The 72089-nt window shown below is 41.0% G+C and overlaps 1 protein-coding gene across 1 annotated transcript; it reads left to right on the top strand.

The window, feature by feature from the left end:
* The first annotated feature begins 35396 nt into the window (after positions 1-35396).
* On the top strand, positions 35397-70075 carry DRD3 (dopamine receptor D3). Its single transcript, XM_060637962.3, has 7 exons — positions 35397-35688; positions 47579-47691; positions 56696-56838; positions 62288-62484; positions 63591-63668; positions 67183-67528; positions 68671-70075. Exons 1-7 carry the CDS (start codon positions 35419-35421, stop codon positions 68865-68867), a joined length of 1344 nt encoding a protein of 447 aa, XP_060493945.1. The 5' UTR covers positions 35397-35418; the 3' UTR covers positions 68868-70075.
* The last annotated feature ends 2014 nt before the right edge of the window (positions 70076-72089 follow it).

The raw sequence follows: 72089 nt of genomic DNA, 5'->3' as shown, positions 1-72089 counted from the left end.
AGACACTGCCTCTGTTCAGTGATAAAGTTGACTGACCTATCCAAGTGGCTCACATGTAGCCTGGTTCCAGGTTGACCATGGCAACCAAAGAGATAACAGTCACTGCTACCCATCTAACTCTTCCCATACGTGACCACAACAGAACCATCATAAACCAGTTCCCCAAATCTACGGGACAGAAATCAGAACTGAAGTTATTTGGCAAGAGGATGTGATTGAAGGAACTGGTGGGGAAGGAGGGGAAGATTGATTGAGAAGGACAGGAAGTGACAGAAATATTCTACATCTTGATTGTATGTGCGTTACATGAGTATCTGCATTTGTCAAAACTGATCAAATTGTACACTTAGTGTCTGTGCATTTCACTGTATGTAAATTATACTTCCATTATTAAAAAACTATTCTGTGTCTCTTACAGGAAGCTAAAAGAAGGGCAATTCTGATACTCTTTATCTCCAACCTACATTTCTGGTACCAGCTGGAAAAGGACAGCCCACAAGTTCCATTCTGGGCTCACTATGCCCCACTGTGTGCAGTGGCAGATGGCACCCAGGACTTGGAACCTAAAGCCTGCATCGGAAGCCCCCTCACCACCCACCTCCACCACCACTCACCAAATCTATGACTTTTGGAAAGTCCCTTGATCTCTCTGAGGCTCTGCTTCTTCATCTGTAAAATAGAGGGTAATGATCCCTGCCTACGCTATAAGATTATTGGAGGAAACAAAAAATAACGTTTCGTAAGCTGGGTAGAGCTACAGGAATACAGATTGTATACTGTCTCAAAAAGATCATCACTGTTTAGACACATGCCTGAAATGGACAAGCTCCTTATTGTAGTGTTAAAATTCCAGTTGGAAAATCTAGTATGAAAACTTCCATAAACAAGATAAACTAAATAACCATAAATAGTGGTATAAAGTACCTCAAAGAACCAAGTTGTTAAATAATGTTATATCTCCTTATTTCTTTGATCATACAAACTATTCCAAGCTTTCACTGGCCTGAGAGGCAGTAAGTTTACTTTCAATCAGTTTGGTAGTACCCTGATCAACTCCCAGCATAGACATTGCCATCTGATACCCTCAGATTAATCATGTACTATAGGACTAAAAATACAAGTTCTTTACTCTCTCTGCCACCACTCCCACAGTGGAGATGGTAGAGGAAGACTTTACTACAGCGTTGGCTTCTCTTTACAGGGCGGGGAAATTAGATGTTAACACTTGTTGGTAATGGTATATATGGCATACACACACACACACACACACATATATATGTATATATACCATATACATACCACAGATATGTGTGTATATATATATACACCCACATGTGTGTGTGCATAAACATAACATAATGTAAACATATACACATATGTGTAAGTAACATTAGTAACATCTTCTCCAACATCTAGATTGCTTGGAGACAGAGAATCAACAACAGTGAGGAGACTTACAGCAGGGAATAAGAAACTCAAGCAGTGGTTCTTAACTGTTTCAGGATCCCATAGCCCTTTGAGAATCTATGAAAATTATGGGCCCTCTCTGCAGAAAAATGTACATTTGCACAAACATACACCGTCATGCTTATAATTTCAAGGGCTTAGTTGAACCCCCTATAGTTCATTCAAGAACTACAGGCTCATAATACTAGTCACCATCAATAGTTGTTACTGATGTTGTGGTTGATGATGGTGATGATGATGATGATGGTGGTGGTGGATTTGCTTGTACAATTCAGTCTTCCCAAAGCCTTAACAACTCTAGAATATAAACATTGTGGTTGCAATTCCAACAAGTTCTATAGTAGGAAGAAATCATAACCCATTCATCCCTCTCCCTTGTACCTTTCTACCCAATGATAGAACAAAGAGAAGCCAGAGAAGCAGGTAAAGATATTTCAGAAGATTGTTCTTCTGTGCTCCCCCAGGGAAACTAGAGTATCAGCTGAACCTGAACCACATAGAAGTCAATACACAGATATATTTTCTGTATACTATTCACAACCACAGAGAGCTCAACTATTCCCACTTCCCAATTTAGCTCTTCTTTAGGCTGGCCTGGCCTGCTGTGCCCAAACAGGCCCACAAAGATGACTTACCCCATTATCTTCTTTAAAGTATCTTTGCCTAGTATTTAAGCCAATGGAAGGTCCTTACTAAAAGAGGCGTAAACATGGTATGTGAGTTATGGGTTGCTGTATAACTAATTACTCCAAAACAGCAGCTTAAAACAGCAAACATTTATTATCTCACAGTTTTTGTGGATCAAGAATGTGGGTGCATATCAGCCAGAAGCCTGTACCTCCAGGTTTCTCACAAGGATACAATCAAGCTGCTGGCTAAGACTACAGTCTCATCTGAAGGCCTGATTGAGGGAAGATCCACTTCTAAGCACTTCACACAGTTGTTGCAGAATTCAGTTCCTCACAGTATTCTGGACTGAAGGCCTCACCTCCTCACTGGCTGTTGGTCAGAGGCCTCCTTCAGCTCCTTGCCACAGAAGTCTCTCTATCACATAGTTCACAACATGGCAACTAGCTTCTCTCAGAGCAAAAAGCAGGAGAATGAAAGGGAGCAAGCAAGATGGAAGTCACATTTTTCTGCAACCTAATCTCAGAAGTGACATTCCATCTCTTTTGCTGTATTCTATCCATTATAAATGAGTCATTAACAGCAGCCCACACTCAAGGGGAAGGGATTACACAAGCGCATGAATACCAGGAGGAAGGCATCATGGGGAGCCATCCTAGCGACTACCTACCACTCATCCACACATGGGTTCAAACTTTGATTCTGCCACTTATTGTAGGCTCTCAGGAAAGCAACCCAACCTCTCTAAGCCTTGGTTTTTCCTCTGTGAAGTTAGGGTAATAATACCTAATTTGCAGGGCTGTGTTAAAGATTAAAGATATTGAATGTAACTCCTACAGCTCAGCAACAAAAAGATGACAACTCCATTTAAAAATGGGCAAAAGCACTTGAATAAACATTTCTCCAAAGAAGATATACAAATGGCCAATAAGCACATAAAAAGATGCCCAACATCATTAGTCACTAGGGAAATGAAAATCAAAACCAAAATGAGATACCATTTCATACCTACTAAGATGTCTATCGTTTTTTTAAAAGGGAGCTAAGTGTTGGTAAGGATGTGGAGAAACTGCCACCTTTGTATAGAATAGGCAAATTCATAGAGACTGAAAGTATATTAGAAATTATCAGAGACGAGGGGCGCCTGGGTGGCGCAGTCGGTTGAGCGTCCGACTTCAGCCAGGTCACGATCTCGCGGTCCGTGAGTTCGAGCCCCGCGTCAGGCTCTGGGCTGATGGCTCGGAGCCTGGAGCCTGTTTCCGATTCTGTGTCTCCCTCTCTCTCTGCCCCTCCCCCGTTCATGCTCTGTCTCTCTCTGTCCCAAAAATAAATAAAAAACGTTGAAAAAAAAAAATTTAAAAAAAAAAAAAAAAAAAAAAGAAATTATCAGAGACGAGGGGAAGAGAGTAATGGGGGGAGTTATTGCACAAGGGGTACAGAGTTTCTGTTTGGGATTATGAAAGGGTTTTTAGAAACAGAGAGTGGTGATGATTGTGTGGCATTATGAATGTAATTAATACCACTGAATTGTACACTTAAAATGATTAAAATGGCAAATTTTATGTCATATCTATGTTTCCACATTAAAAAAATAATTAATATAATGTAGTACAGTAGCTGCTCAACACATTATTGAATTAAATACTTAACCATCAGCAGAGGCCATACAGGCAATAGTGTGGATGCCTTGGACTATGTCCTGCCAGATCTGCGACACGAAAGAGGTTGTAAGGGGAAGTCAGATTTGCTTCCACTGACAGCTACTTCCTTGGTTGTCAGTTTTGAAGCACTATACTTTCCGTAAATTCTCAGCTCTAATAATCTGAGAAGGAATCGGGGAGAGATTACTATATTGCCTACGATAATTTAGAGAACAGACATATGCTCAGGGTCTCAGGTAAAAATTAGACAAAAGCCATATTTGCCTTCATTAGATCATTCTCTTTTCACCTCAGTTTCCCTCAGGACTTGAAGTGATTTCACAGGTTCTAATGTTGCTCAGCTGTATTTCCTACTGCAGTCTAAGTCAGTGGTTAAGCACTCAGACTTGATGCCAGGTGTCCTGGGGTTCAAATCCTGGCTCTGCAGCTTCTTGAGCGATTGGTCATGAGCTATTTACCCAAAGTCTCTAATGCTTCAGTCTCTCTCTCTCTGTAAAATGAGGATAACAATGCCTAGCGCGTAAGGTATTATAAAGTATAAATGAAATTATGAATTATCTAGGAAGGGGCCTGGCACATATCAAAGTGTACATTAGACGACAGCTTATAGTATTTTAGAGCAAAGTTACTTTCCTACCCAAGCTTATAAACATCTGTCTGTGCCACTTTAAATGAGGGAAGAATTATTTAACTTTAGTTTCCAGGTACCTGATGAATAAAATAAGACCATTCATTTCTCCATTCAAATATTTAATGGACACTTACTATGTGAATGGTATTCTATTGTACTATTATGCAATCTTGCTTTGTTCAACTAATGAAGTGGGGCAGGTAAGGGAAGGAGGTGTGAATTGAATAATAGCCATGGCTGGAGTAACTGTAAAAATTAGATGAAATCCCTAAAGCAATTAAAATCTTCCAGGTAGTTTCTAGTGTCCAGATCACCTTATGGTTACAAATGTTTTTGAAAAGTCAATATGACTGCGCCAACATCTTCAGATAAAGCACACTGCTTCCTGAGTATGACTAATTACAAACACCAAGTCTGTTCTAACCTTTCTTAATAGGAAATAAGACTCATTTTGGTACTGTTTGTAATGATTATCTGATAGCTAGACCAGAAGACAAGGAACACCTGTTTGAGTGTTCCAATTGTGTAACACTCTAACAGCTTTTTCTTTGAGAACATAAAGAACTAACAAAAGAAAGATGCAGAGTTAAACACACGAACTCTTCTAGGCTCTGAGAGCATGCCATGAGCCATCCCATCATGATCCAAATTTCTTCTACAGTGATAATTTCAAATTATTTTTAAATAGGTATTTTCAGTTTCATATGCTGATTGTTTCAAATAACTGATTGTAATCAAATAATTGCTTTTTTAAAAATGTTCTAATGCCCTATTCATGTCCTCTTCCACCAGAATATTCTGAAGTAAAGACATTAGATAATATTTACCCTAATTCTTCAGTCCTTGCCCTTCAAAATGCAAAATGCTTTCCCATGTTGCAGAAAAAAACCCCCTCTATTTCAATTCATTCATGCAATGAGTTCAATAAATACTTGTTTATGCAACCTTTAGTTATTGAGCACCTACTATGTACCAGGGGGAACACAGTAACATATTCTCCCACTACCTCTCATAATAAAAGTAGAGGTGATAATAAGAAAGTATGGATGATCATCAAACTTCTATTTGAATAATTCCAGTGATAAACAACTCACTATTTATGTGGGATCAAACTCAGTACTGGCAACCTCTAGTTATTAGAAAGTTAATTCATGTACTGAGCTGAGGATAGGCAAGGCTTAGTTCCAACATAATATATGGTATAGGTTGCCCTGCCAGGCAAAAAATCAGAAACATATGAAGATTATCCCATACCAAACACAAAAGAGAAACCCTTTGGCACAGAGACAAAATCCCCTGTAGAGTTTGCTCCTGGCTCCAGCTGCCTCTTTGCTCCCTTAAGCCTTCAGCATCTCTACACTAAAAACACAGATTTACAAAATAAGTAAACTTCCACTTTACACTTTTTTCTTCATTTTGCACTTGGGGGTTGAGAAACTGACCACAACAATCTCTTTAAAAAGTCATTCCAACTCTTGCTTTACAGTAAGCTGATAAATGTCAAGCATAGATTGACTTCTTAAAGATGAGTAAGCACAGGAAAATTACTGTCTTGATAAAGATTCTGTGATTCAAAAGAAAAGAATTTGGTTCCAATTCCGGTTATGACAAAGTAAGTTCCAACCAGACTGATTCTCTTGCAGATGTCAGCTATGAACTTTGCACAAAATACAAAAGGCAAACTATCCAAAGGCACCAGAGAATGAACAAAAGCAGGTAGATTATGGAGGAGTGTTAAAAGAGTGTAAAAAGGAATGAGCACATGTCAAATTGCCGTTTTTATAGTGTTTAGGTTGAAGGCAGGCTGCAGTAAGTAACTGTTCAGAGCAGCTAAAACTCCAACAGAAAATCACAATCTGTCTGGCCTGAAGAACCAGATGACAGTGTTAGAGAACCACAGTCCCTGAAAATTGAGGGATGAATCCCAGAAAAAAGGGAGCCAGAGTAGAAGAACCTCAAACTCTGTGTATAAATTCCATCTAAATCTCTGGTTAGCTCCTGAACCACACATATATGGGGCAAACTCCAACTAAAAGATAAAACAAATGAATTAAGGTTTGAGTTGTTATAAAAAAAAACAGAATTTGCAGTTTTAGTACTATCATGTTAATTGCCTAATAAAACAATACCAACAAAATAAATTTGTAGAAGAATATAATGGAATCCACACCTACCATTCACGATGTCAAGGATGAAATTATTCAACACACACAGAACCAGGAAAATGTGACGACTTGTTCTCAAGAGAAAAATAAATGAAGAGCAACTTCAAAATGACCCAAATGCTAGATTAGCAACTGTGATAACTATGCTTGATGAGTTAAAGAAAATTATGCTTGCAATGAAAAAAAAAAAAATGATAGAAAATCCCACCAGACATATAGAAACTATATTTTAAAAACCAAATATAAATTCAAGAACTAAAAAATCAAAACGTTTTTTTTAATCACTGCATGGACCTAACAATACAATGGAGATGACAAAGGAGAGAACAAAGATAAGGTGATAGAAATTACTCAACCTGAAAAAGTAAGAAAAAGTATTGGAAGAAAAAATAAACAGAGCTTTCAGAGACCCATAAGACAATACCAAAAGGTCTAAAACACATATAATTTGTGTCATTGAAGGAGAAAAGTGTGGAAAGGAGTAATAAAAAATTATTTGAAAAATAATGGCCAAAAGTTTTCCAATGTGGGTGAAAAACATAAATTTACAAACTCACTTTAGGCAGATTCAACTCTAGGCAGAATAAACACAAGGAAAACGATGTGTAGCAGCAGCATCATAGTCAAACCGCTAAATGTTAAAGATAAAGAGAGAATCACCTTAAAGTCCTGAAAGGAAAAAAAAAAATAAAAGTCAACCCAGGATTCTATATCCAGCAAAAATATCCTTCAAAAAAGGAGACAAAATCAAGAAAGTTAAAAGAATTCACCGGCAGTAGATGTGAGCTATCAGAGCAATCAGGTGACATTCTTCAGGCTAAAGGAAAATGAAGTCAAATGGAAATAAAAATCTGCAGCAAGGAATGAAAAGCATCAGAAATTGTTAATACCTGGTAAATATATAGGACTATTTATTCTTCTCATTTCCATTAAAATACATTAAATTGTTTAAAGCAAAACAACAGCATTACCTTGTTGGAGTTTATAATGTATGCAGATGAAATACATATAACAACCATAGCCTAAAGAATCTGGATCTGGGTGGGAATAAATGGACCTTTATGGTTGAAATATTTTTACATTTCATGTGAAGTGAATACTATTCTTGTTAATATTAATTCTAGACAGACAATGAACAGTTACAGATGTAAATTATACACCTTATAGCAAGCAATAAAATGTAATACAAATATTCTAGCTAAAAAACCAATAAGTAAATTAAAATATAATCTAAAATATATGTAAATACTCCCAAAGAAAAAGATCACTCTAATGGAGAAAAAAAAAGTCTTCTTTGAAGGAGAAATGTCCCCCAAATGTTCTTGTTTCTTTTAGAATTCTCGAGAAAGAACATTTTATTTACAAAACTAAAACCATTAGTAATAAAGAGAAAGCAATATAAAAGAAAGAAAGATTTCATGGAGACTTAAAACAAGCAAGCCATTATTGTGAGAATTAAAAACAGTCATAAAAACAAATGAATAACAGATTGAATATTGCAGAAATCTGAAGGACAAAATTGAAAACATTTCAATAAGAGGAAACAGCAATGGTGGTGGCATCTGAGGGAGAAGCTTAAAAGGGAAGATGTAGGAAATCCTCTCTAGGAACAAGGGTCCTGGAAAGCAGGATTGGGCAGAGGAACAAGTTGAACTGTAATATATCTCCATGTCTGCTCCCCAGGGACAACCACCTACAGTACATCTAATAAAAAAGAATTGCTATTTACTGTTTTTAGAAGTAAAAATAATGCCAAATGTAATTCTGTAGTCAGAAAGCTAATAATCTAAAAGATAACAAAAATAATCTGATTATAAGAGGTCCAATTTTATAAATAAAATCTAGGACTTGGGAGAGGAGATAGGAAAGAAATAAATGAATGACAAACTTCTTACCCAACACAAAGGCTGCCAATATATATCTTTTCTTCTTAAATAAAAACTATGAGATATAATTTTATTGTCAGTGTGACAGAAAAAAATGTACTAAAAAAAACCTTAGGCATCACTGAACTTCAGAAAATAATTTCTTTGAAACAAGAACTTTTCCATCCCCCAATTTTTTTCTTTGATGTTAAAAAAAATTTAAGAAAATCATTAAGAGATTAAGAGGGTTAAGTACTTGTGTGAAAGTTTTTCAATATGTGTTTCTTAATGGGCATAAGTTTAATTTTCCAAGAAGTAACACTTCATCAAATGTCTCTTAAGCATCTGAAGATACCACTAAGATTAAACAACAAGAACAAAATTTTTTTTTATTTAAAAAGAGAACAAAGCTTGAAACTTTAAAGGAAATTAATAGGGACAGGTTGCTCTGAAAGAAAACATAGTCTATAAAAAAGACAAATTAGTTTCAAGAGGGAAAAACTAAATACATTGCAGGAATATTATTAAATCTAGTAATTACAACAAGCCCAAAGAAATGACACATGAATACAAAACATCAGTTCGTTCTCTTCATCTTTCTGAAATATTTGAAATCTTACTTCATTATTTCAGAAAATGCTGCTTTTCCATTTCCATCAATGGCTCATCTCATACAGTGTAATTTACTTCATTTTTAGAACATGACTTTCTCGTATGTACTTAGTTTTTTCTGAATTTCTAATTGTATTTCCCTGTTGTTGCAGCTGTTGTCACCTCTCATTCACCTACTTCTCATCAGTAATGTACTTTGTACTTCCAGGTTCCCAACAACCAATTAATAATGTATATGCCTCTCTTTAAAGACATTCTTCATGGCTCTTCTGATTTACGTTATAATTTGAACTGTTTAATTTTTGGCCTGCTAATCAGTTGTTAAACCAGGAAAATTTTAAATCTCACTCAGGGGTTAGTTCCAATAGTTATTAACTCCCTATAATGGGGGGGTGTGGGGGTGGATATCAAACAACAATGACCCTGAACTGATCCAGGTATTAAATTTGGCAGGTAAAGACATTAAAATAATTATAACTGCATTCTTGAGATTCAGAAAGTTAAGTACAAGCATGCAAAGGAAAAAACATTGAATTTCTAGATAAGAAAACTACAACTTGGGAGATGAAAAATTTATGGAATGGGATTAATGGCAGGTTAGACATCACAGATGAAAAGATTAGTAAATTTCACATTAAAAATAGAAACTATCAAATATGAAACACAGTAAGAATTTTTAAATATTTGTTTGTTTGTTTATAGAGAAAGAGTCATACCAACAGAGAAAGAGAAAGAGAAAGAGAAATAAACCTCAGCCAGATAGGAAAAAAAATGAAACTACCATTATTTTCAAATGACACAATCATCTATTTATAAAATCCAAAAGAATCTACCTTTAAAAAGTACTAGAATTAGTAAGTTCAAGATTGCAGGATACAAAATCAATATATAAGAAGGAATCATATTTCAGGGTACCTGGTGGTTCAGTCAGTTGAGTGACCAACCCTTGATTTCAGCTCTGGTCATGATCTCACAGTTGTGGGATCAAGCCCTGTGTTGAGCTCCATGCTGAGCATGGAGCCTACTTGGGATTCTCTTTCCCCCTCCATAAACAAACAAACAAACAAACAAACAAACAAACATTTTTTTTTAAAAAGACATTGTATTTCTATATACTACCAACAAATAACTGGAACTTGAAATATGAAATATCATTGCCAATAGCATTAAGAATATAAAATACTTAGAGATAAATCTGACAAAAATGAAAGGCCTACACACTAAAAGCTACAAAACATGGCTGAGAAAAACTGAGACCTAAATAAATGAAGAGGTATATCTTTATTCCTGTGTTGAAAATTTCAATATTCATTTGTAAGGAAGACTCCAAATTGATCTATGGAGTACATGTAACATACACAGAATCCCTGAAGACATTTCTGGTAAAAAGTAAAAGTTGATTTTAAACTTTGTATGAAAATACAAAGTACCTAGACCAGACAAACAACTGAAAAATAAAAACAGTCAGAGGTCTGACACTACCTGATCTCAAGCCATTATGTGGCTACAGTAATCAAGACAGTGTGGTCCTGGTGTCAAGATAAACAAATAGATTAATGGAACGAAAGAGAATCCAGAAACACGCCTATACATATAAGGACACTCATTTTTGACAAAGGGGCAAGAACAATACAGTGCAGAAGAAAACAGTTTTTTCAACAACTGGTGGTAGAAAAAAATGGATAACCTTATGCAAAACTATGAACTCCAATCCATGTCTTGTACCATAAACAAAAATTAACTCAAAACATATCATGGACCTAAGTGTACAAACTAATATGATAAAACTTCTAGGAAAAAAAAAAAAATCTTTGTGCCTGGCTTAGGCAAAATTTCTTACACAAGACACCAAAACATAATCCATTGAAAAGAAAATATTGATAAATTGGACTTCATCAAGATTTTAAACTTTTACTCTTCAAAAGACACTATTAAAAAAATGAAAGCTAAATCAGACTGGAAAAATATATTATTAAAGAAAATATCAGATAAAATACTTATATCTAGAATGTATAACAAACTTTCAAAACTCAATAATAAGAAAATAAATGCCCTCTATAAAATGAAGAAAATATTTGAATAGACACTTCATTGACATGAAGATATACAGATAGTAAGTAAGTACATGAAAATATGCTCAACATCATTGTTCATTGGGGTAACACAAGTTAAAACCACAGTGAGTTATCACCTCACATTTATCAGTATGACTGAAATAAAAAGACTGGCCATACAAGTATTGGTAAGGATGTGGGGAGCTAGAACTTCATACACTGCAAGTGGGAATGTAAAATAGTACCACCACTTTGGAAAACAGTGTGGTACTCTTTTACACCTATCACACGATCCAGCCATTCTATTCTTCCTAGGTATTCACCCATGAGAAATAGAGCACATATCTGCACTAAGACAAATAAATAAACAATGAGATACTACTTGGTGTTAAAAAGAAATGAATTATTGATACACACTCACCATATGAAAGAATACAAAATAGGGGCACCTGGGTGGCTCAGTTGGTTAAGCGTCCAACTTCAGCTCAGGTCCTGATCTCCCAGGTTGTGGGTTTGAGGCCCCCATAAGGCTCTGCTCTGACAGTATGGAGCCTGTTTGGGATTCTCTCTCTCCCTCTCTCTCTGCCTTTCCCCTATGTGTGTGCACGTGCTCGCGCGCTCTCTCTCTCAAAATAAACTTTTTAAAAAAGTTTAAGAAAAAAGTTTCTTTAAAAAAGAAAGAAAATACAAAATAACTATGCCAAGTGAAAGGCGAAAAAAAGTGCATGCTGCCTGATTCTATTTAAAGAAAATTCTTAGCAATGTAAACTAATTTGTAGTGACAGAAAAGTGGTTGCCTGGGAATAGGGGTTGGATACAGAAAGGGATGGTTGGGAGTGATTACAAATGGGCACAAGGAAGCTCTTGTGGGTGATGAATTTGTTCACTATCTTGATCATAGTGATGTTCCCAGGGTTGCCAAACTTATGTTAAAACTTATCGAATTGCATACTTCAAATTAGAAAAAATTCTAGGGGTGATTATGAAACATAGTGTGAGAGACACTGCATGAGTCAGTGCTTCCTCATGAATACCATCATCGTGTATCTCTCCACCAATAGGTCTGTCCTGCTCAGAATGTGCTCTTGTTGCACAGCAACATTCCAAAGGTTGCCTGGACAGTTTGGAGCACAAAGAGAACATTCTCTCCCTGGTTTTGTAAATTTTTGCTTCTACAGCCTTAGGTGGCATAGTTTTGAAGTTTTGTAGACATTTCCTTTAATCAGACTGTTAAATCCTTTTTTTTTTAATTTTTAAATTTTATTTAAATCCAAGTTAGTTAACATTAGTTTAATAATGATTTCAGGAGTAGAATTTAGGGATTCATCACTTACATATAACACCCAGTGCTCATCCCAACAAGTGCCCTCCTTAATTCCCATCACCCATTTAGCCCATTTCCCCACCCAACACCCCTCCAGCAACCCTCATTTGTTTTCTGAATTCAAGAGTCTCTCTCTTTTGGTTGGCCTCACTATTTTCAGACAGTTAAATCTTTTTAAATTTAAAATCCAATCAACCACTCCCCACAAAGTGTTAATCCCCTACGTATTGTCAAGTCAAATCCTCTACTTAGATAAATTGATATTTTATATGGCACTAAGATATTTTTTTTATTTTAAACTGTTTTATGATATAAATAGAAATGCTTTCTGTTTAACCCTTTGAATCCTAACTGCAAAAACCAACATTGCATTATACTAGCTATCCCTCCCCACTTTGAATTAACTTCAAACTGGAAAGCAAAACTATCTAGACTTTCAGTCACAAGGCCAATAACTTTTAAAAGTCACACTATGTCTTATTGTCTCTCTTTGCCAGTTTCTGCTACTATGTGAATAATAAAGACAGCTATAGAACTTACTTTGCTTAGCCAACTTGTGAAAAATTGAAATCTTTCCATAATGTTATACATTTTATTGACTATGTGATTGCAAACATTTAACATTGCCTCATTTTGATGTTCGTGCTTTTCCTAGGGTGCATTATCATTTTTGGACCTATCAGCTTGGCATCCCTTCACTAAACTAGGGCTGTACATACTTGGCCTTCATTTTGCAGAGATTTCTGAAACTATCTTCCAGTTATTGAAAATAAGACAAAAATAAAACAAAAGTAACTTACATGAAATAACATTCTCCCTCTTAGAATTCAGTCTTCCTCCAGAAACGGTTTTACTGGTATTTAGTAGCAGATTCATAAATACTTCCACCCCCCCCCCCCTTCTTCACCCACCCTCTTTGCCTTCCTCCGTACTCCCCAAAAGACCTAAGGCACTTGAAAAGCCTCTGGCTCAGCCTCAAGTGGTTCCTTTTGAAGGAAAATCACTGATGAGTAGATTAGAGCTGATTGGAGATGGCTGCCTGGGGGAATTTCCTAAGAATTGAGAGCAGACAGCTTCCCCAAGTCTTAAGAAAGTTGTTCCTCCTTCACTGTGGATGACTACAAGAAGCAGATTTTGCTCTGAACATTAGTAGCAAATGACTTGAAAGCAAGAGGAGACTTTGTTTTACTTGAGTGATTTCAAAAGAAAAAAAAAAATCTTTGCAATATGACCCAAGACTTATGTCAGTCTTTTCTATGGAAGGAGGCAAGGCAGGAAGTGACTTTTGTGAAATAAGACAACATGCTTTCCTTCAAAGGAACGTGGAAAAGCAGGTGGTCACTCCAAGGTCATCCCAGGGAAAACTGATGACCGCATGCACCATGGTTTTATAAGATCAGAAAGGCTGGCATTCCTGGCACGTCTATAGAGGTGTGAAGGAAAGAAAATGCAATGGATTTAGGATTCAGGAGGACCCGCCAGCATGTGCCTTCCAAAACACAACTAGACAGGAAAACCACTAGCTAGATGGGAATAGAATGAGGAAAGTGACTTTAAATTTTTTTTTTAACGTTTATTTATTTTTGAGACAGAGAGAGAGCATGAACAGGGGAGGGGCAGAGAGAGAGGGAGACACAGAATCGGAAGCAGGCTCCAGGCTCTGAGCCATCGGCCCAGAGCCCGACGCGGGGCACGAACCCAGGGACCGTGAGATCGTGACCTGAGCTGAAGTCGGATGCTTAACCGACTGAGCCACCCAGGCGCCCCAGGAAAGTGACTTTAAAACACTGACTTGGAGAAGGACAAAAATCACACTTGTCATTTTGGGATATCATTTAGGGCATGCTACCTTGGTCACTGAGGTGGACACGGATGGAATATGATTGACACCTTGACCATATTCTATAAATCAAAAATCAGAAGACATAATCCAACAGATAGGAATTTACTTATAGGATAGAATATTTTAAATTAGAACTGACCGGGAGACCCCAGAAGGGATGGTGACGGAGGAATAGGGCAACAAGACAACCTAAGTTGTATCTACTCAGTGAACTCAACAAAAACGCTGACTGAACCTGGTTCATATACCCAAACTGTGCATGTGTGATCATTTATCCACAGAAAAACTGAACAAATGAAATCTAAGATGCTTATTTTAAGATTTTTCTCTAGACTTTGATATTGTATCCCTCTATGTCTTTAATGTGTAAAGGACTCCAGGGATTAGATACATACAAACCCCAGGAAGAGGAGGTGTGAGTGTTTAAGGGAGACTCCAGTTAGGAAACAAAGAAAGAGCAAGTGTTCCTCCTCTGCCTGACCCGTACCCACTTCTGCCCACCAAGCCAGAGCAGGTTTCCATACACAGTAGGGATGTTCTGTGTTGGCAGAGCTTAAGAAACCAAAGTCCAGTGTAGGCCCAGTTGACTCAGGAACCCTTCTGAGATATAGGGACAGGAAGCCTTCTAGGCTGGAGAAGTAGCCCTTCCTCAGTCAGCTCAGCCACTATCTTCAACCCTATATGGAAGCATTAACTGTTTGTTCTCCTCTCCATTCCTCTTTTCCTTCCAGTTTTTCTAGTATTGATCCCTGTGAGGACTCTAGCACAGTGCTTCTCAAACTAATGTTATGAAAGTCTGAGTTTTTTTTAAATTTCCAACCCATACACTGGATTGATGAAATGGGAAAAAAAAAAAAAAAAAAAAAGCTTGTAAGCCTAAAATTTAAATATTAAGTTCAACAGATATAAATTTATCTTGTCAAACTGTTACATGTTTCTGAAGGCTTACTCTCAATTTCTGTATTTATCCTGTTTCAGACCAGTAACAAAGTTTACTTATCAGCACTACTTGGTAAACCACTCTTTGAACTCTAGAGAATGTTCTTTTGATGATTAAAATAGGTGGACATAAAATGTCATTGGGCAACCCTGGGTCTTATGATTGGAAACTCAACTAATATCTGTTATAAAATAGTTATCTGGGAGAGGTGAGAGCTCTATGAGCCATTGAAGGAATGTCTAATTTCCAATGGAAAACTGAGGTTGGAGCAGAAATAGAAACATGGAACAAGAAAGAGGTGAAGAGAAATAGATTTGCAGGAGCTTGGAGGGAAAAAAAAAAGATATGTAGAAATTTATGACATGCTTTGAAAATAAAAACAAGGATTTTCAAGACATTGAGAGTCTATGTAGTCTGACTACAATAGTCAGGCCATATATAAAAATAGAAGTTGGCCCTACAACTTGTAGCAACCTTCTGAGGAAAGCAACCCTTTACCTAGAATAAACAACCCAGGAAGCCATCTTGCTGTAAGTCAGACTTGCAGGAAGCCAGATTTCCATCTCTAGTGACAACCCAGGAGCTAAATAATAATTTATGTAACAATCAGCCAGAAGTGAAGAGGTTTTCATTAGTAACTGACAACTTCCCTAATGATTTTCCCTACTTCCAACTTAGGGCTAACCACAGAACGCCAAATATCCCCCCTTAACCAATCACATAGGACACCCTCCTCTAGCCCACATAGAGCTCCCCCAGGCCAACAGCCTCCAATCAGGGCACACGTACAGCCTTCCATTTTTTCACTATAAAGCTGCCTGCCTTTGACTGTCTGCCATAACACTAGTGACAGTGGCTGACTCTCTTGCTTTTAAGAGCTCTGAATAAATAATCCTTGGTTTTCTCATTTGGTTGGTCTTTGTTTATTTTCACAATACGTTAACTTTTGTTTGGAGAGTTCAATGCTGTGATAGAGCTTCCATAAGCATTTCAGAGAAATCAGCACATTCTTAATAAGTGAGTCCAATGCTGTCACTATCTTGGCAACTCCATTTCCCTCACGGCCACATTCAACGTACTGTTAAGTCCTGTCAACTCTGTATCCCAAATGTAACCCAAATGTAATCACTTCTCCCCCATCTCCAGTTCCACCACTGGAGTCCAAGAACCTCCAGTGTGCTTCTGGATTGCCACCCTAGCCTTCCCTGACCACTACTTCCTCTCTTCCTCTGATTGTGATCCATTCTCATATACAGCAGCCAGAAATTTCTGCATTGCAAATATATCATTCCTCTGCTTAAGCCTTCAAATGCCTTCCATCCCACTTAGAATAAAATCCAAACTCCTATACCATCTGGCATATTCCCTCTCCAGTCCCACCTTGTTCCACCCCTCCTGTCATCCCCTACACTCCAGTGACACTGGCCTCCTCAAATGTGCCAAACATGTTCCCATCTCGGGGTCTCTGCACCAGCTGTTTCCTCTGCCAGGAATGCTCTTCCCCCTGACCTTTGCACGGCTGGCTGCTTTCTGTCGTTCAGATCTTCACTTAGCCATCATCTCTTCAGAGCAGCAAAGAAAGTACCTACTCTGTTGTAGTCACCCAATCACTGTCACATCACCCAATTCTACCTCTCTGCATAATGCTAATCACTACCTGAAACTTTCCTTTGTTTGCTGGTTTTATTCTCTGTCTCCCATATCAGAGCAGGATTTGTCTGTCATGATTATTCACTGTATCCCTCATCCTAAAACAGGCGTGGCATTGCACTGATGCTCAATAAGTATTTTTTGAACAAATGAATGAATGCATACATGCATGAATGAGTGAGTGAATAATTGAACTGCCTGAGATTTTACACTCTAGTATGTGAAACTGTTCTCCCTTACCATACCCTAGATCAAACCTTACTCCTATGCACTGTAACACCCAAATCAATTCCCAGCTTCTCTGGAAAGCCTTACTCCACTCAGATGATGCGCCTTTTCCCTCTTCACACAGCTATGTCTGTAGGGTTCCTTTGGATTTAATCATATCCTGCCTTGATGCCTCTCATTTATAGCCTGCTGCCTAGTCCTGTTAAACTTGTCCCCTGCTTCTTAGCTCAGCACATGTGCATATATTCTCCCCACCTAAACATACTTCTTTGTACCTTCCATAAAACAGTGCAATGAATATAGTGGAGAGTCAACTAGTTTGTTGAATACATTTTTTAATGCATATCAAGTAAAATTAGGATAACATAATGGTAAGACAGAGCCAACAATAAGTGAGGTTTAAACAGTGATCTCAGAGCACTGCTTCATGGATTCCCTATTGGTGTAAATATCCCTTGTTTCCCATTGACCATTCATTGGTTTGCTCTGTGCAAAGTCAATTTCATCTCTTTCTTTCTTTCTTTTTTTTTTTGTAAGATGCATTTTGTGCTCCAAAGGCAATGCTATGTGTGGACTGGGATAACATTCACTGAGGATAGGCTTATATGCCCTGTGGGCAGCTAGCCAGGAATTGCAGCTTGAATGACATCTTTTTTTTTTTTTTTTTTTTTTTTTTGCTTGGCAAAGAAAGAGTTGCCTCACCACCCCATAGCTCAAACACCAGTTCACCTGGTTGTTGAAGGCTTCTTGCTATTTTATTGAAATTATGCTCCTGAAAACTCATAGAGTAGTCACTCCCCTAGAGCCTGGATTGTGATACTGGCTCTTTCTAAAGTATGCAAAATAACTAAAATAATGTTTTTAGGAGCGAATTTTCAAAAAGAATCAGCAATTCCACAGGTTACTCCGGCTTTTTTCCCCATCTGCTGTGACAGCAGGTGTGATTTCACAAGCCCACTCCCATCAATCATCCTCTCCAACCTGTCTCTGGTGCCTGACAAGGTGTTTATGTGCATAACATGGAAACCATCACTGGATCTTGCGAACAAATAAGGCTGCCTCTCAACAATACTCCACAAGAAGACTTCCATGGAAAGCTAGCTCAATTCAGGTAGGTGATTCATTTAATCACAAGTCTCACCCTCTTCCAGGGGTTGCAAACTCAAAGTCCTTCAGGGACAAGACAAGTACTATGAGAGCATGAGGCATCCTTCTGAAAGACAACAGTGGAGAAAACTGTGGTCTAAATGGATCATGCATGCTCTACCTAAAAAGTACTTGCATTCACTTTACATAAAAATGAGCTGGCTAAACCCAAGTTTTCTGCAGCCATAACGTGGCCACCAGTTTTCAATTTGATGCCTCTACTAAGTCAATATTCCAGCCTGAGGCCCAAGCACTTATGCTTTTCAAAGGATCTTAGAATTCATAAAATTATGGAAAATGGGAGCTGGAAATGATCCTATACCTTATTTATTCCAAATTTATTTTTTCCAAGAAAGGAAACTGAGGCCCAAAAGATTAATAATCCAGTGAAAGCAAACATATAGCAGGGTTAAGACAAAATTCTTGTCTCAGATTCCGAGTCTGATGATCTTTCAGCTACCTGCCCTTGCTTTTCTTGATGTGCCGGTAATAACCTCACATTTCATGTTTGCTTACTACAAATATCTCTTTTAAAGTTTTTTTTGCAACAGTATTAATGACAGTAAAAGGTTCAAATGATAGAGATGGATTAAAATCAACTCAATAAAAAATAATTTAGTCATCAAAGGTGAAAACAATAATGTAAAATGTGTACAAATATTATTCACAATAATTTGCATGGTAAACATAGACTACAAAACAAAGTTTTCAACTATGTAAAAGTATACACATATGTGAAAAAAGATTAGAATGAAATTGCATAATGAAATTAGAGTAGCATGATTGTTGTTCTTTTTACAAACATTTTAATGCAGCTATGATATTCCTTTTTTGTTTGGGGTGTGTGTGTGTGTGTGTGTGTGTGTGTGTGTGTGTGTGTGTGTGTGTTAAATAGACTCCACACCCAACATGGGGCTTGAACTCACAACCCTGAGATCAAGACCTGAGCTGAGATCAAGAGTTGAGTGCTCAACCAACTGAGCCACCTAGGCTCCATTTTAGGTGGTTCTCCCTAACAACATTGTTGGGGGTTATTTTAATTTCAAGAGTAGCCATTCACCACTTCCTACCCTCTTCCTTGCTAGCAAAACTTCATATTTTGTTCAGGTATCCAGCCTTTTCCCCTGTGACTCAGGAATGTCCTGATAAATCTCTCAATAGCAGTGTTCTCATTCTCTTTGCTAGGGATTGGTTCAAGCATGGGCATGTGATGTAAATGTGGCAAATGAAGGCATAAAGAGAATTTGCTAACTAACTTCTAGGAAATGGCTTCTTCCATCTTATAAGCAGATCTCTTTCTCCACCTCTGGATAGTGTGTGAGAAAAGAAGACCTAGAGCTGATGCAGCCATCTTATGACCATGAGGCAAGCTAGCCTGAGGACAAGACCTATATGCTAAGATTGGCAGAACAGAAAGAAAGAAATGATTCCTGATGAATCAGTGTGAAGTCACCCACCTCTGAACTTCCTCTGTGAGATAATCAACTTCTTATCATTTAGTTCAGTTGAGAAAAAGGATTTTCTGTTGTTTGCCAAAGCTCCAACCAAAATAATGAAACTGATTCTTTCCTTTGTACATTGGAAAACACACTTGGATACCTTTATGCAGAGGGGAATATACTCACATCTTTTCCTTTCCTTTTCTAATCCTAACATATAGGAATCATGACCACATTGAAATTCTCTATCTAGTGACTCATTTCAGAGGTGTGGTCAGGATGGATATAAGCACAATCCACTTCCTTGAGCTATCAGTTATGGTTCTACTAAGTATCCTACCATGACCAAAGCCTGATGACCATCAGCACTTTTATAGGGCATATTTAAGACAAAAAGAGTTGAAACCAGTTTGAGAGAGAAATCCTCTCTTAAGATAAAATAAGATAGGAAAGAGGAAGAAATAGCCATGTCTAGGAAAAAGGATAATATCTCAATAAATGGGAGTTTTTAACTCCCTCAAGAGCTCTAATGACACCTAATGCCCTTGTTTTGATGGTTGTATTTGTCCTTTTTCAAACCAGCCCATTTATAATTGTCTGTCACTTCTCTTCACTCTGGAAGTGACCATATTCAATCACAGCAGTGCAGTAAGATATTTGGACATCAACAAAAAGTTTGCTAAAGGGCTGTGAAGGGAACAAAAGCTACCACTGAATGCAAGATTATTGTCATTAACATACAAAGTTCTACAAGTCCTGTCTGCTTGTGTGAACTAAATTGTGAGGATTAGAAAGTGTAACCTGTAGAGAATGGACTATACATATACTTTACATATGCTGAGTATCTTGAAAAATCAGATATGAAGATAAAAGAGCTCCTTTGTACTCTAGGGCAGGGATCAGCCATTATAAAGTCACTTACCCAAGAGAGGCATGGCATGTGAACCCTGAAACCCCAACTTATGGCAACAATAATAATAGTCTATTTCCAATCTCAGAGAACATTTCCTCCTGGGAAATCCTAAAGGGTTTTAAAATGATTTTTACAAAATAAACATATATATTATCTTCAAGAAAATCAGTCTATTCTATAATAGAATGTTGTCAATTATGAAAAAGTAAATTACTTCTACTATCCCTCCATCTTATTCCCCATAATGTCCCAAACCTCCAAGAGTAAAACAATTGAAACATACTCCACATAGTCTAGAGTCTCAAGGACCTTTTGGGCTCCTATGTCCTCACTTTCCCAGCCATTTCTACTTCTGTTGTAACACCTGTCATCCATTTCCTTCATTCCCCTCCTCCCCCACACACAGCCTCCTCATTCATAGGGTGGTAAGAAAAGCACATGGAAAACAAATAATAAGTTGTCTAACGTCTATACCTGCATCTGTTTTATGAGCTTATTCTTTATACCAGTGCTTCTCAAACTTTAAAGAATATCCTGGGTATCTTGTTAAGATGCAGATTCTGGATTTAGTAAGTGTGGCATTGGGCCCAAGATTCTCCATGTCTTTTTTTTTTTTTTTTTTTTTTTAAATTTACACCCAAATTAATTAGCATATAGTGAAACAATGATTTCAGGAGTAGATTCCTTAGTACCCCTTACCCATTTAGCCCATCCCCCCTCCCACAACCCCTCCAGTAACCCTCAGTTTGTTCTCCATATTTTTGAGTCTCTTCTGTTTTGTCCCCTTCCCTGTTTTTATATTATTTTCGTTTTCCTTCCCTTATGTTCATCTCTTTTGTCTCTTAAAGTCCTCATATGAGTGAAGTCATATGATTTTTGTCTTTCTCTGACTAATTTCACTTAGCATAATACCCTCCAGTTCTATCCATGTAGTTGCAAATGGCAAGATTTCATTCTTTTTGATTGCTGAGTAATACTCCATTGTATACATATACCACATCTTCTTTATCCATTCATCCATCAATGGACATTTGGGCTCTTTCCATACTTTGGCTATTGTTGATAGTGCTGCTATAAGCATGGGGGTGCATGTGTCCCTTTGAAACAGCACACCTGTATCCCTTGGATAAATGCCTAGTAGTGCAATTGCTGGGTCGTAGGGTAGTTCTATTTTTAACTTTTTGAGGAACCTCCATACTGTTTTCCAGAATGACTGCACCGGCTCGCATTCCCACCAACAATGCAAAAGATATCCTCTTTCTCCACATCCTTGCCAACATCTGTTGTTGCCTGAGTTGTTAATGTTAGCCATCTTGGCAGGTGTAAGGTGGTATCTCATTGTGGTTTTGATTTGTATCTCCCTGATGATGAGTGATGTTCAGCATATTTTCATGTGTCGGTTGGCCATCTGGATGTCTTCTTTGGAGAAGTGTCTATTCATGTCTTTTGCCCATTTCTTCACTGGATTATTTGTTTTTTGGGTGTTGAGTTTGATAAGTTCTTTATAGATTTTGGATACTAACCCTTTATCTGATAGGTCATTTGCAAATATCTTCTCCCATTCTTTCAGTTGCCTTTTAGTTTTGCTGATTGTTTGTTTCACTATGCAGAAGCTTTTTATGTTGATGAGGTCCCAGTAGTTCATTTTTGCTTTTGTTTCCCTTGCCTCCGGAGATGTGTTAAGAAGTTACTGCGGGCAAGATCAAAGAGGTTTTTGCCTGCTTTCTCCTTGAGGATTTTGATAGCTTCCTGTCTTACATTTAGGTCTTTCATCTATTTTGAGATTGTTTTTGTGTATGGTGTTAGAAAGTGGTCCAGGTTCATTCTGCATGTCGCTGTCCAGTTTTCCCAGCACCACTTGCTGAAGAGACTGTCTTTATTCCATTGGATATTCTTTCCTGCTTTGTCAAAGATTACTTGGCCATACATTTGTGGGCCCATTACTGAGTTCTCTATTCTGTTCCATTGATCTGAGTGTCTGTTCTTGTGCTAGTACCATACTGTCTTGATGATTACAGCTTTGTAGTATAGCTTGAAGTCCGGGATTGTGATGCCTCCTGCTTTGGTTTTCTTTTTCAAGATTGCTTTGGCTATTCAGAGTCTTTTCTGGTTCCACACAAATTTTAGGATTATTTGTTCTAGTTCTGTGAAGAAAGCTGGTGTTATTTTGATAGGAATTGCATTGAATATGTCGATTGCTTTGGGTAGTATCGACATTTTAACAATATTTGTTCTTCCTAGCCAGGAGCATGGGATCTTTTTCCATTTTTTTTTTGTGTGTGTCTTCTTCAATTTCTTTCATAAGCTTTCTGTAGTTTTCAGCATACAGATTTTTCACCTCTTTCATTAGATTTATTCCTAGGTATTTTATGGTTTTTTGTGCAACTGTAAATTCTCCATTTCTAACAGCTTCCGAAGTAAAACTGAAGCTGCCAGACCTGGTCCATGGCCCATACTTTGAGTAACAAGATTTTTATAAAATGTCTAAGCTAAACAGCATCTGAGATTCAAACAAAACACACTAAATAACAAAATGGCAATTGTTTCAAAATGTGATGGGATTTGATAAAATTTGAGATGTGCATTTCTGAACACTAAATACAAGTTCTCTTGGGGCACCTGGGTGGCTCAGTTGGCTGAGCGTCCAACTTCAGCTCAGGTCATGATCTCGCGGTTCGTGGGTTCAAGCCCCATGTTGGGCTCTGTGCTGACAGCTCAGAGCCTGGAGACTGCTTTGGATTCTGTGTCTCCCTCCTCTCTCTCTACCCTCCCCTGCTCATGTTCTGTCTCTCCCTCTCTCTCAAAAATAAATAAACATAAAAAAAATTTTTAATACAACAAGTTCTGGAAAGACTGAGTCTCCGTATATGTATTATCTATTGCTACACAATAAAATTACTAACTTAAAACAGTATCAAACATTTATTTTGCTCATGAATCTGAAATTTGGCAGAAATTTGCCACAACAACTTGTCTCCGTTCCACATGACATTAAGTGGGATAGGTCAATTGGAAATTAGAAAAGTCACTTTCAAAATGAATCACTCTTATGAGTGGCAAGTTGGTGATGGCTTTCAGCTGGAAGCTCAGACAGGTCTGTGGGACAACCATGTTAGTTCCTCTCCATGTGGGCCCCTCCATGGGCTGCTTGGGCTTCTCATAGCATGGTGACAGAGTTCCAAAAGCAAGTGTCTCAAAAACAACAAAATGGAAGTATATGGCATCTTCATGGCCTGGCCTCAGAAATAACACAGCATCCTTTTCATCATACTTTATTAGTTAAGGCAGTTACAAAGGCCTGCCAGGTTCAAGAAGAGAGACAAGAGACTCTACCTCTTGATGGTGAAATGACAAAATTCCAGAAGAGCATGAGGGATGGGAAATACAATTGTGGCCATCTTTGGGAAATACAATATGCCATACTTATCAACCCCAAATCCTTTTTGAACATACAATAAGTTAATCATGGTATACATTTTCTATTCTAGCCCACTTCCATTCCCATTTATATGTTTTTTGGAGAAGAAAAGAAATATAGAATACATTGGAAGAAATTGAAGAAAAGGTAGAAGAATAGACGACTATCTGATATAGAGTAGAAAAAAAAAAACAGGAAGAAAATAGTTGGAAAAGTGAGGAAAGATGTTTAAGAAGGAAGTAAGATGCAAGCCCACAGAACAGTAGGTCTGAATATGAAGACAAATATCATCCCACCTTCCCTACCCTCACTCTGCTATCTGTAAAAGAGTGACTGGATACCAATCTGATTGGCTGGGAGGCCTAATAAGTTATTTACTGCCATTCTCTGGTAGAAAGGAATCAATATTGGAGCCTAGTACTGGCCAATAATAAATGAATTCAGCTATTTTTCTCTTTCAAAAAATTTATGACAGCAGCAGAGTGAATTCAAACATAAGACCTAAGGCTTTCTCAGATAGTTCTCATCTATGGCAAGACCACAGTGTCATTGGGAGGAATAGGGCTGGGATAGGAAGGGACAACTATACTGTCTGGACCACTTACTGCATTTGCTAGCTTACATTTACATGCTACAACATGAGGTCTGATTCCAGGGAAAAAACACACTGAGGGGCTAGATAGGTACTTATGCAATTTAAGATGATCATAACCAAATCTTCCATTTCACAGTAAGAAATGCTAGTTTTGCTGAGATATGGAAACAAAATGTTCCTCTGTTCATACAGGGCCCTGTAAATTGGCTCCCCACACCTCCACATTTGGTCTCCACACTGTCCTGCTGAGTGTGAGCTCTGTGGAAGTTTAGAGTAGTGCGAAACAGCCATGTTGCACTGTCTTTGGTGCTGAAATGCAAGATTCCAGTGATGAAACCAAAGAATCGCTACCCTGGAACAGTACTGCAAAAATCATAAGGAAATATTTCTACCACACATTTGCCTCAATTCCCTTTGAAACAAAACCACTGAGCATGCCTATGTATCAGAAACCCACTGCCTCTTAACTCTTGCTCTAAACCTCTTATTGCAAGTTCAAAAGATAAAGACTTCCCTCATGAAGCACTGTTTGGCTGATGCATGGGAATGTTCCAGTCATGCTATTGAGATGGGTTCCTGGAAGGAAGATGAGAAAAATGATCTGCATTTTTCTTGATTTCTGCCCAAGCATGTCTGTTCTGTAGGCGTCCTGGAGTTCTTCCCAGAAGGCAGATCTCAAAATCTTCAATGCCAATCATGAATAAGAGTTCCATTTACTTAAAATAATTAAATTTGTTCAGTGTTGTGAGTATGAATGAAAAGTGCCAAATTAAAAGGAGCAATTGCTGATCTTCACCTACAGTGATGTCCTGAGAGAAAAGACCACCTCACTCACCACCCCCTTTCATTTCCTACACCAATCCCCTTCTATTCACCAAGGCAGTCAGAAAGTCTATGAGAGAGACAGCTGTTAGAGACTGAGGTGACATCCTGGATCTGTTAACTCCTCCATCCATTGCTCCTATATAGAATTAGAATAAGAATCTTTATCCCTCATTATCTTCCTTTGAACTTTGCCCAAAAAGACATTCCAAAAAATGCTGAGGAAAATTTTGCCAGCAACATTTATAGCTGCCCTGTGAGGATACACCATGGGATCCCAACACAGAAAGTTTAGAAATGTGGCCTTCCCTGCTACATTTATGCATTACCAGAGCAGTAGTATCATTAGATACAATATCTTCAGACGTTAAAGAAAATAAACACAGAACCATGATACTGAAAATGAGCACTTAAGACCTTGAATTTTTAATACACCTCCGCTTCATTCCACTCACACACTCTCTCTGATTTTACATGTCAGACATGACAACCCTGGACAGTGCATATTCTTTTGATCCCCTAGCCCACATGAGAAGACACTAAGGGTTTACATTCAAGCTGGGAGTTCCAGGTTTAGGACACATTCAATACAATTATGCCACATAACAATATATTTATGCCTTATAAATCATAAGCAACCTTGGATATGGGACCTAACCTCTCTAGCCTCTGTATTAGTTTCCTACAGCTGACATAACAAAATACCACAGATTGGGGCTTAAATGATATACATTAATTGTTTCACAGTTCTGGAAGCTAGAAGTCCAAGTTCAACATGTCAGCAGGTTTGGTTTCTCCTGAGTCCTCTTTCCCTGACTTGCAGATGGATGCCTTTTTGTTGTGTCCTCACATGGCCTTTCCTCTCTGCATGTCTCCCTGGTATCTCTTTGTCTTTTTATAGGGACACCAGTGAGATTGGATTAAGGACACCATTTTAACTTAGTCACCTCTTTAAAGATTTTATCTCTAAATCTAGTCATGTTCTGAGGGGCTTTTAATATATGGATTTGGGGTGGGAGTAGGGGGTGGAAGGATACAATTAAATCCACAACAGCCTCTATAAAAATGGGCATCATAAGGATTTATGTAAGATGCAGACAAGAACATGAATTTAAAATTATAAGTCACCATACAAATAGTGTATCATTGATATCATAATTTTTGTCATTATAATTATTATTCTCTATGACATATTGTCAGTCTCTGAGGAAATCTGAATTTTTCACCTTTGAAGAATTATAGCACAGTGGATAAGAGAACATGCTCCAGAACTAAGATGTCTGGATCCAAATCCTGACTTCACCGTTTGTCAGCTGTGTGACCTTCAGAAATTATTTTAACCTCCCTAAGCCTCAGTTTTCCTATTTATGAATTAGGGATGTAAAAATAATACCTACCTTTCAGGATTGTTGAAAGGATTAAAAGAAAGAGTGCATTAAAAATGACTGACTAAATAGTATATGCTCAATAAACGTGGTGGTTGTTAGTAACAGCAGTATTTAAACCTTGTTGTTGCCTCTGCTTCTTTCTCAGCCAGCAGAGGTCTCCAGCATAGTCGAACTGGGACTAGCTTCCCCATGACAATCTGCAGTGCAACTGCCAAGCACATCCACTCTTGGCAGAGAAAGGAGTGAAAGAATTGCCACCCTGTCTGAAGGAAGAAGAAGAGCTCAAAAACAAGAGAACAGGGAATAGTTAGGATTCCATGGTAGGATGTTATATGGACAGATGACCATATTAAGATTAAGTTCTAGTGGTGCTTCAGAAACTGACTTTTACTTACATTGTGCTTAGTTGTATCCCGCTTTAGCCAATTCTAAAATTAGAAAATTTACTCACATAGGGGCATCAGCCACACGGTGGCTCAGTCAGTTAAGCATTCGACTCTTGATTTTGGCTCAGGTCATGACCTCATGGTTTGTGAATTTGAGCCCCATATAATGCTCTGGGTTGATAGTGCAGAGCCTGCTTGGGGATTCTCTCTCCCCCCTCTCTGCCTCTCTCTCAAAATAAAGCAAACTTAAAAAAGAAAAGAAAAATTACTCACATATACCTCAGAAGAACAACGAGAATGAATCCGCAAATGATTTTGTAAAGTTCTCTGAATGCAAGGAGTGCTGTTAAACAAATATTTAACATTTCTCACAGTATTAAGCTTATCGCATCTTTATCACCAGTTATATTCCGTGCCTTGGTTTTGCTTCCACTGTAATATATTTCCTTTAACTTTCTTTTCCCAGACAAGCTTACACCTCCAAGTTCAATTATTCTGTCAATTGTGTTTTAAATTACACTGATTTATATTAACCACTTGTGGTATCGATTTGTTGATCTGTTGCTTCTTCTGTACCAATCATCTTTACACCCACCGAAACCTGCACTGGCAATTAAGCTGAGGAAGGTTAGAGTTATTCAAAAGAAATTAAAGCATTGAAGGAAAGACAGTGGAATAACTGGGATAAAAAGAGCACCGAGGGGAAAACACACATGTACTAAAAAAGCATAGCACGCAGCAGATAGAGGCTCAGAGGGAAAAGAGGAGAGCGAGATAGAAAACGAATCTTGCTTCAGCCTGCTACATCTCGCTTTCAGCACCAAGGACAGAGCCTCTGAAGGGCTGACCCAAGCACTGATCAGTTTAGGGTCCCTCCCAAGTACTCCAGAGAAAACGCATGAATTTGAAAGCAGCTATGAAGCATGCAGTAAGGTCTAATAGGAAAGCTTTAAGAGCAGCCCACAAGTGATTTCACCTTAGAAGCAAAAATGGGTGATTTTCTTTCTGTTCATTTCCACAGTTTCTGTGTCCTAGGAAAGGCAAAGTTTGCTTTGCTTGGGCATGTCTGCTGTCAGTAAATGACTGCAGGAGCTGAGGTGCTAAACTCCACAGTCTCCAGAAATCAGAAGAAATTTTCAGGGTAAGTAATTCTTCCTTTTGTTTCTAATTTAATACACAGCATTTCCTGGAAGGTTATTTAACCAGCTTGGGGTTCTGTGGTTCTCTAAGAATATGCATTAAAACTCTGTACCCTCTCTTATTTAAAAACCTAAAATCCCCGAAGAAACTGTTGTCATTTTTCCCTCATTTCTTGAACAATAAAAACCTGTTCTCTTTCTCTTTTTCCCCCAAAATTAGATCCTCATAGGCTCTAGAGGCTATATCAAGACAGAATTAAAAGATGGAAAATAAAAAGCTGTTACTATCCTTGGGATTTGTATGGAAGTTGATTGTATTCCCCTTAAGGGTCTCACTTAATTGTAAGGGTCTGTCATTTTAAACTTCCCAATTTAGCATCCTGGTAATCCAGGGCTGAGGGTTTAGAGAGGCATTGTTTTCAATGGTCTATTTAAAGTCAGGCTGTTTCCAAGTCAGAATTCAATTATTCCCAACAGAGATATGCAGTACTTGAGATGATGATTGTGTATGTTTTCTTTAATGATAGCATATGATTTTGAGGGTATTGTTGTTGTTTAATTGTTGGACTTTCATTACTTATTGTAGCTTATTGGGTCAATGGAAGTCATTGCAATTAGGCATGCATTTAGTTTATGCATATCCAGTTCATGCATTTAGTTTAACCAAATACTATCAAAACGCACACACAATAATAATGCAGCAATAGCAAAGTGGAACTTGGATTCTAAACTCATTCTGCATTCCTATCTGCACTTTATAGGTGAAGCCCTTTGCTTACTAATACTAAAAGGTCAGTAAGATATCTGTCCTGGGGTAAGAGTGAAGAATCACTGCTTGACACACCATTGGATCTCTTGTAGCCAAAGAGAAGCAAACATGATACGAAAAAGATTCTTACTCAGACACTTGTTTATTTTTAGTTGAACATTTTCAAAGGTCTGTATGGCTAGCAGTGAGCAGGGGTCTCAAGCAAGGAAAATACTGACAGTATCCAAATGAATGCCTGATATTAAAGCATCTATACATAAGGTTGCTTATTATAGAATATGAATTAAAGCAAATACCAAATAGGTCTTACTCAATATTAAAGTCAATACCTAATGCACTGAAGTTTGCCATTGATTATAATTTGCTTATTTATTGACTGATCTATTGAGTTCCCATTTTATCTCTGATTAGAATGATAAAATGCTTGGTCATTCGAAGTTGTGATGGAAAGTGGGAATTCTCTGCTCTATGGGGCAGGTTTAATTAGAGAAAAAAATGTATATTACCTTAGCTACTGGATCTCAGAGACTAGCTATGGTTTTTCCCTGTACAATTTCCAACAGTGTAAATATGCCCAAATGTATAAATATGCTATGTATTTTAATGCATTTGTGAATCTTCATTAGGAAAATAAACTAGACAACAATTTTCAAGAACAAAGTGCCATAGAAATGCTAAAGACTACCTCTAATAATAATGACAATGTAACTCCCACTATTTCAAATTCAGTGTGCACCTGCACTGACTTCACTGTTCTTGGTCAGGTGCTATGAACAAGATACTCTGAAAAGGCAAGGTTTTCAAATGAGTCTCTATTTCAAGTTTGTCTTCCTTACCTCAATAGTGGAGTAGTTAAGAACATAAGGTCTAGAAACAGATCTCGGGTTGAATCAGTTTCATCATTTATTATTGTATGACCCCAACAAGATACTTAACCTTTCTATTACTTACTTTCTTCATCAGCAAAATGGGAGTAATATTAGCACCTACCTCCTTTATCAGGTTGTTGTGAGATTTAAATATGAAAATGCTTACAAATTTTAGCCATAATTATCAACCTTTTCAACCAATATAGCAAATCTGCATTGAAGCCCAGAACCAGAAAAGCTATGAAGACTAGAGGTCAGGATATAACTGAGTGAAAGGTTAGAGATAGCAAAAGACAGGAATCTATGATACAGATGAAGATTTGGCCATGGAACCCTGCTATTAAGGTGTTCTGTTCTGGGTTTAGAAAAAAAAACATCTCTACTTGGAAATGACTCCATACATCAATGTCCACCCCCAGAATAGACACATTAAATAAGTTGTGAGTTTGATATTTAAGGAGACTTAAGATCAAAGCTAGGCTCTATACAGCTTCCTATATAGTATATAATCTTGAGAAAGTTACTGAACCTTTCTTTGACTCGGTTTTTTAATCTATAAAAAAAAAGGATATCAATATCCACCTTCAGGGCTACTGTAAATATTAAGATTATACATGTAAAGTACCAGTGCCTGGCACGTGGTAGTAACCAGAAGAGATGATGACTACTATCTTCAGAAGGAGATGAGAACTCAAGTGTTTTAGTTTTTATTGTGTTTGTTTTTTGCCTAATTTAATATCCTTAAGGAAAGGGAACGAATAACTAAAACCTTGTAAGCCTTAATGAGTATCTTCCTAACAAGCCTGGTATGCAACCAAGTGCCAAGGAGGCACCCCACAAATGCTCCAGGCATGAGGTAGCTCAGCCCTGAGGGACTGAGTATCAGTGAAGCAGGATATATGTCATAGTTGATGGGGACCTGACCACTCTTTGTCACTTTGCTTTTTAAAATAGATTGTGCACTCACTTTCAGAGATGCTAAAATAAACTATAAAGACCAAAATAAATCAATACTTTGTAAGAAGATCAAAGGCTCATTAAAATTTGTGAGTAGTGTTATGTAGAATGAATCTTAAAAGAGTAAGGCCAGCCATAATCTTCTAGTCCTTGCCTTCTCCACTTTCTCACCTCCCATCCATTCTTAACTACTACCACTCTTTATTGAGGTCACCAGTAATCTCCTAATCTCCAGGTCCATTAGCCACTCTGCAGTGGTAGTTTACCTGACCGCTTCACTTATTCCCTCTTCTCCTTTAACAATAAAAGCCACAGTACTTCAAGTGCTTGTGCCAGGCATTATGCTAGAGTCATGATTCTCACCTGGGAGGACAATTTTGCCACCCAAATGACATTTGACAATGTCTGGAGTCATTTGTTGGTTGTCACAACCTGGGTGAAGGGAAGTGTTACTGGTACTAGTGTGTACATGTCAGGGATGCTGCTAAAGATCCTAAAATGCACAGGACAACACCGTCCCCCAAACAAAGAATTATCCAGCCCAAATCGTCAGTACTGCCAAACCTTTACATATATAATTTTATTGATCTTCACAGTAACTCCATGGAGTGGGTATGATATCCTCATTTTGCTGATGAGGAAACCAGACTATAAATATATATTACTTAGAGAGTGATTATTAAGGTAAAAAATTCTCCAGGCTTTCCTGAAACCAGTTTGCTATCTGGTAATATATTTATCAGAGGGAGAAGGAAATGAAGAAGCCCAGCCCAGCTATGTGTTACATAAGCAATCCTAGTGAAGAAGGAGGAGAAGGAGGAAGAGGTGGAGGAGGAGGAGGAGGAGGAGGAGGAGAAGGAAGAGGAGGAGGAGAAAGAGGAGGAGGAGGGCAAAGGAGGGAGGAGGAGGAAAGAAGGAAGGAAGGAAGGAAGGAAGGAAGGAAGGAAGGAAGAAAGAAAAAGAAAGAAAAGATGGATAGATAGACCTAAGGAGGGAGAAAGTTGATACAATTAGCTGAGAGGCAGGGAGTAATCCAGCATCTCATTCATATTCTGCTTCCATCCCCCACACCCACAACTCATCAGGAACTGCTTGGACAACCAAGGTTCACACCTACTTTCTACTATAAAGAATCTTAGGCCAGATATGATACAATGCAAAAATAATAATAAATCAGAAATCCATGCAGTTGTGATTCCAACATCAGGCTCAGAATTGACTTTCAGAGTTGAGGGTTTCTTTTTGTATAACTAGTCATTGACACTCAGCTGTATTATTTTTTTTTAACTTTTTTTAACGTTTATTTATTTTTGAGACAGAGAGAGACAGAGCATGAACAGGGGAGGGTCAGAGAGAGAGAGACACAGAATCTGAAACAGGCTCCAGGCTCTGAGCTGTCAGCACAGAGCCCGACGCGGGGCTCGAACTCACGGACCGTGAGATCATGACCTGAGCCAAAGTCGGCCGCCCAACCGACTGAGCCAACCAGGCGCCCCTCAGCTGTACTATTTTTAAGTAGCTATCAAACCCCAGCAGAGTAAGAAGTCCAAGATCAGAACAAATATCCCAAGGTTTTGTGCTTTATCTTACCTATCAGACAAGATGAGACTAAGATATCATTGGTCAGCTACAGACCCAATGAGAGACTAATTTCTGGCCACTACTTTTCAAAGTGGTCCAGTCACAGAAGGAAAGGTGTTCTGTGTCCAAGCCAATCTCAAAGGTGAAAATATCCTTGAACAATCAGAAAGCATTGTATTTTTCACAAAGCTCTTGGTAGCAGCACTGATATCTTCAGGGTAGCAGCTGCCCTTTCCAAATAATGAGAAAATTATAATTATTATCAAAAACTATTATTATATTTTAAAATATATTGAGTACAAATAGTGTGCCAAGATAAAGAACAATTTTTAAAAAAACAATTCTCTGCATTCATTCCAAGTCAGCCCCTTACAATCATTTATTCATTTTAACACTTTTGCATTCCAGGATGAAACATTTCAAAATGAGGCATAAAATGACAGACATGATTAGGCCAATCCCCTCATCGAAGGAGAGCTGCAGATACAGGATTGACAGCAAATCCTGGCCACCAAGTCAGCGTCTATCTCTGCCAGGGATACGCTGGAGCGAGCATTCCTGTGTACTCCATGTCTAAATATTTTAGTTATAACCAACAAACCAGTGAATAAAATGTTTAATCCTCCTGCCTTAACAAATATACCTTCATAACCATCTGGAAGGCTAGGTTTGAATTCGGGATTCCTAGGCACTTAAAAGTTCAATGCAAAATGTGAGAGGGCATGAGAAGCTGCCTTCCATCCTAACTCCTGCCCCAGGGACACCATCCTCTTCTCTCCTTACCTCAGGCTACACCCAAGCCACTCATGTGAGGCCCCCGAAAGAGCTATTGCTTGAGCCCAGGGGCCCCAAATACACATGACACAGTCTACCCTCAGGGTGACAGATCCAAACTAGGGCCTGTGCCTTGGAAACAGGGCCCATGCATTTGGGGCAGAGAATTCTGTGACTTTGGTACGCAGAGTGTGATCCAGAATAGCAGTGTGAACTCTTGGTGGACCCATTCCTTGGCACTGTTGGAGGGGTGGGGGCATGACCTCATCCCATGGGGAGGATATGACAGAGGGGGTCCAGAGTGGGACCTTCTAAAGCAAAGATTGCAGGGCAAGAGTCCCTCTTCCAGCACATAAGGCTTTGATGCACTGCTACCATTGTGACACAGGTATTTCCATATTTTTCTACAGGAGATGATGATTTTTGTCTCCTTCCCTCCCCACGCCCATCTCTACCCAGACATGCACAAATGTGGCTCTAAGAGCCCAGAGTCTCTTCTTCAGCCCCAACAGGCTGGTGTCATGGGGGCAACGGATGGGCTCTGAGCCTTTCCCACTCTAAGTCCAAAGTCCCCACAGTTTGAGGATTAGTTCATCCCAGTGGGATCACAACACAACAACTGTTGTAGCTTTCAGATGCCAAAGGAGAGTGTTGGAAAAATCAGAAGGCCTGCATGCCAGTTCTGCTGCTAACAAGCTTTACGACCTAAGACATATTACTCACCTCTCTGGGTCTCAATTTCCCTGTTTGGAAACTGAGGGCTTTGGACCCTGTCAGAGGCTAAAAACTGATGGTCATGGGTCATTGGCCCATGGATGTGGGATTTTGCAGGTGGAAGGAGGAGGGACTCTACGGGGCTTAAATTTTTTTTTTAATTGGTAACCAATCTTTTAAAATTAGGAGGTTTCAAATAAAATTCCACACATGGATTTTCCCTAAACATAAAAACCACTGTACTGCCTCTATACCCCATTACTCTTGAGTTTTTCTCCCACAAGCCAGCATCGCATTCTTACCATGCCTCATGTAAAATACAAGAGAGAGAATGGGAAACTAAAGGAAGAGACAGAGGGAGCAGGGGAAAAAGCAAACAGAGGCAACAGAGAAGAGGACAGAGGAAACAAGGAAAGCGGAATGGGAAGCTAAGGCAGACAGACCAGTAAGAGAAAAAGAGCTCACACTTACATAGCTTGCTAGGTATCATAACTTTCAATGTCTTACATACTTAATAGCTCACTTGCTAGCCACAAAAACCCTACGGGATTCCCTCCACTTACAGAGGAGGACAATGAAGTTCAGGGAGATGCAATAACATGCCAAGGGCCCAGTGGTAGGAAGTGGCAGAGCTGGGATTCTAATCCAGCCACAGCTCTCCACCTCACTCAGAGTCCAAGCATAGCTCTCTCAATGGCCCTGCACAACCTCTCGACCTCACCCCCTTCTGCTCTGTACCTGCCTCACTTCGCTCCAGACACTCTGGTTCCCTGCCACCTTCCACACATCAGCCTGTCCTGCCTTTGTACCTGCTATCATTTCTGCTTGAACCACTCTTCCTGCAGATATCTGCATGGTTGGCTTCCTCATGTCCTCCAGGTCTTGACTCAGTTGTCCCCTTCTCCACGAGGGCTTCCTGATTACTCTGATTAAAAATTGCCCTCAGACCTTTTGGGATGAGCACTGGGTGTTGTATGGAAACCAATTTGACAATAAATTTCATATATTGAAAAAAATAAATAAATAAAGTAAGAATTTAGAATCAGAAAAAAAAATTGCCCTCAGATATCCTACACACACACACACACACACACACACACACACACACACACACACAAAATTCTCCCCATCTCCTTACCTCCTTCTCTGATCTATCCTTCTCCAAAATGCATATCACTATCGAACATACTACATCCTTTATTTATCTTATTTCTTACTGTATTTTCCTCCAGAATGGGGGCTACATGAGGGCAAGAATATGTATCCCTTTTGTTCATTGCTGTATTTCCAGTGCTTAAAACACTACCAGGCATATAGAAAGTGCTCAATAATTATTTGTTAAAGCAATAAATAAAAAAGCTCCAAAGTATCCAATTTTATAGACATTGTTTTCTGTCTCCTCCCAGGAAACCCATTGGGGTCACTCTTCTCCCATTGGGCTATGGCGCTTCTAAGCCAGCTGAGTGGCCACATCAACTCCACCTGTGGGGCAGAGAACTCCACGGGGGCCAGCCAAGCCCGCCCACATGCCTACTATGCCCTCTCCTACTGCGTGCTCATCCTGGCCATCGTCTTCGGCAATGGTCTGGTATGTGTGGCAGTGCTGAGGGAACGGGCTTTGCAAACCACCACCAACTACCTGGTGGTGAGCCTGGCCGTGGCGGACCTGCTGGTGGCCACCTTGGTGATGCCCTGGGTGGTGTACCTGGAGGTGAGTAAGCCCCAAGTGCAGGCTGCCTGTGTGACTGTACTTGTCTTTGTCTTCCCTGAGTACTGGCCTTCCGGGTTCAAAATGCTCCCTGCCATGATCCAGGGACTGGGAAGGAAGGAGAGCCCCTCTCATTCTCCCTTTCATAAGGAAACTGAAGGCCTGAGAGCTGTCATTATCCAGCCTCACTTGCCCATATCAGAACCAAGGAGCTGGGAATTGATTGTGTTCCTGGGTCTCCAAAAACCAGGTGACTGGACTTGAGTGAGGAGACTCATCCTAAAAATGCATCAGGTCCAGGGTGCCTGGGTGGCTCAGTCAGTTGAGCATGTGACCCCTGATCTCAGGGTCATAAGTTCAATCCCCACATCACATTCCACGCTGCACTTGGAGCCTACTTAAAAAAATTAATCAGGTTTATTCTCTTTGCCAATCACATTGCAAAGATGTGGGGGCTTGGGGGAGGCAGTCCATGGGTGTCTGCATCAGTGTTTCAATATATAGAGGGCTGGGGATGTGCAGAAAGGACCTGAGACAACAGTGAGGGTGCAGGGGGACTCAGAAGGAATCACAGAAAAACCAGAAAGAATTTTTTAATGAATGAGGGGAAAAAAGAGAAAAAAACAGTCTGCAAATAGATCAGACTTCTTTTGATGGTTTAGTTGCCCTTGGACTCAGTTCTTTCCTCCTGGGTACCAGCTCTCCACAGACTCTGCTACCAAATAGACCCAACCTTCACATTTATATTTTTGATGCCTCCATTAATAGTACAGAGCCCTTACCAGTCAGATAATGCAGCAAACCCTGGAGAATTCTTCTGGAGAGAAACAGTTCTTAAATTTGAAAGTATTTTCATTTGAAAGTGCAAAACAGAGTCAGGAGGTGATCAAGACAAAACATCCATTTGCTAACAAAGGAATCACGGTACACCTGTTCAAGAAACAGATATTCTTACCAGGAAAACATGCAATTACTGAAGAGTTTTAAAAAAAAACACTTTAACGTACTATAAATATGTCTCTCCTGCACCGTGTATCATGTATCATTTTAAAGAGGTATCCAATGAAGGATCAAAATGATGCTATGATTAAGAGAAATTAAAATTCATCAAATTAATATCTCGGTTAATATTAATAGTGAAGGTGACAGTTAATTAAGTATGACATATCACAGGAGAGTAAAAACCTCAACCACAGACTGCCTAGGCTGGTACCCCTATTAAAGAATGACTGGGAACTAAAATTAGACTTATGATCTCAAAGGGGAAACATAAAAGAAAGAAATCAAGAAAATAGAAAAGTAAAGGAAAAGCAGAAAAACATCTAGGCTTATTGGGGCAGAGGTAAAGGCTGAGGGAAGACTTCAAAAAAATAAGCACTAATTTCTCCCAGTTAGGATAATCCTGATGGCAAAAGATCTTATAATTATCTTGACTTTTCTGTCAACCCAAAATGACTGAAGCAACCTTGAAGTCAGAAGCTATATCTTTGTTCTTTTTCTCCTGTAGCCCAAACGTACTACCTGGCACATAATATGTGCTAAATAAATATTTGATATATGAATGATTAAATGCATCCTTTCTGTAATGTATGCATTATATGGGCAATTCCTGCTCGTACCATATTCAGCTATATCTATTGTTACAATGAATTGTTTTTTGGGTTTTTTTTTACATCTAACAATAGTGAGACTGAAAAGAAGTTAGACACATATGATATTTCTGTTCAAGAGTAAGGCAGACTTTAGGTGCTACAAACCAGTATGGATTATTTAGTGATTCATAATAAATAATATGGACACACCACCATCCCACACCTCAGAGTGTTTCTCAGTATACATTACAAAGATTCTTAAGTCTTTCAGTCAGACAGGTCAAGATGAGGACCTCCATGATAATGAACACCTTAATTGCCTCTGAAATAAAACCAGTCTTCTGGTGTCTATAACAAAGCCATTCAGGGTCACTCGTCAACTGTCCATTTGTGGTTGCTTCCAAGACTCTGGATAGACCATATTGGAAAATCTCTGTAGATAGCAGTGTAGGATATGGACATTGTGATTTTTCCACACTAGACACCCATGCCATCCCCTGCTAGCCACACCTGCCAAAATTGATGATGTCTCCCTTCTACTGCTGAGTGTAGAAGACTAACTGAGCCCACAGAGAGCCAGCAGGAAATCTTGCCAGAGGTTTACTGGACTTTCTGTAGGTTAGGTCTATGAGGGTGTTTTTTTTTTTTAATGTTTATTATTCTTTGAGAGAGAGAGAGCACCAGCACGGGAAGGGCCGAGAGAGAGGGAGGCAGAGGATCAGAAGCAGGCTCTGCACTGTCAGATGCGGGGCTTGAATTCATGAACAAACCAGCTGAAGTCAGATGCTTAACCAACTGAGCCACCCAGGCACCCTGGGAAATTATGAGTTTTCCCTCCTGAGATGAGCTCTGGTGGAGCTCTTGGTTCCCTCTCATAAAAACCCATAGGCATTCTGTCCAACAGGTTCTTTGGGGCAAGTATTCAGTAATCAAAATCATGGTCAAATAAGCCTACAATCTTATAGAGAAAATTTGAGAGACATCTCTCCACTGGGAAATGGGCTTTGGGACCTCTTTTTTGTCTTACACACTTTCTTTAAAACTCTAGTCAATGCAACTTAATATTTCTGTACCAATGTGGCCAACAGTCCACTAAGAGTCTCTCTCAATAAAAGACAACATGAGTTAAAGCAGCCATAATTAACAGACAGCCAGTTAAGATATTAGATGGTTCTAATCCAAAGGACCAGGTCTCCCTAACCAACCACAGTATATACTTTTCCTCATCTTAAATACCTGCCTGCTTTCTGTGGACTTCAAAAGTAGACAGGGAACCTTAAGGAGAGAAAAGAGTACTTTGAGTCCTTAAAGGGACTGTAACTATATAAGTCCCTGGGTCTCAGAGAAGAGCAAAGCATTATTCTCACTAACTTGTCCTAATGGTCATACGATTTGAGCAGCTGGTCGAGTAATTACATGATCATACCTAAGAGCTCCCTTAGAAAGAGGAAAGGATGCAATGTTGACCATAGCACAGAGACTGCTGTAGGCATGAGGGCACCCAAGAGGAGAGCACAGGAATGAGAAGAACACCATGTGGTGGCCAAACTAGCTGCCAAATTCATAGCTTCCTGTGCTTTGACTTGAATACATCCATATTCTTTGAAGGAAATTTTGGCTCATACCAGCCAGATACCTTCTTTCAAAGGAAAATTGCCAAATTTTGCCAGCTCCAGTATGTATGGCTATAAATATTGGAAAATATGACTAACTGTGGCCTAAACAAATAGGAGTTACTTTTCTCACACAACCAGAATTCTGGAGGAAGGCAATTGTTTGTGTTGATTCAGTTGCACCATGGTGTCATCAAGGACCAATCTCTTCCATCCTTGGCAAACTGGCTTAGTGCCTCATGCTACTCATAGGATGGCTGCCATAACTCTCAGCATCATGGCCATATTCAAAAATAGGATGGGTGGGTATATGCTAACTAATTTGGATGTAAATTTAAAACTAGATAGATAGATAGATAGATAGATAGATAGATAGGATGGGTGGGGACAGTAGAAAAAGAAATAAAGGGAACGAGGGGTGCCTGGGTGGCTCAGTCGGTTAAGTGCCCGACTTCGGCTCAGATCATGACCTTGCGGTTTGTGAGTTTGAGCCCTGTGTTGGGCTCTGTGCTGACAGCTCAGAGCCTGGAGCCTGCTTCGGATTCTGTGTCTCCTCCTCTCTCTGCCCCTCCCAGGTTCATGCTCTGTCTCTCTCAGTCTCTCAATAGTAAATAAACTGTAATTTTTTTTTTTTTTTTAAAGAAAGGGAATGGAAGGGAAGGGAAGTGAACAGAAGGGAGGAAGGAAAAAAGAAGAGAGAAAGAAAGAAGCCCTTTCCCTGGAGTGCCTCAAAGCATCTCCTAAAGGACTTCACTTAAGTTTAATTAGCCAAAGCTCGATCATAAGGGAAGGATACAAGGGAGGATAGAAAAGAAAGTGAAAATGTGGGTTTTATTTAAAAAGAAGATGCGGTGGGAGGAATTGCTGTGAGATAGGCAAATAAAATGTCCCATAGCATTGCACTTCTGGTGAAATTCACTGGGATGAATGTCATTCCAGCGTAGGATTATTCTACGGAAAGACTCAGAACTGGGAGTCAGAGGACATGGAATTAAGTGAATCAAATGGAGGTGACAGCTATACTTCCCCTATGTCACAGGCTTCATGATAGGCTTAACTGTCATCAACTGAGAAAGCACTTTGATAACTAAGAAGTGTGAGCTATAAATATCTCAGTTAAGACACTTTTTCAAGAGACTAAAAACAGAACTACCTTATAACCCAGCAATTGCACTACTAAGTATTTACTCAAAGGATACAAAAATACAGATTTGAAGGGGTGTATGCACCCCAATGTTGATAGCAGCATTGTCAACAATAGCCAAACTATGGAGAGAGCCCAAATGTCCATCAACTGACGAATGGATAAAGAAGATGTGGTATATGTTTGCAAGGAATATTACTCAGCCATCAAAAAGAATGAAATCTTGCCATTTACAATGATGTGGATGGAGCTAGGGTGTATCATGCTAAGCAAAATAGGTCAGAGAAAGACAAATGCCACATGATTTTACTTATATGTGGAATTTAAGAAACAAAACAAATGAACATATGGGAAGGGGGTAAGGAAGAGAAGAGAGGGAAACAAACCAAGAGACCATTAATGACTGAGAAAAAACTGAGGGTTGCTATAGGGAAGGTGGGTGAGGGATGGGCTAGATGATGGGTACTAAGGACGGCACTTGTGATGAGTACTGGGAGTTGTATATAAGTGATGAATCACTGAATTCTACTCCTGAAACCAATACTGCACTGTTAACTAAAATTTAAATTAAAAAAGGGTGGGGGGGAGGGGAAGATACTTTTAGTTGTAAGTAAAAGAAAACTTAATTCCAATTGACTGTTTAAGCCAATAAACAGAATGCATTGGCTCTCATACCAGGAACTTTAAAAGTCCTGTGGTAGGGTGGGCTACAGGCACAGTTTGAACAGGGCTCCAGCTCCATTTCCCCACAATTCTCTCAGCTCTGTTTTATGTATTGGCCTTATCCACAGGCACAGGGTAAGCGATAGGCCTTACATGTGTACCCCATACCACTCCACCAAGAGAGGAAATCTGTGTCTCAGAATTCCAAGTAGAAGTGTCAAGGTGTACTTTGATTGAACTGGCTTCTGGCACATGATTTTCTCTGAACTCATCACTGGATAGAAGAGTCGGTTTAGCATAGATGATGTGTTCTTTCCAGAGAACAACCAGCTAGTATGCACTACAGTGGCTTTCACTGATACCATTCTCATCACTAAGGCTCACAGGAGCCTAGGCTTTGGCAGGGGGGCTAGCAGAGGCCTTCTTCAGTGTTCTTTGTCCTCAGGCCTAGCAGGGAAGTTCAGGATAAAAATCATGCAGGTGATCTCAAAGCAGGTTCTATTTTAGAGGGCGTTGGCCTGGCTGTCTCATTAATTCAGTTTGCAGCATTTTCTCGAAAACTCTTTTCTGTGCCATAACAAATAGTTCTATCTCTGATTCCCTCTCAAGGTTTTAATTTCCTGCTTTAGAAGCTGCAGTCTGTGTGGAGCTCCCTCTCCAAGCACAAACATCCCATTTTGTTCCACTCGGTTAACCGCCTTTTGTAATGTGTAATGCACTTATATCAGGCCAGAAAGACAATGTAAGCAGCCAGAGGAACATTTAGAATACTAAACTCAGAATACTTGGGTCCCAGGGTGGACAGGAGAAAAGATGTGAGAGTTAAGTAATGCAGACCTAGCAAAAAAGAGCAGGGTGGGGTTCAGGCAAGGAAACTCACCCCAGGGAGTCATCAAGGTCAGATAGTGATGATGAGAAAGAGCTACCGGGTTTTGGGAAAGGAGCCTCTGGCCCTTAAAATGATGTTGATTGTTAGAAATAAAGGAGAGTCTGTATTTTATTTATTTATTTTATTTATATATTCTCTTTTTTATCTCTGCTTTTATTTCTTTATTTGTTTGTTTGTTTGTTTATTGTGAGAGAGAGAAAGAGAGCATGCATGTATGGGGGAGGGGCAGAGAGAGAAGGGGAGAGAGAGAATCCCAAGCAGGCTCCACACTATCTGCACAGAGCCCCACATGGAGCTCCAGCTCAGGAACCTTGAGATCATGTCCTGAGCCAAAGTCGGATACTTAACCGACTGAGCCACCCAGGTGTCCCAAGGAGAGTCAGCATTTTAAATGGGTTCTCCACGAGTCTTACACGTCTAAACTTTGAGCAGTTCTGAGCTAAACCTTTATTATAGGGAGCTGCTTGTTCAAAATACAGACTGTTGGACCTACTCAAGATCTCCCAAACCAGAATGTCCAGGGGTGGCCCTGGAAGTCTGTAGTAACTGTACCAGCACCCCCTGCCCCAGCCCTACTCCTAGCCTGAGTAATCTGTGCAGGCAGCTGGCCATCTGCTACCATATGACATTTAGGAACCACTAATCTGTAAAACCCCCCATTTCACAGATGAGGAAATTGGGATTCAGATCATTGAATCCCCTATCTTTCCCCACAGCAATCCCCCTGCCCCCCCCCAAAAGATTCCAAATGTGGCAAACAAAAATGGAATGAAGAGGCTAGAGAAGTAGTTCCATGTTTGCCTCTTGGACATCTCCCAAACAACTAAAAATCCATCCCTTAGAGCAAGCACTCTTAATCAGGGGAGGCCATCAACTTGGATGTAAATAAAATTACTCCTTTATTTTCACTAGACTGACATTTAGTATTTTCTTCAATTATGAATGTAGGCATCAACCCACAGCAGAAAAAATCTTTAGTGTCACCAGTAGAAATCACAGATATTTACATTTTCTTTTTTAAATTTTTTTTTTTCAACGTTTTTTTTATTTATTTTTGGGACAGAGAGAGACAGAGCATGAACGGGGGAGGGGCAGAGAGAGAGGGAGACACAGAATCGGAAACAGGCTCCAGGCTCCGAGCCATCAGCCCAGAGCCCGACGCGGGGCTCGAACTCACGGACCGCGAGATCGTGACCTGGCTGAAGTCGGACGCTTAACCGACTGCGCCACCCAGGCGCCCCATATATTTACATTTTCAAATCGCATTACAGTTGTTGCAGACACTTTGAAATACCATTTACACTCACCAGTACTTTGAAATTACAGGCATTTTGGACGTGCCTGCCACTGGGTCTTGTGATTTAATGCATTATTAAAGAAGCACATACATTAAAATACTTTGGTAACTGTATTTCAGTATAATTGATATTCTTTGTGATCCACTGTATTTTATTGTATGCACTTGAAAATATTCTTCTGGAAAGGGAACCATGAGACCAAAGGGATCCATGGGGCACCGAATGTTCAAGAAGCTGTGCTTTAGGGATGACCGGTTCTGAAGACAGTGTCTTGCCCTCCACCCCCACCCCCGCATCCCCAAACCAGTGTTTCCCAAACCTCCCAGGCAGTAAGATTCACTGGAGGGACTTATTATTCCGAGTGGGGCCTGAGAATCATTTTGTTTAACAAGAGCCTCAGGTGATTTGGGGAATGCTGTCTTCTAATCAGTAAATTTGGGAAATGCTGCCTCAGGCTGTGTCTGTTGGAAATCAATAGCCAATTTCAGTACCTGAAGACGCTGCCTTGCTTACTCCCACCTTCTGTATCGCCAAAGGGAGTTACTTATATTCATTAGCAAGTGAGAGTAACACCACCTGGCCACTGCACAATTCTGGAGTGAGTTATTCATTAGAATTTAGGAGAAAGGTAGAATCATGTCTCTACAGAGCCTTAAATCGATCAGATTTTGGTTTTGCTTTTTTTTTTTCTCCTTCAATTTCCAAGCTCACCTTACCTTTTATGTTCTCCCCACACTTTGTCCTTAATGTCCCCATGAGCACTTTTCACATTGTATCCTAGTTATTTCCTGCGTGTCTCCCTCATGGGCCCTCAGCTCACCCCCGGACCCATTCATACGTGACTCCCCCGAACATGTGCACACTACGGTCTGAGGCCCTGGGGGCAAACACAGGCTCCACTCACTTGAATATGCTCACCGGAGCGAAGTATCAGACACTCAGTTGCTATCGGCTGTGTGGTGGATGGATGGGCCAGGACCAGCTCTTCTCCCTCCCAGGTGGTAGAACGGGGTGGACCTGTAGACCTCCCAGAAGGTGTGCGCCAAGGTGCTAACCTGTGAGAGGCAAAATACAGTAATCGTTAATATTCAGGGTTTGTAACGCCAGCTGCTTTTACTAGCTATGCGTCCTTAGGCAAATCACTTGGCCATTCTCAGTCTCCACTTCTTTACCTTTAACCTGGAAATAATATCTACCTCATTGAGTTGCTATGAGATTCACGTGTGAGAGTTACTTAACCATGTGCTTGGTCCTTTGCAGCTCTATTGATTGCTTATTAGTATTTACTTGGTGTGGAGGACTCCAGTAAAGAAAAAAAAAAGGATTTCCATTACATAGCCCACCAGTTAGAGATTCTTTTTCAGGAGTAAGCTCCAGGAAAGGCTAAGTGATGGTACCTTAGTGGGAGTTACTTCAATCAGCTGATCAGACTTTTTTTTTCCTTTTGACACTTAGTTGAGATCAAGGAGAATGGGAAATTTGATGGTAGAAGTGGGGACAGGAAAAGAGGAAAGTAGGGGCGACTGGGTGGCTCAGTCGGTGAAGCGTCCGACTTCAGCTCAGGTCATGATCTCACAGTTTGTGAGTTTGAGCCCTGCGTCGGGCTCTGTGCTGACAACTCAGAGCCTGGAGGCTACTTCAGATTCTGTGTCTCCCTCTCTTTGCCCCTCCCCCGCTTGCCCTCTGTCTCTCTCTCTCTCTCTCTCAAAAAAAAAATAAAAAATAAAATAAATAAAGATTTGAAAAAAAGAGAGAGGAAACCAGAACAGGGTGGCACAGGGGAAGCCAGGGGAGACCTTGAGGGCTTTGGCCTCCAGGGGCTAAAGAAGCAGGGTACCAAAAATCCTGCCAGGTGTGTGCTTTCACTACCCCCATATAGCAGGGCAGGCAATGACCTCCATCCCAATGCCCTGTCTGCCTCTGCTAGCTGTGCCACCCTGGGGGAAGTGCTGACCCTCTCCCAGCTTTCGTCCCTTTCTCTGTGGTAAAAACAGTAGCAGTCTCTCATAGGATTACAAGTGGCAATAGAGGCCATGTATGTAGAGTGCTTTGCAGAATCAAGACTTAGTAAGCATTCAAGAAATGTTAGCTATTTGTACTAATACAGGTTATGTCAGAGACCACTGACTCTTTCAGAATAGTCCCTGCTCCTACAGAATTAAGGAACAGTAATTCAATTTCCTATCAAGTAAGCATACCATTTGTCCCCCAAAAGCTTTAAGGGCACATACAGTAAAGAACAAATTCAGTTTTCAGAATCTAAAGCTTCAAAGGTATAGACATTCCCAGAATGGGTCATGTTGGTCAGTGACTCGTGCAGAGTAAGTTCTCAATAAATGTTAGATTGTATTAACAATGTTAGGATCTCATAATGATCTCTAGTCATTTTATTTAAGAATGCCTTGCTCCTCAGTTATCACATAAGTTCTTCAAGGACAAGGCCTGAAGTACATTTTTAAGACCTCTTAAAACACAAAGCAAATCCTCCTACGAACTAAGGGGCCTCACAACTACTTGCTTCATGAATGAATGAATGAACAAATGAACGAATACCCAGCAAGCACTGGAGTTTGCTATTATTCTAACTATCCTCTCTCACCTACATTTTCACCCCCAACTCACAGACACAGGCATTCACAATTTTGCAAAACAAAAAGTAGGCTTTACCCAATTTAAGACATAAATTGCATAGTAGACTTATGTTAAAATGAGACTTAGTATACAAAATTCAACTTCTGCAAGAAGCTTTTACAGTATACAACCATCCAGTGTACTGAGAAAACCATCCTTTATTCTCCTGGCTCCCTTAAATCATTGTGTTATTATGACTATACAGCTCCCTTTTGATGAGTTTCTCATTCTCAGAATTCCTATAAATTCATATTAGGCCTTATTTATATAGGGCCAAATGGCTGAACTATAAGAAAGTAAATCCACAACCTAATGAACAAAAATAACGACTTCATCACTAGTTTGAACTTTTCATTGTTGCTTTTAAACAAAATATCCTTGGTGAAGGCTTCTCAAAATAGAGTCTGGAGAAGACCAAATACAGGGCTAACATCGGGTGCTGAAAAGAAATAAATCTAAGGGGAAAGAAGTGATTAGGGAAGAGAGACTTTCACAACCTTTCTTTAGTGGAATAAATCAGAAATGAACAGTAAAGTGACTTGGCCACATAACATGAATCTTGGATGAGAAAAACTAACCAGAGGAACAACACCATCTTCACACACTCTCATTTGGACAATACCTGTTTTTTCCCTTGAGAAGCTACTTCAGAGGTTAGTGTACCTGTTTTTCAATCCCCTTTCTCTTAGAGAGCCACTGGGCCTGCCCAGAAGGGATATCATGAGCACCCAGCTACAGCCAGGGGCACAAAGCTTCACAGGTTTCCCCTTGAGAAGCATGGTCCCCAAAGGCAGAGGCACAAATGCCTCAGGGCCCAAGAATGGAGTTTATGGGCACTGTGAAAGTAACAGTCTCCCTGAACATGTCTGGTTTGATTCGCTTATGTAAAAAGTTTTAAAATAAAATAGAAATGTGCTAGGATACCAATTAAAATACCTAAGTTCCTGGCACTCTGTAAGCATGACCAGGAGGAAGCTTGGGAGCTTAGAACACACATGTAAATGCGTGAGGCCAGGACCATCCTCACTGGCGCTGTGAGTCATAGAATCAGCACCCCTTTCTGATGCCCTGGACCCATTGTTCCCCCACCTCCTGGTGACTGAAACCAGGGCATCCAAGCCAGGTACATTGGCACAGACTTACTTCACACAGGTTCTTACAGATATTGTTCTAGAATGCTTCCAAGCTTTAAAACCAGAAGCCAGACAGATTTTTCATTTTAGAGGTAAGTGTCATGAAAAACGTGTTCCCAGCCTGTTTCCTGGGTACATGGTAAGCTCTCCACTGTGAGGAGGGCTTCAGAAAGGCAGTCTTGGCACAATGCACACATCTGGCTATCACCCAAGCTCTTCTCACTACCAGCTGGGCATCTATGGGCATACCACTTAACCACGAGGAGCTTTAGTTGCCTCCTGAGTTTGAACTAGATCAGTAATTCTCAAATCTTGGTGTATTTGGAGGGAGTGGGGGAGAGGGCCAGAGGGAGTATTTAAAAATGAAAATTCATGGGGGTGCCTGGGTGGCTCAGTCGGTTGAGTGTCCGACTTCGGCTCAGGTCATGATCTCACGGTTCGTGGGTTTGAGCCCCGCATCAGGCTCTGTGCTGACCGCTTGCTCACAGCCTGGAGCCTGTTTCAGATTCTGTGTCTCCCTCTCTCTCCGCCCCTCCCCCACTCATGCTCTGTCTCCATCTCAAAAATAAACATTAAAAAAAATTTTTTTAAATGAAAATTCATGGGCTCCAGATTCAGAGATTCTGACTCGGTAGACCTAAGGAAGGGTTCAGAAATCTGTATCTTTAAGAAGCACCCCACTGTGGACCACACTTTCAGAAACACTGGACTAATTCCAGCACTAATTTTCTAACATTCTGTGAATCTGTCCTTTCTTGGGTGACCGATCATCTTGAGCAGCCTGGAACTCCTCAGTGTCTGACTCCCCTTGGCAACAATGGTACCAGCCAGAGGGAGGGCATGTCAGCACGTGCAGGCTAGCCTAGGGAAGGCAACAGACTTGACTGGGTTGTCGGGGGAAACACTAACATCCTTGTCTCTGATGCTCAGGTAACAGGTGGAGTCTGGACTTTCAGCCGAATTTGCTGTGATGTTTTCGTCACCCTGGATGTCATGATGTGTACAGCCAGCATCCTGAACCTCTGCGCCATCAGCATCGACAGGTAGAGCTTGGATTCCCCTTCTACCAGGTCTAGACTGCCAGGTGGTGTGGGAAACCAGCCTGGGAAAGCTGCTTCTGCTATATTTGAGGCCCAGGCTTTGCACTTGAGGACACTGGGGTCACTGTCAAGTAGAACTTACCACTTAGGACATCTCTCGTTTTCTTTTAAACTAATGTTTGCAGAAGAGAAGAAACCCCTATGGCAGGAGAAAAATAATTATCCTATAGCCTTCCTAGCCTTTCCTTCTTCCTAGACCCCTAAAGAGGATTCTGGTTTTGCCTTCCCACCATCCTCTCGGGTTTTTGTGATTTCTAATTGGGAGAAAAGGGAGAGCAGGACACAGACAAAAAAGGTGAGCTGACAAGACTTTGGAGGAAAAATTTCCCATTACTATGTTGTTTGTTTTTGATGAAGAGGTAGGAGAAAGAGGCAAAGAGAGAGGAGAGAGAAATGCTTGGGAGTATTTGCAAGGAGGGAGAGAAGAGAGAAGTGTATGGGGAGAAAGGCGATTTTAGGCATTATGGCTACGATCTATTTATTTCCTTCGTGGAGTTTAAGGAAAACAAGGAAACAGTGATGTTTTTAGAATTGCTTTCTGGTTGGTGGAGTGGATTTCTGTGATTGTGAGTCACCTCGGTGCATGTCCCACCTAAGCAGCCTCGCTTTCCCTACCAAAGAGTGCCCAGCCCTGGCCCTAGGAGCCTCTGTTCCTCACTTCTCCTCTCCTTTTGTTTCCTCTCCTCTTTCCCTTTTCCCCTGCCTGGGCCTTGGACTTGCTCATCGCTCTCATGAACATCTCCAGGCCCACAGGGGGCCCTGGGGAAAGGAGCTTGCTCTCCAGCCCACAGCCTCTGTTGCCACGCAAGAGCCTCCAACCTTCCCTTCTCTGAGTCCCCTCCCACCTCCCTCCTCTTCCATCCTTTCTCCCTCCTATACTCTTTCTCCCAGCAAAACCATCCACTCACTCCCAAACAAACTCTGCCAATCACTGAGAATCTACCATACTGGACTAAGGTTTTGACGTGCACTAACTCACTTCATCTTCACAACTCAGCTGCTATTATTATCTTCATTTCCGGGCTTCTGAATGGAATTAAGGAATTTGCCTAAAGTCACACCCCTAGTACAGAGCAGTGCCAGCATTTGAATTCATGTCTGACTCCAAGTTCATAATCTTAGGCTTTGTGTTAAGCCTCCTCAAATCGCCAGCTACACCCCTAATACTTCCCCTGAGTTTCAAACCGCATTACCACCTAGATACCTCACTGGCTCCTTCAAGGCAACACGTTAAAAGCCAAACCATCAAAGAACCAAAACCATCTTAATTTGATCGTCCCTTATTGGCAACATCATTGCCTTACAATCTCAGTTTTGTTCGACTCCTCTCTCTTCTTCATCTCCCACATCTAAGCACTCAAGGCTTACAGACTCCATTTTTGCCATTTTCCCCCCAATTTGCCCCTATCTTTCCTTTCTTACTATGCCTGCTTATTTTAGGTTCCTATGACCTCTCCCCCAGTCTTTTGCCACAGCCTCCTGACTGGTCCTGCACACCACTCTCAAAATTACTCTCCCCAGAAGTAAAGTCCAAACATCCATTACCCTACTCACAACCCTTCAGCGTCTCCTTGGCCTGTGGAATAAATGTTAAAACTACCTTCACAGCCTAGGATTCAAAGTTTTCTACAATATGGCCTCCATCTATCTTTTCAATTTCATCACTTTCTGGGTTGCCCTGCCTGAGTTCCTCTCTTGCTTCAAGGTCTACCACACTTGTCAATTTCTACAAACTTGATTCAGTTACCCCTGAACTCTCATACCGCTTTTTCTGTAACTACGCTAGAGGATCTAAAGCAGGTCCTTCTCATTTCCCTGTGTTGGACATTTGCATCACCCAGGGTTGTGCCCTCCCTATCAACACCCTAAACTCCCTTTCACGGGCTGAAATGGGAGTCTTGAACAGTGACCGAAGAATGGATGTGAAAACCCCTCCCTGTAGTGATACTGCAGGCCAACCAGTCAACTGGATAGTCTTTTGACTTTATCCTTTGATTGGCTATCCACCTGAGAAGGAAAATTAAAGAACATGTCCATACAGCTGGATCTCCCACCACTAAAGAATGTATTTCAAAATCAAGGGAGATAGTTGTATCATTCTATAAATATACCCCAAAACATTGAATGGTACACATTGAATTATGTGGCATGTGACTTATATCTTGATAAAGCTGTTTTAAAATGAAGGGATAGTTGGGGATTTTATAATATTTTTAGGTCTCTGAGAACAGAACTCTTCTAAGTCTTTTGTGTGATTTCTGGCCATTTAGTACCTAAATATATAATTTACATAAGTAGCAGGCTGCATCTAGTTTGCTATATCATCACCTCCACTTCCCCAAACTCTTATACTAGTCCTAGTTCCTTATCACTGTGAGTCTCCCTGCTGCGTCTATTACAGACCTTGAACAAAGAGTATTAAACCAAACTGAGCGGTCTTTGTCTGAGGGTAGCCAACGCTTATAGCACAAATGTGTACCTTCAGGAAGAACATGAGAGAGTGGGTGAAGAGCAGAGCAGGGAGCTTCTTAGAAGAGGCTCTGGGGCAGCCCCCTCCTTGCCTCTTGGCTCCTGACCCTACTCTCCACCCTCTTAAGAGTGTGCCTACACACTCCATCCACACACATTCACAAGCATGGGGCTGGCAGGTGAGGTTGTGCAGGTTGTGCCCTGCACAAGCATTTGGAAACTGAATTCAACCAGTGTTTCTTTGCAAATCTTGAGTCGGCCAGGAGAGGGGGCCTTTTCCTAGCCTGCACAAGAGCACCATTGCACTGGCAGCAGCCACGCTTGACAGACACTTCTACTTTTCACCACTTTCACAACCAAAAGGATAAACCTTGAATTGGCTCTGTCCCATAGGGGACAACTCCCAGAAGGCGTTGCCCTCACTACCTGAAATCTGAGGAACAAGTCATGCCTTAGACTGCAACAGAGAAGGATGCTTTCTTCTTGGCTGGTACATCTACACGAACCAATCCTCACCAAATCTCAAGATGGAGGCTCCTCTCTATTCCAGGAATGAAAACAGGCCTTAGAAAAGCTGTCTCCATCATCCTTCATGGCAGTGTGCAGTACACAGCATTAAATTCTGTTCATGTGATGCCAAATCACTGGTCAATTCATTAAAAATGCAGTCATTCATGCAGACCTTTGGTCTTCACACAATGCTAGTCACCAGTCTGACAAACTTGACCGAATGGATTCAGCATTTTTTGGCCATGAAGCCCTGCTATGTAATAACAGGGTAGTAAGAGATAGGAAAGAAAAGGAAATGATAAAAAGGGGTTTTGAAAGCAAGTAATACTATTGTCATTAGATTCTCAGGCATAGCCCTGGATGCTTGGATTAATGCTGCCTTTTCTTCTTTAAAAAGCACAAACCCCTACTTCCCCCCCCCCCCCCCCCCGCCACCCCTCCTTGGCTCCTTGCCTCCCCAGGGAACCAGCCCCCTCCCACAGCATCCTGGGTCAGAACTGACTCTGGGAGAGGGCTGAGAAAGTGTCAGAGGAGGAGGACACGTTCTGAGTGGTGAGAATTAGAGTCCTCCGCTAGGGGCCCAGGAATAATGCAACCAAATTCATTCACCAGGGAGTTCTTTAAGTGGCTCTCAAATGGCACCCATCACACAGGCAAGCCTCCGCGTCTTTGCAGCAAGCACAATAGGTACCAGATGAGTCACAGGCACCTTGGATTTTTAGTTTGCATCTAAATAAGTACTTTATATTTGCAAAGGGCTTTCCAGTCATTTGCAAAAAGCTTTCTCCTTCAACAATTTCAGGAGGGGAGTCCACAGAACTAAAGATTTATTGAGCCCCCTGTCTGACCAAATAAAAGGTGGTGAAAAGCAGCCCTCACAGAGCTCTGGGGCTCATTAAACCCAGGCAGGGAGTTAGACTCAGGCCCTCCCACCCAGACCAGTCTCTTTCCTCCCCCACTCTGCACGCCAGCTTCCTGAGGAGGCACCTTCATCAGTGCCCCCCCCACATACCTCCTGCCTTAGGACGGGGCTTCAGGTGGAGGTCACATTCTGCCAGGATCCTGAGAGCTTCAGCAGAGTGAGGAGCCTACAAAGCCCAGTCACAGAACTGGGAGTCAGAAGGGGCATCGTAGTTTAACTCCTTTGTGCAGAAATGTTACATGCTTGTAGGGGCTCCCGCAGCCTCTTCGGTCTGGGACTAGAACTGGGGCCTCCTGACTCCCCCCCCAGTACTCTATTATAATGAGCCACCCCTTCACTGGTGGAAGTAGGGATGGGACATCAAGAGCAAAGCTTCTGGCCATGCTGCCTCTGGCAGCCCACTGCAACTTGGAGTAAAAGAGGCATATTTCCTATGTCTTCAGTGCCCTGGCTGCTCCGTGCTAATCTCAAATAGCTACCACTTGTGCAGAATGTACTGTGTGCCACGCTAAAAGCTTTTCATTATTGCTAACCGTCACAACACCCCAGCGAGACAGGTGTATTATCCCCACTTTACAAGTGAACAGTCTGAGGCTAGACTGTGTAGTCTGCTCACACCACACCGCTGGTAGGTGCAGGAGTAAGGATCCAGTCACACGCTTTCTTCTATAGCACACTGCCCTGCGCAGAGGCACCTAGCCACACTCTGGGCCCCTCAGCTCCGGGGCCCCACTGCCTGGCTACAAATCCTGGCCCTACCACCTAATAGCAATGTGGCCACCGGCCAGTCAGTTACCCTCTCTGGGCCTCTGTTCCCTTATCTGTTTAGTGGAGATCATAGTAACACAGTTATTACAAGAATCAAATGAGTTACTATTTGTAAAGCACTTCAAACAGTTGCCTAGCACATAGAAAGTGTTATATATATTTGTTTGATAAATAATGTTCCCTTTAATGTTCCCAGGGACAAGGGGAAGATACCCGTAAACTCATCCATATGAATAATCACAGATCCTTTGGGCTAGCACAATACTATGACAATAATAATAATAATAATAATAATAATAATGGGGCTTTTTAAATGTTGAATAGGTACCAGGCATTGTGCTAAAAGACTTCACAGAGATAATCTTATTTAGTGTTCATAACCGCCCTATCGGGCTGAATCATTATCCCCAATGTACACATAAGGGAATTGTATCTCGGAGAAGCCAAATTCTGGCCCATGGCCACACAATTAAGTGGAAGAACTGGGATTCAGACGCTTATCCGTCTGTTTCCGACCGCCACGGACTTAACCACCTTACACACTGCCAGTGCTCCAGCCACGCCGGAAAGAGCCCAGTGAACTAGGCGCTCAAACAGGAGGAGGCGAGGAAGCGAGGTGGCGCGCAGAGTCGCTCTGGAACAGCTCGATGAGCGCAGCGGCCGCACTTAGAGACAGCCCAGGCCCGCCAACTGCTCGCGTCTGCGTCCAGCCCTGCCCTCGCTGCCGGCGGTCGCCTGCGGCCGATTCGGGAGGAGACCAGCTGTGGAGCAGCCTACCCGGGTGGGAATTCTGGGCCGCCGCAGGCCTCCGAGAACTTGCAGAGCCGAGCCTTCCCCGCCCCCCTGCCTCCCCACGGGGTCCGGAACACCACCAGGTGAGCGGTGAACTTCTCACCCTGCCGCGCTGGCAGTTCTCGCTGCATTATGGTGCCCTCCGATGGCTAGTTCCGGAACAGCACCTTTGTCTCGGTCACCCGCAACAGGCTTCCTGGCGGAAAACCCTGCAGGCGAATTTGGGGGCCTCGTTTATTCCAGAAGTTTAATCATGTTTAAAAAATAATACCAAAAAAAAAAAAAAAAGTAACATAACAGTGGTAAATGTAGCGTCGTCTCTCACTTCTTAACCGTTACAAGAATTTCTGACGGAAATTTTCCTTGGTGCAGACTTCAAACTTGTCTAATTGTAAGACACACTTGCTTGTTCAAAATGCACATTTAGGGTGTCTGGGTGACCCAGTCGGTTAAGCCTTGGACTCTTGATCTTAGCTCAGGTCTTGATCTCAGGGTTGTGAGTTCAAGCCCCGGATGGGCCCCACGATAGGTAGGGGTGCATTTAAAAATGCACATTTCTGGGTTCCACTCTGGAAGTACTTAATTAAATTAGCCTGTGGCCTGGGAATCTGTATTTTAACAGGAGCGCTGCCCCACCGCACCCCTGCCCGTAATTAATAGAATCAAACAAATTGGGGGAAATTCTGGGAATCCCACGTGCTCTCGAATAGAATGCCGCCTTTCCTGAGGAAGCCCTTTTCCCCACAAGGCCTCAGAGACTTGACAGTGCCCTTGAGAGGAAGTGAGGCACACCAGAGAGACACTGGCCTCAGCGGTGGGAGACCTGGCTCTTCCACGACCAGCTGTGGGACCTTGGGTTCATCACGTAACCTCTCTATGTCTCTGATTCCTCCTCTAGAAAATGGAGCCAGCATTCCCCACACTTCTTGAATTAACAGGAGCTTCCAAGGAGTTGCTGAACATTGAAGCATACCTAGGAAAATGCTCAGCGGCATGCCTGGAGCCAGCTCCTAATAGCTGGCAAGAGCTGAAAGGGCAACATTTTAAGAATTTCTGAACCAGTTAGTAAACCTTTGGTGTGGCTTGAAATGGGCAAAGGTGGGAGTACTTCTACCATGGAACTTGCCAAATGGTACAAATTAGGGCTGTTTCCACCTGGAGAGCCAGGCTCTTTTTTATCAAAAGACATTATGTAAATAGAAGGCCCCCGGACCAACTGATGGTCTAGAGAGGAGGAAGTTGGTCACACCTCTCCTACCCAGCTCCCAACAGCTGTTTTCAAGGCTCAGTCTTTCTTCCAAGGTGCCTCAGGGATCACTGCTGAGGGCCAGACATATTTGACTCAAAGCCCCAGCCCACTGCCCTGAGTCCAAAGCCCTGAGGAGAGCGAGAAGCCTAGAGGAACACGAGGTACTACAGGCCTGCTCCCTGATCGCCAAGTTAGGGATTCCAGGCAGGATTTATAATGTCTGTGCATCAGAAGAGGGGAACTGAGTTCCCACAGGCCTCCCTTGGGGTTGGTGGTGGGATCTTAATTTGAACTTATTAAATAAGGACCTCTATTTCTCCTTCTTGAGAAAGGAGCCACTTCTGTCACATATCATGGTACCAAGGCCAAGTCCTGCAGAGTCTGCCTCCATCTCAGCCCTCAGAGCTGACTCTCAAGCTGCTCTTGTGGGAATGCAAATGTAACACATGAACTCCAAGGCCAGGTGCACCAGGGGCTGATGATTTAGGCAGGCTGGCACAGAGAGGAGGAGCTTATGTGCCCCACCCCCTCCCGCCCAGGGGCTGTTCTCCCCTTCCTTGAGACACACAAGGGAGCTAAGGAGGATCCTACCCTGAATCTGGCCTCTATGTTCCCTGGACACTGAGAGGACAAAGAAAACTTAAGCCTCTATGAACACAGAAATGCACACTGGATTCCTTGAGCCTGACTAGAATTAGAATTGTCCTCTCATGTGGAAGGCCTTCAGAATCCACAAGGCAATCAATCAACAGCTTCTTCCTACTTGCTTTGTGCAAGGACCTATGAGGAATACCAAGGCTATAAAATGATTTGGCCATCAAGTAACAAATCATTTGGGAGCTATCTCTCTCCAACCCCGAGGCAGGCAGTTGTCTGGTCTCATTAGTGAACTTGCCCAATCCCTTTTAAGGCTGATTAAGCCAGGCCCACCCAGGATAATCTCTCTTTTGAATAACTCAGTCTATTGATTAGTAATCCAATCACAGCAGTGACATCATGTCCTATTCTCAAGTTCAGTCTACATTCAACTTTGGGGATTGTACAGGGCAGAAATTCTGCCTTTCTCAGTTTCCAGCTGGGGGGTCAGGGATGGGGAGGACATGATTAAATTTCCTTTTAGAACCTGGCAGCAGAGACCTGCAGGAGGCTGTGGCTATCACAGAAAGCAGCTGGTAGGAAAGAGATGCATGGATAAATGGGGAAGACATCATAGTAAGCAAACGTATAAGACCGACTATGTTTCTGCTAAGTAGCTGGAAATGTGTGAGAGGAGTTGCCACAGAAAAGATGATGTCCAATAACACAAAGAACTGTGTATTAACCATGCAACAGCCTTTGCTGTAGACTGAATGTCTATGTCTCCCCCAAATTCGTATGTTGTAATCCTAACCTCCAAAGTGATGGTATTAGGAAATGAGGGCTTTGGTGATGATTAGGTCATGAGGGTAAAGCCCTCAGAAATGAGATTAATGCCGTTAGAAAAGAGACCCCAGATCACTCCTTTGCCCCTTCAGCCATGTGAGGACACAGTGAAAAAATAGCCATCAATGAACAAGGAAATGGGCTCTCACCAGACAATGAATCTGCCAGTGCCTTGATCTCGGACTTCTCAGCCTTCTGACCTGTGAAAAATAAATGTTTGTTGTTTAAGCCACTCAGTCTATGCTATTTTTGTTATGGCAGCCTGAATGGACTAAGAGAGCATGAAAACTGGATTTTGAAATAAGCCTTCACTAGATATTACTCATCTCTATTTTTTTAAAATGTCTGCCACTTGAAATAGTTGTCACTATGAGGGTCGGAATTTATATTAGGATACAAGCAGGGGTGAACAGCCTCTTTGGGCACAGTTCTAGCATTACCTGAAAAACTGTGGGAGAAAGTAAAGGCACGCAGACCAGTACCCAGAGTCTAGGGTTAGGGCACATGAATACAAGGCTCAGGTATGCTGGTCCTCAACCGCCACTGGCAAACAAGCTTTCCAGCCACCCAGTCTGTTGCTTTACTCACTTTTTTCTTCTTTCTCCCTTTCCCTGCTCAGTGGATTCATCTCTGTTATCTCAGCCTTTCTGCATTTTTACTCAAATAACCTTTCTCTCTTCCTCCAACCAAACTGTTTCTCTCCTGCCACATGTATCACCCAAATTAGTTCTCTACGAGCCTCTATCAACTTGTCTTTTGAACAATTCCCCCATCCCTTCTCATCATGTTTATCCTCTCTCCCCTTCTGTTCACAGGTACACTGCAGTGGTCATGCCAGTCCACTACCAACATGGCACAGGACAGAGCTCCTGTCGGCGTGTGGCCCTCATGATTACAGCCGTGTGGGTACTAGCCTTTGCCGTGTCTTGCCCTCTCCTCTTTGGCTTCAACACCACAGGTAAACATGATGGTCCCTCTTACGACACCCATGCGATTCACAGCACGCCTGAGTGGCTATCAGTGGTACTTAGCCTGGAAATTTCTGACCCTGATCAGCATACTTTGTAATCAAATAAGGATACCATAGGCTGCAATGTTTTGGATTTTGATTGAAGCATAAAGCAAAATCTCATCACTTATTGGCACATGGAGTTCTGCCCGAGTTAGTGAAAACTCTAGCATATCCTTATTTTGAAAGAAATGATATTGTATTCATTTGAAGCAATGTGGCAGTTAACAAATTAAGCTATTTAGTAATTCAGGTGAAGTTTGCTAATGAAAAAATGACAATTCATAATGGGCTTACAATGCAAAATAATGCTATAAAAGCCCTTAAACAGGATCTATATTTCTAATTTTTTACTGAATAAAAATCATTTCTGGCATTTGAGAGCTAGTATAGATCCCTAAATTATTTGAGAGTATATTCCTATATCTTAATATACAAAAATTCTGGCCATGATGGTTGGCACATGGTACATCTTCTATTGGATGGACAGATGGATGGATGGATGGATGGATGGATGGATGGATGGACGGACTGACGGACATGTGGATTAACAATGTGAATATCTGAGATGTTTGGTTTTTAGACGTAAGACCCTGATCCAAATCTATACCTCATAGGGGTCAGTCTTCTTTCACTGTTCCATGTCCATCTTTCAGCCTCAGGGATTTCATGTGTTGAATGAAAACTATTAGCATATACAGTAAGGTTACAGGTATTGATAATAAACACTGAGTATTTGCTAAAAGAGAACTAATTGAGTCATGTTTTAGTGTTCACCTGGAATTCTTATTTTGTCCATTTGGATTGATTTAAGTCCTACTATCTTCTAAGATCATTAATTTCTGGTATATATGTACAAATCACATAGCTGTGTATTTATATATATACAGATATTATATGTAACACATTGCATATAATTACAGGCAAATCCTAACTTATAAATAGTCATCAAAGAGTCATTTGCTGACCAATAATTTAAAAGTCAAAACAGGGCACCTGGGTGGCTCAGTTGGTTAAGCGTCCAATTCTTGATTTCAGCTCAGATCATGATCTCATGGTTCATAAGCTCAAGCCCCGTATCGGGCTCTATGCTGACAACATGGAGTCTGCTTGAGATTCTCTCTCTCTCTCTCTCTCTCTCTCTCTCTCTCTCTCTTTCAAAATAAATACGTAAACATTTTTTAAAAATTAAAAAAAAAATAAAAGTCAAAACACATTTAGGAAAACAGAGGCTCTGGAATTAGAAAAACCTACATTCAAACTTCAATTCTACTATTTACCAGCTGTGTCTCCTTGAACAATCTACTTAACTTTTCTAAGTTTTCATATTGATAAATTTGGGATACACTGAAGCATAAACTTGAGCAAATTGAAATATATAGACTGAGTCTATATACTCAGTCAGAAAGTTACCAGCATTTATTTGTATATATGGCCTCTTGCAAATAAACCTAGTAACTTCATTACTAAAATTGCATGCCGTGTTTGAACTCTTTAGAATACATATATGACATATTAATGTATGTATCACACATCTTTACTTACTGCTCTTCAGGGCTGTAATAAAACCATGTATATCTTTGTATGTGATTCAGGAGATTTTTCAAAGCAAATTTCAGCTCTATATAATGTTCACTTTCATCACTGACCTTAGACTCTGACACTACATGTGATATAATTCCACTCTCCTTCCTTCATAGAGCTTTTCTTTTTATGATTAAGTCAAGAATAAATTGGAATAACATACATAGACCTGCCAAACACACACTGCATGCTCAAGGTCAGGCTTCCTTCTCTGCTTCATTAAAGGTTAAGCAGCTGAATCATCCAACAAATATTTGCCTAGTTAACTCAAGGTGTTCCTAAAATACGATGTTACTATCATGTTTGCATTACTCTTTACCATTAGTTACTTTGTTGTTTTCACTGAATGACACTTTATACACACAAACATGGTTGTGGACACACACTTACTCCCCAAAGCAACATTCCCTAACCCAACTCTAAGAGGCTGCCTGACATTAAAATACTATTTTTGAGGGGCGCCTGGGTGGCTCAGTTGGTTAAGCATCCGACTTCGGCTCAGGTCATGATCTTGCAGTTTGTGGGTTCAAGCCCCACGTGGGGTTCTGTGCTGACAGCTCAGAGCCTGGATCCTGCTTCGGATTCTCTATCTGCCTCTCCCCTGCTCATGCTCTGTCTCTCTCCGTCTCTCAAGAATAAATAAATGTTAAGAAAAAAATTAATAAATAAAATGCTATTTTTGATGAGTGTTAAATGTGCTTTTTGGGTTAGTCTGATAACTAAACCACCCTCTATAACCTACTTTCTATACAAAAATACATTATTCTAAGTTGGAATTTGTAGTATGGGATCTCACAACCACTGCTAGACCAAGGCACTGCTTGCCCCTGGCCAGCAACAAATCCCCACCACCATTCACTCAGGTGAGTGGTTCCTCTTACTCATTCATGGGGGTTGGCGGGGGCTGTTTTACTCACTCCCACAGATACACACACTCTAGTAACAGTTAAAACAGTCTCAAGCTCTGACGTTAGACAGAGTTCCCAGTTAATGACTACATCTAAAGTGCAGAAGAATGATGAGCTAATTGGTGTTGTTGTCACCAGTGAGATCATTATTATTCCAGAAACAAAATTCAGAAAAATCTTTCCAAAAGGATTTTCAAATATAGAATTAAGAAGGCAGAAAATGCCCATGACTTAACACGTACACTCTCACTTCCGTCTCATCTCTTTCAATCTCTCTCTCACTTTTTTTTAAGTACATGATTTATTCTATTGCAAAAATTTTTTTTAAGTTTCTTTTTTAATTTATTTTTGTTTTAGTAATCTCTGTACCCAACGTGGGGCTCAAACTCACCAACCCAAGATCAGGAGTCACATGCCCTTCTGACTGATCCAGCCAGGCGCCCTGCTCTCTCTTACTTTTAAGTTTATTAATAAGACGATAGTCAGCCCTCCACTTATTCATGTATCACATCCAAGCTTCAGGTTCATTGTAAGGGCCCAATGGATATGAGCTAATGCTATTGTTGTTATTATTGTGTATTAGAAAAGGTTTCTATACCTCAAAATTTAACTATGCACCTGCTTCAAAGAAAATCTAAGCACTAGTAGTTCTGCTGGTGGACATAGAGACCAGTCACCTCATCCTAGAGCACAGTTCAGGGAATTAGTGAGCAGAACTCAAAGGGAGGAAGCCCAGCCGTCCTTCTCTGCCTCAGCCTGACCTTCACAGTACAGTTTCATTATTGTGATGGATGTGGGTTCCTCTAGCACCTCTTCCATCTATAAGGAAGTTCCCAAGTTCATTCGAAAGCCCAATATAAATGACTTCTCTCGGCCATTTTTTCTACTCACCCTGTGAAAAGTAGAGGAGAAAAGGGCAGGATACTGCCAATGACACCTGTATTGGAAGTGGATGGATTTTCACTAAGAAGTGCAACACAAAAGAACTTTCTGGCAAAGCTATTTTTTTAATGTTTATTTATTTTTGAAAGAGAGAGACGGAACATGAGTGAGAGAGGGGCAGAGAGAGAGGGAGACACAGAATCTGAAGCAGGCTCTAGGCTCCGAGCTGTCAGCACAGAGCCTGATGCTAGGCTCAAGCCCACGAACTGTGAAATCATGACCTGAGCTGTAGTCCGATGCTCAACTGACTGAGCCACCCAGGTGCCCCTGGCAGAGCTCTTTTTAATGAAATAGGCTGCTATTTGAGATTGTGAATTGTCAGACAACACAAGGCAGAAAAAAGCTGAACATCGGTTTCTTCCATCTTGGAGTTGTCCTCATTGTACGAGAAAAGAGCAACATACATTTCTGGATAAGAAATAAGGCAGGATCTTGGGTTGCAGAGAGTCCCAAGGTTGGGGGTCCTGGCTCACTAGAGTTGCCCCAGCTCCCCACCGAGGCCCAGTAGTCTAGCTGAAATTCCCATCATTGACAGCAGTGGAGCAGAGAGTGGTGGCTCTAGAGGAAACTCTAAAAATCTCTGAATGGGCAGCACAATCCCTTCATTTCACAGATAAAAATAGTGGTCTTAAATTTCCTTTGAAACAAGGAAATGGAGGACTGCTATCTAGATTTGAGCAGCAGAACACCTCATCTGGCTTTCAGAACATGGGAGCTGGTGGGATCCCAGTTGAGAAACCCAAAACTAAAAGAATAATAGACTCATCCTAAATTCAGATGCATCAGGCTCTTCTGTCTTTGGAAACAAGCTGAAGACAAAGCCTTCAATTAGCTTTAAGTTTATGAACCTGTCAAGACAACCTGCTTCCAGCCCTGCCCTTCACACCTCTGTGGGACTCAGGTTTCCAGGCTAGCTCACAAAAGCCTCTTTGACCACTTAGTAGGGCTACTTAGTGTTTTTATCACCCAGCATGGTGCCTAGAACATAGTAGGTGCTCCATATACTCTTGTTGAAATAGGAAGTTGGTGAGTGCTTATCATCCTTTCCTCCTTAAATGTTGAAATTATTTGGGGTAAATATCATCAATCACATTATGAGGCTTTCCCCTCTATGCTCCAGCCAATGACTGCTTCTGTGCTCCTGCAAAATGCTCATTTGTCTGCTTTGCTCATATATTCATCATTCTTGGACTCACCCAATAGTTATTGTACCAACAGCACAGTACTATTTCAATGAAATAATTGAGACAAAGCACCTCATCTCCTGGGGGAGAGGACTCACTGTCCTCACCACCTCATTTGGGACTCAGCAGAGAGAAGCTTCCAGAATTGCTGCCCCACTGACAAGACATACACTCAGGCCAGACCCAATGGGAGTTGGGGCAGGGCCCCACTCACTGCTCACCATAGTGTCACTCTGCCCACTGACAGGCTTCACAGGACTTCAAGCATGGAGAAATTGTGGGAGAGGTCTCAAAGCCTAATCTAGGGACGGGCAGCAGTTTACCCAGATAGGAGAGAAAGGACAGGATGACAGTGCAGGCTCAGTGATGGTATACTGAGGGTCTTCAGGGGTCAGTGATTCTGAAATAGCTCTGTGTTTTCTCTTTGCTCTTTCTCATGCATATGCTTTCAATATTTTTAATGGGGAAATAAGTTCTTGCCCATGGTAAAACATAAGGTGTGAGGGAATATATATACACATACATATATGTAGGTCTCCCTTCTACCCTAGATTGGTAGCTGCCCTGTGACCCTCCCTAGAAGCAAACACTAGTAATCTTAAAGACAATGCTTAAAACAAGTATGTAGACACACACATGTGTGGAAGCCCTGCTTCCCAAAGCTCTGTGTGGATTAGATGGTGGAGACGCCACACAAGATATGAGGCCATATTGTACACTCCCCACTGATGTCTCCTACTTGGCAAACTGCTTTGCTTTCTCCTTTTCTCTCACTCACAGGAGACCCCACCGTCTGCTCCATCTCCAACCCTGATTTTGTCATCTACTCTTCAGTGGTGTCCTTCTACCTGCCCTTTGGAGTGACGGTCCTTGTCTATGCCAGGATCTATGTGGTGTTGAGACAGAGGAGACGGAAACGGATCCTCACTCGACAGAACAGTCAGTGCATCAGTGTCAGACCTAGCTTCCCACAACAAGTAAGCACCCTGGAGGGACAGAGGAGAAACAGTCCCCAGCCTGGTGGCCTCCAGCCTTGTGTCCAGCAGTACATGCTTTTGCCATACTGCCCCTCAGGAGACACACATCTGACGCCCACCTTCTAATCTGCTGGGATTAGCTATGCTTTAGAGTAGGAAATTAAATCAAAAAGTGCACTGCTAGTCTTCCTTGGAGCTCAAATTGCTTGGCAATATTATAGGATGGTTTCTGGACTTCTCCTTTCCATCAAAGTTTTTCGTTGCTCCCAAATGGCCAGAAGTTCAAATGTCACACAGGATTCGTAGTCTTAGTGTGCAGTTGTCCCACGCACCACTGGTAGGTCCCCAGGACTGACTTTTTAGCAGACATCTTATTCTAAGAATCACTGGGGTCCACGGAAACCTCTTTTCCTTACTAGATCTGCCCCTGTGTCAAGATGCTGTCCAGCTTGTGAAATGGAAAACTGATGATGTGTTTTATGGGGCCTTTCAAGGCCCTGAAAAGGAGAGCTACCTCAGCACTGATCTTCCACTTGCTTGAGCTATAAAGCCTACTTATCCCAGTGTCTGGCACAAGATGTACTCGAAGCATAAATGGATGGATACCAGTCACTTGCAATATGCTAAAGAAGGGGTAGCAGGAATATTATACGGCCTCTGCCTTCATGGAGTTTAGAATCCAGACAAGCAAATAAAGCACAGCTCCCTCCACTCAAAGTTAACTAACAGCCCCAAACTGGATGCGATGTTTATGAACTGAGATGAAGACAATTAAGCACCAAAATATAAGTGCTGTGGAGGTTATGAGAAAATAGAGGTCAATATGCTTAGGAAAGGGCTTCATAAACAGAGTAAGAACTGAATTTGATCTTGAAGGCAGGTCCAATTTGGATGTTTAGATTAACCTATAATGACCTGAGTGAGAGTCAGTCTCTCAAAGTTGAAATTCCAAGACTTGGGTAGAACAAGAATATTGGTCCCCATGAAATAAGAGGTAAGGACCTGAGACTGAGGATAGGAACATATTATATTTCAAACATTGGCATCTATATGGCTCAACCATGTAGAACTTAACCTACAGCTTTTTCTCCTTCAACCTACCCTAGTCTTCCTGTCTGAGGCTGCACCCCATTCGGCAGTTTTCAATAAGGGACAGATTTCCATCAGATGCCACAGGGCAAATGGTAAGTAAGCCATGGCTTTGATTATAGGAGAAGAATAGGATACATTTTCTCAAGATGCTGACTTGACTTGCTTCCACCTCCACCCCAGAATGGACTGGCCCCAATCTCTTACTTGTTAATAAATATGAGATCCTGATTTGAGCTCCAGAATAGGAATCTCCAAATGATATTCAGAAAGCATATCACTATGGAGATAGATCCCAATGACTAGAGCCACTGACTCTTGGTGTGGTGTGAGGATGTCATCCAGAGTCACCTGCCTAGAGGGAAGAGGGTATCAATGAAGCATACGTGGGCAGAGCGAAAAAAGCAGAGAAGAGATGCTAATGTGAGACTTTCAAGTGTTCTGTTTCCCACTGTATATGGGGGAAAACCAAGACAATTTTGTGGTCACCCTTATCCTTGTCCTTTTACTTCAATCCAGCCCTGCCTTCCCAAGTAAGCTGAGCACAGAACGGAGCTGTTAAATAGAAGATCAATATTCCATTCCCTGAACTCCAAGTAAACATTAGGAATAAAATTTCAAAACCTCATAATGATGAAGGTCTGAGCTTTGTCCAATCTCTGTATAGTTAATTAACCACTTTTTACACATGCCTGGTATAGCAGATAGAGATTCTTGCTGTAAATAAATTTTTTTTTAATTTTTTTTAACGTTTATTTATTTTTGAGACAGAGAGAGACAGAGCATGAACGGGGGAGGGTCAGAGAGAGAGGGAGACACAGAATCTGAAACAGGCTCCAGACTCTGAGCCGTCAGCACAGAGCCTGACGCGGGGCTCGAACTCACATACCGTGAGATCGTGACCTGAGCCGAAGTTGGATGCTTAACCGACTGAGCCACCCAGGTGCCCCTGTAAATAATTTTTTAAAAATAGGTAAGAATTTTAAAGTTGCCTATAGCAGATCTAAGGTCTGAGGAGACTCTAAGGCCAAAAGGAAGAAAGAGAGAATGGAGAGCCAAGAGGCTGGCATTGCCAGGAATATGGAGAAACAGGTCCTGTCCTACCACCTGGGAGTGGAGGGCTCTGTCAGCCAGACCCAGAGGAATCCAGTGTTTCTTCATGCCAGTCATGACGGTAGTGATGAGCATTTGCAGAGAGCTGAAAAATATACTCACCAACATATATGCTTGAAAGGATCACTTTGCTTCTTCAGGACTGAGTTTCCACATCTGTAAAATAGAGACAAATTATACTAGATCAATGTTCTCAAACCTGAGATTTCACAAGAATACTCAAGAATTTGTCCCCAGTCCTTTAGTTTCAGAAGTAATGCATTTGAAGTTAAATATTGTCACTTTTAGATTACTAGATGCCAGCACAATCATAATATTGGTTATAAATGGCCATTCAGATAAAAACACAATATGCCTAGGGCACCTGGGTGGCTCAGTCAGTTGAGCATCAGACTCTTGATTTCGACTCAGGTCAGGATCCCAGGGTCATGGAATTGAGCCCTGGGTTGGGCCCCATGCTGAGCGTGGAGTCTGCTTAAGATTCTCTCTCTCTCTCTCTCTCTCTCTCTCTCTCTCCCCCTCTGCCCTTCTCCCCCACTTGTGCTCTCTCTATATATATATAAAATAAATTTTAAAAATTAAAAAAAACACAATATGTTTATATGAATTATTTTAAAACCCCATCAAAAATTTTAAAATTATATTATACTAGAATCCCTATGAACACCTCTATGGAGCAGAGTTTTAAAAATACTGTATCATATTAAAGGCCTATTGCATTCATTCATTCAGCAATGTTTCTGAGTGTGTACAGTGCACTAGCACTGTGATTCCTTGAACTAAGGAGAAAGTAGTGAGCATTCTTGGTTGCTAACACTGACTAACATACAGAAAAAGGAATTTACTAGAAGGATACCAAAGTAGCTCAGACAATGAAGAATAACTTCAGATGATGCTGTTCCTGCCTAAGGAAGAATCTGGTTGGAAGACCTAGGACACTGGACACTGACTGCCACAGTATGCTAGACATATTCTTTTCTAAATGTTTTTATTTATATTTGAGAGAGAGAGAGACAGCACGAGTGGGGAGGGGCAGAGAGAGATGGAGACACAGAATCTGAAGCAGGCTCCAAGCTCCGAGCTGTCAGCACAGAGCCTGATGCGGGGCTCGAACTCATGAACCATGAGATCATGACCTGAGCCAGTCGGACGCTTAACCGACTGAGCCACCCAGGTGCCCCAACTGCTAGACATATTCTAAAGTCTCCCTGCTTCACAAGCTCCAATTCAAGGTCTTAGGTACAATTCTCTAATTTGCTGGGCTTGGTTTATGTGCCAGAGTTCTAGATGACCAGTGAGGATGTGGGGAGAGTAAACATATGGCTTTTATGGCTTCAATAATGGGAGCTGAGGGGTCCTGCCTACTACTCAAGATTGACAGAGTCTGATTCTTCAAGCATAGAAAGAAGTTCAGATGTTGAACACATACATCCCCGCCAAATACCAGAAATATCCAAATAGCTGCAGTTTTTTACTCTCAGGTTCTACTCATCCTAAACCTTTTTTTCCCCCAATTTCTTTTCTGTTTTACAAATGAGGCTCAGAGGTATTTAATTAACTTGCCCAAGGATATATCTGATAAGTAGGAAAGCTGAGATGAAAATCCTGGGTTTGTTTTTCTTTCTTTCTTTCTTTCTTTCTTTCTTTCTTTCTTCCTTCCTTCCTTCCTTCCTTTCTTTCTTTCTTTCTTTCTTTCTTTCTTTCTTTCTTTCTTTCTACTTTTTATTGTGGAAAATTTCAAAAATAAAAAAGTAGAAAGACAAATATAACAAATCCTTCAGTAGCCATCAGCCAGCTTCAACAATTATCAACTCATGGCCAGTCTTATTTCATCTACACTCCCACCTATACTCATCTATGCCTAATGGATTCTTACAAAGCAAATCCCAAGTATCATAACATTTAAGCCAAAAATATTTCTGTAAGACTCTCTAAGGGATACAGACTATTTTATAAACATGTAACCACAAGATATCACACTAAGCAAATCAATAACTCCTTAATATCAAATCAATAACTCCTTAATATCATTAAATATCCAATCAGTGTTCACATTACCCCAATTGTTTTGTAAATTTTTTGTAGTTGGTTTATTTGAATCAAAATTCAAATAAGACCCATACTTTGCAACTGGTAAATGTTACTGTTGTTTTTGTCGCAATTTATTTGTTGGAGAAAAAGAAAACTGAGTCATTTATCTTACAGACTTCCCCACATTCCAGATTTTATGATTTACATCTTAGTAGCGTCATTTAATGTGTTCCTCTGTATATCCAGGTCATTCTAGCTCAAAAAGGCCAGGCTATAACCCTATACGACCCTCCTAAGGGGATTATTGTGATTCTCAAATGTTCTATATCTGATGGGTGTTTTTTAGTTGTAAAGTCAGAAGCAGATTTCACATACCGTAACTTTTCGTGATCCCACTACTTTCAGATGTAGGTTTCACAACATGATGGTTTCCTCTAACTTTTTTGCATCCTCTTTCCTTTTCAGGAACATTCAGAAGGTAAACAGTGTCCCCAGGAGTCTCAGGACCCTCTCTTGTCCCACCTGCAGCCACTATCCCCTGGCCGGGCACACCTGGAGCTGAAGCGCTACTACAGCATCTGCCAAGATACTGCCTTGGGGCAACCAGGCTTCCAAGAAGCAGGAGGAGAGTTGAAAAGGGAGGGGAGGACTCAGAACTCCCTCAGCCCCACCATGGCACCCAAGCTCAGCTTAGAGGTTCGAAAACTCAGTAATGGCAGGTTGTCGACATCTCTAAAGTTGGGGCCCTTGCAATCCCGCGGAGTGCCACTTCGGGAGAAAAAGGCAACCCAGATGTTGGCCATTGTGCTTGGTGAGTTTGGGTCATGTTGCATTGAGTTGCGTTGGATTTGGTCGGGTTAGGTTGAGTTGGTGGAGCTGACCCGGGGTACTAAGGAACCGCATTTGTCAGAAATTGGAAATTCAATAGCTGTAATATTTATAAATGTTTGCAATACAACTGAGGAGGGGTTATGTATAAATGTTAACTCCAGTGAAAATTCAAAAGACCTAGGCTGAAATTTACGAAACATGAAATTTAACAAGTGGCCTAGTTGAGCTCCATTTAGCTATTGGGTTTGTTGCCTATCACGTGGAGATGTAATGGACAAATCAAATAATAAAGAAGATAACAATTCAATAAAAATTTCTGGCACATATTGGATATTTTATAAATGCTTACTAGTATTCTAAATTAAGTGAAAAAAATAGGGATGCAAAAAAATTCAGTCATATGGTGCAATAACATCTAGATTATTTTAAATACAGAGAAAAAAATACGAAAATTAATTTACCAAGATGTCAAAAGTGATTGTCTTTGAGTGGTGGATGGTTATTTTCCTTCTTTCACATTTCTGTATTTATCAAGTTTCCTGTTATGAATAAAATCAGGGTTAGTCATTATAGGAGAAAAATAGAGGATTTATTTAAATTAAGAAAAAAATCAATAAGTCACAGGTACCATATAGAGTTAGTGAAGGCAATTTATTCTGTTCATTGTCACTGACAAACCTCACTTTTTCATATCTTAGGGACTTTGTGAGAACATCTAGATGTAATCTCAACAGCAGGAACTGTCAGTCATGTCTTTAAGGTCTTCTTCCCTATCAGTGCCTAGGATCAGGTCTCACACAGCTAGACATTAAATAAACATTTGAATTGAATTGAGAAGTAGAAAAGACTGGTAAAGAGCTACCTAAATAGCAAACTAGAAAACTGATTTAGGAACAAACGCCTGAGATGAATCAAAGATGTAAGCATGTAGTTTTCTCACCACCCCCGCCAAAAAAGTGGCTAATCACACCTACTTCATAGGGTTGGTATACAAATAAACGGGTATGTAAAATTCCAGCATAGCCGCTGGCAGATAACAAACAACCATGAGTCATTTTCATTGTTATAACAGAAAGAGTAAGCAAACCCCTTACCCAATTTCTCTCTTCCTTTGTAACCCAGGGACCTTCATTGTCTGCTGGCTGCCCTTCTTTTTGACCCACGTTCTCAATACCCACTGCCAAGTCTGCCATGTGTCCCCAGAGCTTTACAGCGCCACCACGTGGCTGGGCTACGTGAACAGTGCCCTCAACCCTGTGATCTATACCACCTTCAATGTTGAGTTCCGTAAAGCTTTCCTCAAGATCCTGTCTTGCTGAAGGAGAGGAGAACATACTCGCTGTGCCCACCTTTAGCTACCAGGCCACTGGGCAACTGGCCAGGGCCTGCTGAGAAAGACTGTGCTATGTTCTCTGGCATGGGGTAGGAAGATTCCTGGAGCCAGGACATCCCTGAGTAGCAGGTGTAACCAACTGCTTCTTCCTAAACAGAATGTTCTACCTCCCCAGCTAAAACTCTGACTTCATCCTGTAAATCTTCAAGTGCTTGGGAGGTCCCTGAATGATAAGCAATAATTCAGAGAGAAGCTGATAAAACGTGACTCGACTCTACACACACACACACACACACACACACACACCAAATTGTCATCCGAGGCATGATTCATCACAGTGAAGGAAAAATGAACAGATCTCATAATTGTCAACTCGCCAGGGGTCCTTGAAATCTCAGCCAGTAAACCATCTTGCAAAACAGCCAGTCTCTCTTCCTTCGAGCCTATAATTAAACTATCAGGCTGACCCTGTACTTTTGTGGGCCAACACCCTTTTGGTCATTCCTTTGGTTCATTGTATCCTGAACTATAAGGACAAGGCCAGTGCTTCTACCTCTCTGTAGAATCTGGCTGCATTTGGTGAGGAAAATTCCTCTCCCTGAAGAAGACATTGTCCCACATTGGGACATGGGCTTCCTTTCAAACCTTGTTACCCCTGTATTGTAGGTCTAGCTAAGAAGACCCTTTGACTCCATTCCCATAATCCCAGAGACTCAACCTCAGAGTAATTCAGGATGAGGTTGTTAAGTGGAAAAGGAATGATGGCTCCCACTGTAGTATCACTTTAAACCATGCAGTTCATAACATGCCTCAGATATGCTTTTCATAATGCTATAAACTTTTTATTCCCAGGCATCTTCATCTCCTGCTTAACAGAGACCCAATACTTTCAGACCCTAAACCCAGTAAGTCCCAAGTGTCTACAAAGTGCCAGTCACCTCCCAGGCTCTGGATATATGACAATGAATAAAACAGCTCCTGCCCTCAAGGATCCCACCACCTGCTCCTATGTTTGTTCATTTGTGAGCATGGAAGAGACTCCCCTAGACTGCTAGTAGACCTCAGAACGAGGGCACCAGGCATGTAGCTGTCCAAAGACAGCACACAGACAGTCTTTATAAAGGCCTAGTGCAGAATCTGAACGTGACCACTCCAACAACTGAAATTAAAGGCATTATAAAAATAATGTGTCGATGTCATTCAAAATTGCATTTAGAAGGAACTTGAATATTCTCACCACTACCTGTTCACCTACAGAAGCTATTTCTTACTGACTACAGAATCAAGATACAATTTACAGATAATTTATGAAGTGTTATCATATCGAACTTCAAGAAATTTACTGTTAAGAGCTGTTAGTGCACAGGCATGACAGATGTCCACAGCAATCCTGGTAATATGTTACTTTTTTTTTATTAGAAGTTTATTTATTTATTTTGAAAGAGACAGAGAGAAAGAGAGCATGCATAAATGGTGGAGGGTCAGAGAGAAAGAGAATCCCAAGCAGGCTCTCTGATGTCAGCACAGAGCCCGACGCGGGGCTGGAACCCACGAACCGTGAGATCATAACCTGAGCTGAAATGAAGAGTCGGACGCTTAATGGACTAAGCCACCCAGGTGTCCCAGTGCTGGTAAAGCTTTAAAGTGCACGAGAACTTTACAAAGAATCCAAGTCTTCCTTTGCCCAATCTTTATTCCTCTAACCCTTAAGTGTATAAGAAGGAAATATATATCCCCAGTGACTTAGTTACCTGTTACTCCTGAATGCTTTTAATGCCAGCATTTTTAACATGTTGTTGTGTATATCAGTATTTATATTTTAACTCAGTGGAAAAATTTTGTGTGCCCACTAGTTCTTGTACCTTATACCATCTAGCTCAGTAGGTTTATGGTGCAAGCAGAACTGGGGACTGAGACAGTTACATATCTGAAGAGGTAAAAGTACATGATTCCTAGATTTTCCCATGCACAATAAACAGAAAACAAGTAGGATAGTGGGTTAAAATTAATAAAATTCCGTGTCAAAATTAGAGTACTAAAAATAAAAACATAGGCCACATCAGCACTAATATATTTATGAGGAAGAATGAATAGCAAATATTGTGTATCCTTCCTTATATCAAAAACCTTACATCATTAAAACTTTATGATAACCTTAAGAAGATAAACTCAGTTTTGTAGGTAAGGAAATTGAGGCTAAGGGAAGTCAGGAAATTTGCCTCAGGTTATACATAGTGGCAGAGCTGGGATTTTTTTTTTTTTTTTAATGTTTATTTATTTTTGACAGGGTCGGGGAATGGGAGAGGAGCAGAGAGAGGGGGATAGAGGATCCTAAGCAGACTCTGTGCTGACATCAGTGAGCCTGTTGCAGGGCTCAACCTCAAAGAACCGTGAGATCATGACCTGAACCGAAGTCAGACACTCAACTGACTGAGCCACCTAGGCACCCCCAGAGCTGGGATTTGAATATACTTCTACCTGCTTCGCAAGCCCATACAACTAACTACTATGACACACTGCCTTCCACCAGAGAGGTAAATGGGTGGGAGAAAAAGGGAGAAAAGAATGGGACAAAGATCGCTGTGAGAGCTTCAGCCTACCTGACCCACTGCCACCCTTAAACTTCCTGAAGAACCCAGCCCAAGGCATTGCTCTCACTCTCCTGCCATGTTCAATTTCTAAAACAGTCACCCAGGAAATTCATAATCTGTTTTTATAAAATCATGCAACAGAATTTAGAGAGTATTTGTTTCTACTCTCTCCTTCATTTGTACAAAAGGAAACTCAAGTCCAGAACTATTGTCCCACAGTTGGCTAATGACAGACACACAGTCAAATATACTGAACTCTTCTATAAAAACTATAAACTCCATATAGATACAAGGAGAAAGTCATACTGTCACCTTCACCATTAAGCTGAGAGGCTTCTTTTCTCCTAGACAGTGTCTCTTATCTCTAATCTGAGACAGCATTCCCTTCCTAGAATTTCTTCTGATCCAGGCAGAGCCTTCTAAGGGAATCCCAAACATTCCCTTCAGCCTCTTCATCCTGGGATTCTTCATTCTACCACCTCGACCTCTATAGTTCCCACTATGAACCAGCACTTAACCTCAGAGTTTTGCACTCTCAGAGCCAGCATGGCCAAAAATTGCAGGAGAAATGTTGCCCTGAATGAAGCAGAGCAGAGTTGTTGAGGGCAAACCTGTTC

Source organism: Panthera onca, chromosome C2 (genome assembly GCF_046562875.1).
Source record: "Panthera onca isolate mPanOnc1 chromosome C2, mPanOnc1 haplotype 2, whole genome shotgun sequence".
NCBI lineage: Eukaryota > Metazoa > Chordata > Mammalia > Carnivora > Felidae > Panthera > Panthera onca.
This window is presented reverse-complemented; position numbering and strand designations above follow the sequence as displayed.

What these genes read in the sequence shown, in the direction of transcription:
- DRD3 (XM_060637962.3), top strand. Translation starts at nt 35,419, where the DNA reads ATGGCGCTTCTAAGCCAGCTGAGTGGCCACATCAACTCCACCTGTGGG. An exon ending in TGCGCCATCAGCATCGACAG is followed by an intron (nt 47,692 to 56,695) that starts GTAGAGCTTGGA and finishes TTCTGTTCACAG; the next exon opens with GTACACTGCAGTGGTCATGC. An exon ending in CTTTGGCTTCAACACCACAG is followed by an intron (nt 56,839 to 62,287) that starts GTAAACATGATG and finishes TCTCACTCACAG; the next exon opens with GAGACCCCACCGTCTGCTCC.